This window comes from Homarus americanus, unplaced genomic scaffold, assembly GCF_018991925.1.
Source record: "Homarus americanus isolate GMGI-L3 unplaced genomic scaffold, GMGI_Hamer_2.0 scaffold36734, whole genome shotgun sequence".
NCBI lineage: Eukaryota > Metazoa > Arthropoda > Malacostraca > Decapoda > Nephropidae > Homarus > Homarus americanus.
In genome coordinates, this window is record NW_024733126.1 from 10,461,254 (window position 1) to 10,525,491 (window position 64,238).

Consider the following 64,238-nt stretch of genomic DNA (forward strand, 5'->3'; position numbering starts at 1 on the left):
ATGGCTGCTAAGATTCAATGTCATGAAGTGTAAGAGGCTGCACCTGGGTCATATCAACGGTAAGGAAGCTTATCATATGTTCCAACAGAACGAAGACACTGTATTAATAAGAGATTGACTGTGAAAATGACCTGTGTGTGTGTGTTGAAAATTAAATTAAGTTTTTGGACCATTGTGAGGAATACTGTCGGGGTGACAGTACTCCTCACAATGGTAGGGACGCAGTTGATTGAAAATGTCCAAAGGAGGGTCAGCAGACTGGTGCTTGCACTCTGGCACCTCAGTTAGCCAGAGAAATTATGGTGCCTGCAACTGCCTAGCGTATACTACAGACAGGCAAGGGGTGACCTAATTGAGGTGTAAAAACATCTCAAAGAGCACTACTCAGTCGAGTGTCCATACCTGGAGCTAGCAGAAGCCTGCCCCACAAGGGGTCACAGGTCAAGGTTGAAGAAGTCACAAGTCCAGAAAACTGTGTGGGCAAACTTTTTCAGAGTGAGAATTGTGAACTCTTGGAACAACCTGCCAGAGTGTTGTGACAGCACTGAGTGTGAGCTCTTTCAAAACCAGACTTGTCCAATATTGGAGCAGGTTCTGATACATTCAAGAGCTAGTGCATGCCCAGTACTTGCCAACAGTAAGTAACAGACATGTGGCCGACCGCCGAAGCAGCTAACCAACCGCTCAGTGGCGAAGAGGATAAAAGTAAAAAAGTAAGTAATACATGAGAAAGGATGAGTGGAGTGTCACTTGATGGTTGAGATGGCATTCACATCATGTAAATAAAGCAGCAGGAATTTAGGATGATGCAATAACTCATCAGTGGTTGAGCCTGGTTTGATTTTTTAAGAAACGGAATTGGGATTTCGTGTATCCATTTCTGAAAAATCAATACAGTAATGTATATAAAAAATATTTTTTGGGAACAAATCACTTTCATACATCAGAGTCTGTCTAAAGTGCAAAGATAATCTTTAATACAAGCTTACACCCTGTTATAAATTACTGTACTGTAATAAATTAGAATTAAATGAGTAAACATAATAATTTTTATATGAAAAATTATATACATAATAAATACACACACAAGCATTATTACTTCACCTCATATTCTGGAATTAGTCTATCAAGCATAATGCCACCACCATGCTCCTTCACAATGGTCTGGAATGTTGAAATAATAGCATCTGGAATGCTATGGGATGGTAATCTCCTCCTCACCACATTGTTTCCGTCAGTACCTAATTAAGCAAAAGAGTAAAGAAAGTGACAGCAAATACTGTGGAATTTCATGATGAAAACTGAGATTGATCCTGAAATCCCATTTATGATCAGAGGCATGCAGATGGTCTAAATATAGTCTATTTAGATACTGTAAACCTACAAGCATTATGTCCTGATCACAGCAGCTATACTATGACTATTGTCATCTTTGTAAAATATACTGGATCTGAATCTGCAAATTCTATAAAGAAAAATATTTACAAATGATCTGGACATTGCCATTCAAAAACCATGGGTAAGGCAGTCAAGTTGATTCATCACTTACTTTCTGTCCTAAGGATTCTTGGTTCACCCCCTGGCACCCCCAGTTCACCCAGCTGTGAATGGATACCTAACTTTACAGTTGGAAAAAGTAATGGCAGTCAAATGCTGTGCTGGCCACACTGCATCCTCATGTACCCAAACAAGGCCAAGTCTAAGTATCTGCCCTTATGGGACACACTTTCTCTTCATCCAAAGCACAAAGATCACAATACCATTTTCCATTTCACCAGATAAGAGAAAACTATATTAGTGATTAATTCCTAAGGATATAAGTAATATCTCCATTAACCAGAATCCCCCAAACCCGGAGCTCTCCGATAGCCGGAACTGGAATTTTCTCAGAAAATCGTTCCTAAAGGCAGGATTTTCTGGAAAATTACGGCTTTGGTAATGATTTTCCGAGGGACACATTTTCCGGAAAATTCAGAGAAAATTTTCCCAATACCCGGAAAATTCCGGGGATGGGGAAGCTTTTCCGGGCTAGAGAGATCATGTAATGTGCAATTTCTGGAATCTCAGAGAACATTTTTCTGTTACCCAGAAAATTCTGGGGATGAGGAATTTTTTCCGGCTTTGAAAAAGTCGTCTCATTACCCGAAAATCTCTCATTCCCGGAAGTGTTCTGCACCAATTGTCGTGGCTAACAGAAATATCACTGTAAAATTTTCTCACCAATTTTTAATGCTTTTATGCTCACCAATTTCTGACTACAAAATAGATTTCAGGTTCAATCATTATATGGTAAAATCTCAGGCTATCATCTTAAACTTGGACTTTCTACTTGGACAAACAATAAAACTAAACAAATTTACAAATTATGAAATGCATAACAGTTGAATTACACTTAATTTTACATTTAATGTGATCATATTACATTACATAATTATTCCTACTTAACAAAAAAATTAATAACCCAATGGTACCTGCATCAAAGCGGTCAGTCATCACCATCACCATTTTACAGACATTTTTCACACACTGTACATGGATTCATGATTAACCTGATGGTATTGTGTCCCAGTTGCCATCAGATAAAAAAAAGCAAGTTTTACAGTTCGATGCCGTTCCGAGTACCAACCCATTATTCAGGAAAATTAAGAACCAAAAGGACTGTGAAGAGCTACAGAAAAATCTCTGTTGGCTTCAAGAGTGGTCCACGAAATGGCTGCTAAGATTTCACGTCACCAAGTGTAAAAGGATGCACCTAGGTTGTACCAACAGTAAGGAGGCATATCCCATGTCCTAATGGGAGGAAGAAACTATATTAATAGAGACTGAATGTGAAAAGTACCTGGGTGCATATGTTGACAACAAGCTGAAGTTCTTGATCCATTGTGAGGAGAAGGTTAATCAAGCAACTAAACTACTGTTAGTAGGCCTTATAAGAAGGTCATTCAGATATCTAGATGGTCTGTCCCTCGTAACGATCTTCAAGAGTGAAGTGCTCCCCCGTCTGAAGCACTGTCACCATGTCTGGTTGCTGAAACATGCTATAAACTAGTTGCTGAAATATGCTAAAAACTGTCAGTTGATTAAAAATATCCAAAGGAAGGCCACCAGACTAGTACCTGCAATATGGCACCTCAGTTACTCAAAAAGAGTAGAACACCTGTAACTGCCTAGCTTATATGATAGACGGGCAAGGGTTGACCTAATTGAAGTTCATAAACATCTCAGAGGGCACTATTAAGTCAAGCGTCTGTACCTGGAGCTGGCGGAAACTCGCCCCACTAGAGGTCACAGTGAACAACAAGTCCAGAAAACTGTGAGGGCAAACTTTTTCGAAGTGAGAATTGTAAACTCTCGGAACAATCTGCCAGTGTTGTGAGGACACCGAGTATGAATTCTTTGAAGACAAGACTTGACCAACACTGGAGTAGGTTCAGATATACAGTCAGGAGCCAGCGCATGGAAAAATTAATCACAGGAGTAATATATAGACCACTTAATCTTCATAAGAGTTAATGAGCGAATTATTTGGGATGAAATGCGCAGGGCTTCCAGACATAGCAAAGTCTGTATAGTAGGCAACTTTAACTTTAGCCAAATAGATTGGATCGACCTTATGGGTAACTCGGAATCAGAGGATTTTCTTGAAAAAGTTCAAGACTGTTTCTTGCATCAACATATAGCCAAACCCACCCTGGGTAATAATATACCCCCTGTACTCAATTTAGTTCTGTCAAACAGAGAAAATCTCATTAGTAATGTCGAGGTAGGGAACGAACTTGCAAACAGCGATCACAAAGAACTACAATTCAAATTAGAATTTAATGGCAGTCGCAAGGAAAATTCCATTAAAGTCCCAGATTTCAGAAGGGCAAAGTTTGATAGGTTGAAAAGGCAGCTGAAAGAAGGGGTATCACGTTTGGGGGTGGATTACATGACCTCACGTGAGGTGACCCCATGCAATGTACCCACAGAGAGAGACCTCACTTTACCTAGAGACCTGACAACGATAACCTCAAAATATGACGGTTGAGGATGACCCGATCAAGAGGTCTGAGGTTGACGAGTTCCACAGCAATTTAAATAATGAGTTCCTTAATGCACAAAGAAAGAACATACCATACAGAAAACCCAGATCAAACAACAATGACCCCAAATGGATAAATAATTATTTAAAGAATATTGTTGGACAAAGGAAGGCAAAAGGAAGGAAAATAAATTGTGGTGAAATTTACCTTGGAGATTATTATAAGGTCTTGGCCTGTAGGGTTAAGACTGAGATAAGAAAAGCAAAGAGGAATAATGAACTGAAGGTAGCAAGGGAGGAGAGGTCAAACCCCAAGGGATTCTTTCAAATGTATCAAACTAAAACACAAGAAAAGATTGGACCAACACAGTCAGATACCGGCGAGCTAACTGATAACGACAGAGAAATAAGCAATAATCTGAATAGATATTTTTCAACAGTTTTCACCACATAAAATTTAAACATGATACCCGAGGCACCGACTCTATTCAGAGATAGTGAAGAAAACAAATTAAGCGAGATAGTAGTGACGAGTAACGATGTTAATAAGCAAATAGACAAACTGAAGCCTAATAAGTCACCTGGTCCCGATGAGATATTTGCCAGAGTATTAAAGGAATGTAAGGACGAGCTTGCTGTGCCCTTAGCAAATTTGTTTAACAAGTCCTTAAAAACGGGTGTAGTACCAGAATCCTGGAGGATAGCGAATGTAATACCGATTTTCAAGAAGAGAGATAAATCAATATCCTCTAACTACCATCCAATCAGTTTAACATCAATTGTAGGCAAATTACTGGAAGCAATAATTTCAAACTCTACTCGAAATTACCTGGAGAAACACAAGTTGATCAATGATTCCCAACATGGCTTCACAAGCGGGCATTCATGTCTAACTAATCTATTAACATTCTTTTCAGCTGTTTTCGAATCAGTGGACAACAGGCATGACTTTGCCTTCGACAAAGTCCCCCACGAACGCCTAATACGAAAAGTGGAAGCTCATGGCATTGGAGGAGATATTCTAAAATGGATTAGGGTGTAGTTACAGGACAGGAAACAGCGAGTGAGCATTAACGGGTAGTAGGCAGGTAGGCAGCTACCAAACAGGGAGGTACTACCGCCTGGGAAGATATTGGAAGCATAAGGTGTTGTCTAATGGTAGACCCTGCTGCCATATGGCATCACAAAAATTGTGACCAAGTCCCAGGTTGCTGATCTGACTTTCTGCCTCATTACACACAATTGCAGGGTCTCAATTGTTTCTCTTACTTGGACAACACAACATATATAATGTATATAATTTCTCACTCGTGATTTATTTTTTCAATTTTGTATTTATTTATGGTTATTATTTTTATTATCTTTATTACAGTATTTTATTTGTATGAATTTGCTATTAATTTTATTAATTGTTGTAATAACAACAACAACAATAATAATAATAATAATAATAATAATAATAATAATAATAATAATAATAATAATAATAATAATACAGTAGATATTATTATTATTATTATTATTATTATTATTATAATTGTTATTTATCATTATATTTTCGCCCCCGAGGCCCTGATGTGTGTCATTACCTGTACCCGGGCGGGCTAATGCCCGTATAAAAAAAAAAAAAAAAAAAAAATCCGATTGGATGAAGCGTCACCAGTGGCGACTCATGCTCAGTACTTGAACCATTATATATATATATATATATATATATATATATATATATATATATATATATATATATATATATATATATATATATATATATATATATATATATATATATATATATATATATATATATATATATATATATATATATATATATACACACACACACACACACACACACACACACACACATTACGGAATTTGTAAATTACGACATTAATTTCGCGTTACGGCCCGTAAATCCGCTCTTACGGAAATTGGGGTATATTTTAACAATTAAAAAAAAAAAACAATGTAAAATTCAATTTTTTCGTTAAAAATTATAAATTGTTAAGTGTGCATTTCTTGGTGCTTGCTACCGCCGAGCGTAGCGTCGCCACGAGGAGTCAGTCCATTGTTTACATCCAGTGTGGGTGCATTTTTCAAGCCCCAGCAGTTTGATTTAACTTTTACAAACATACAGTAAGTACAGTACAGTGCATTACCATTATTCAAGATGACTGGAAAGAGGCCATCAAGTGGAAGTGACCGCAGTAGTGCAAAAAGAAGCCACAAAGGCATTACATTGGATATTAAACTTGATGGAGAAAAACTTAGCCAGATTGCAAAAACATTAGGTCTTGCTACTTCAACAGTGGGAACAATCCGTGATAATAAGGACAAAATTCGGTCAAGTGCTCAAGCTGCTACTCCATTAACTGCTCGAACCTTGTATTTTCATCGAAGTGATGTGATGCTAAATATGGAACGACTCCTGAGTGTCTGGATTGAAGATCAGACTAAACGCAATGTGCCGCTAAACACTATGGTTATTCAACAGAAAGCCATAAGTTTATATAATGATTTGCAGGAAGAGGAAGGTGCATCTTCTGAGGTTAAACCTTTTCTGGCTAGTAAAGGCTGGTTTGAAAGGTTTAAGAAGTGCCTTAATTTACACAACATAAAAATGAGAGGTGAAGCTGCCAGTGCTGATACAGATTCAGCTAATAAATATCCTGCTGAACTGAAGAAAATTATTGATGAAGGAGGTTACACACCAGAACAAGTGTACAATGTAGATTAAACTGGGCTTTTCTGGAAGCGCATGCCTGCTAGAACTTTTATTTCCACTGAAGAAAAATCAGCACCAGGCTTTAAAGCATCCAAAGATCGTTTAACACTTCTTCTGGGAGGAAATGCTTCAGGTGACATGAAATTAAAGCCCCTACTTGTGTATCACTCAGAAAATCCAAGGGCTCTCAAGGGCTATGCCAAGTCTAATCTACCTGTGATTTGGCGTTCCAATAAGAAGGCTTGGATGACTATGACCCTTTTCCAATACTGGTTCACTAACTATTTTTGCCCTGCTTTAGAAAGATATAATGCCAGGCGTAACATATCTAATAAAGCATTGCTCCTCTTAGACAATGCACCAAGCCACCCATTAAATTTAAATGATCTTTCTGATAATGTGAGAGTGGAATACATCCCCAAGAACACAACTTCCTTGCTCCAGCCAATGGATCAAGGTGTGATAGCTAACTTTAAGGCATATTATCTGAGGAAAACTTTTTTGCAGCTCATAAAAGCAATTGATGGGGAGGATAAACCTACAATTAGGGACTTCTGGAAAAAGTTCAACATCTTGGATGCTGTGGATAATATAGCCGAGTCATGGGATGAAGTGAAAACCTCAGCTATGAATGGTTCATGGAAAAACATATGGCCAGAGTGTGTCCATGAATTTCAAGGTTTTTCACAAGCTGAAAGTCTACAGAAAGTTCAACAAGACATTGTGACACTTGCAAATAATGTAGGCTTTGAAGAAGTCATAGAAAATGATGTGGTTGAGTTGCTAGAGTCCCATAGAGAAGATTTGACTAATGAAGATCTGATGATGCTGGAACAAGAGCAAGCTGCAGGACAAGAAGAGGATATAGAGTCTCCACCCACCCCACTTCAGTTGACAACAAAGGATATGTCTAAAGCGTCTGCACTAATAGAGGAAGGTCTGCAAATCTTTGCTGATAACGACCCCAACCGTGAAAGGAACATCAAGATTGCAAGAGCAGTTAACAATGCTCTCAGTTCCTACACTGAGCTGTACAAGGAGAAGGTGTGCCGTAAATGTCAAACAACTTTGGATGAGTTATTCAGAAAAAAGGTGAAAGCAGATGTGTATTTGCTTGAAACAAGGCTAACAAAGTAATTGGGTTCATACAAAGGAGTGTTAAAGACTAGCGAGGTCATCCAAAAACTATATCTTGCGCTTGCGAGACCACACTTGGATTATGCAGTTCAATTCTGGTCACCATACTACAGAAAGGATATTGAATCCCTAGAAAGGAGAATGAGAAGACTAATCCCGGGCATTAGGAACCTTGAGTCCAGAGACAGGTTAAAGTATCTTAATTTGTACTCTCGAGAGACGTAGAGTGAGGGGCGATATGATCAAGGTAAATAAATGGAAGTCAGGGCTAAACAAAGATAAATATATACCCAAGACCAAACCCAGTGCCTCTAGGAATACGAGGGGATCCCAACACATGAACCATGTGGCGGTCGACAAAGTTAAGAGGAAAACTCAGAAATTCAAGATGTGGGTTGGGTCAAACGATGAGCAGGACAGGAGGATGTATGCAAGAGCCAGAAACCAAGCAAAGGTAGAGTGTAAAAGGGCTGAAAGCGAGTTCCCGAGGCTGGTTGCAAGCGAGATCAAGTCAAACCCAAAGGCGTTTTACCGCTATGCAAAGTCAAAATTAAAAATGCAAGTAAAAGTATCAGACCTGAGGCTTGAAGATGATAGTTATGCAGATTCTGACCAGGATAAAGCTGAGGCATTGAACAGCTTATTTTCCTCTGTGTTCAAAAGAGAGGATGCGTTTAACCTTCGTGCGTTTGAGGACAGACGGTTCGACACAGCACTGACCCACATTGTGTTCACAGAAGAGGGTATTAGAAATAAACTGTCAAAGCTAAAGGTCCATAAGAGTCCCAGCCCTGACATGGTGCATCCCAGAGTGCTAAGAGAGTTGTGCAAAGAGCTTGCCGAGCCCCTGAAGATCCTGCTTTGTAAATGCCTGGATGAACAAAAGGTCCCCAGGGATTGGAAAGTGGCTTATGTGAGTCCTACCTTCAAGAAGGGCGATCGTCACTCCACGAACACCTATAGACTTTTGAGCCTGAGCAGCATAATATATAAAGAACTTGAGAGTATTATCAGAGATGTCGCGATGGAACATCTACTACGAAACAGCCTTGTGAAGGATTGCCAACACGGTTTTATGCCGGGGCGCTCCTGCTTAACACAATTGCTCAAGGTATTGGATATTTGGACCCATATTTTGGAACGGGGTGGTAATATCAACATTATATACCTAGATTTTGCCAAGGCTTTTGCCAGTGTACCCCATGAAATGCTAAAAATCAAACTGGAAGGGTACGGAATTCGGGGAAATGTCATAGTGGATAGAAGACTTTTTACATGAACGCAAGCAGTGTGTGGTGATTAATGGCACGAAATCATCTGTACCTGTCACAAGCGAGGTACCACAGGGCAGTGTATTGGGCCAGCTGTTGTTTGTTTGTTTCATAGATGACAAGCCTGACGTTGTACACTCCTCCATACAAATGTTTGCCGATGACGGCAAGAAGAAGAAATGGCTGCTGAGATTCAATGTCACAAAGTGTAAAGAGGATGCACCTGGGGCGTACCAACGGTAAGCAGGCATATCATAAATCCCAACGGGATGAAGAAACCGCACTATTTGAGACAATGTGAAAAGGACCTAGGTGTGTATGTTGACAATGAGCTGAAGTTCTTGTGCCATTGCGAGAAGGTGAACAAGGCATAAATTATTGGGTCTTATAAGAAGGTCGTTCAGATATCTAGACGGTCTGTCCCTCGTAACGATCTTCAAGAGTGAAGTGTTTCCCCATCTGGAGTACTATCAACCCGTCTGGATCCCGAGATATGCTAGGGACTGTAAGTTGGTTGAAAATGTTCAAAGGAGGGCCACCAGACTGGTGCCTGCACTTCGGCACCTCAGCTACCCTGAGAGAATGGAGCGCCTAAACTTGCCTAGCTTATACTACAGATGGGCAAGGGGTGACCTAATTGAGGTGTATAAGCATCTGAAGGGGCACTACTCAGTTGAGTGTCCTTACTTGGAGCTGGCGGACGCTCTTCCCACAAGGGGTCACAGCTCAAGATTGAAGAAGCCGCAGGTCCAAAAAAACTGAGGGCAAACTTTTTTGGAGTGAGAGTTGTGAACTCTTGAAACAATCTACCAGAGTGTTGTGACGGCGCCGAGTGTGAGCTCTTTCAAGACCAGACTAGACCAACACTGGAGCAGGTTCAGGTACATTCAGGAGCCGATGCATGCCCAGTGCTTGCCAACAGTGCGTAACAGAGACGTTTCCAATCGCTCAAGCGGCTAACGAGCCGATCAGTGGTGAAGAGGACAAAAGTAAAAAAAGCAAAGTAATGGCATCTCTTATAATGCTCTCTAGTACTTTACACACTATGCTAATCAAGTTCACCAGCCTAGGTCTAAAATTGTTTGTGGAGTGGCAATCTCCGTTTAAATATAGGCCTCACATATGCCACTTTCCAGTCAGTGGGTATCATTTGCTCGTCCATGTATCTGCAGAACAGGATTTTATAGGGTTCAGCAAGCTCTATGCATAACTCTCTTCTGCGAAAATAGTGCACCAAAGCTGTGTCAAACCACCATTCCTCTAATGCAGGGAGATCGATCATATCCTCTCGTGAACACTGAAGAAAAGAATTTGTTTAATGCCTCCACTTTGTCCTAATCTAAGTCTGCGTAACTACCCCTCTTCAAGTTTCAGATCTCATAAGCCCACACAACTTTAATTTGAACTTTGTGTAACGACAGAAAGCCTTTGGGTTTGACTTGACCTCGCCTGTAATCTGCCTTAGGAGCTCTTTTTCACCCCTTCTACACTCTGACTTTGCTTGGTTCCTGGACCTGGCATATATCCTTCTGTCCTGCTCATCATTTGTCAGAACGCATCTCTTGAATTTCTGTGATTTCTTCCTAACTTTTTTCGAGTGTCATGTGGTTCATGTGTAACCGCCTCCTTGTAGTCCTGGAGCCAGTGGGTTTGGTCTTGGGTATATATTTATCAATCAAATAGAGTAGTTCATTTAACTACCGCCTGGGAAGATATTAGAAGCATAATGTATTGTATAATGGTAGACCCTGCTACCATATGGCATCACAAAAATTTGGACCAAGTCTCAGGTTGCTGATCTGACTTTCTGTCTCATTTACACACAATTGCAGGGTCTCAATTGTTTCTCTTACTTTTGACAACACAACATACAGTACTGTACATATATTGTTTCTCACTTTTGATTTTTTTTTCATTTTTGCATTTCTTTATGGAGCATCATCATTATTATTATTATTATTACTACATTTTCACCCCCCAGGCCCCGATGTGGGTCAGTGACCTGTGCCGGTGGGCTAATCCTGTAGTAGTAATAATAATAATAATATAATAAAACCTACATACTGTACAGTATATCGTTTCTCACTCTTGATTTATTTTTTCAGTTTTGTATTTATTTATGGTTATTATTGTTATTAATATTATTTTTATTATATTAATGAGATGTTTATATACTTGTATGTACTTCGATTAGGTCGTCCCTCGCCTGTCTGTAGTATAAGCTCTTTAGTTGCAGGTGCTCCAATCTCTCTGGGTAACTGAGGTTACGTAGAGCAGACACCAGTCTGGTGGCCCTCCTTTGAACATTTTCAATCAATTAAGAAAATCTAGCACACCTCGGGGACCAAACGGGGTGACAATACTGTATATATTATCGATATTTACGCCTTGTTCTAGAATTTGAGTCCAAACATCTAGTACCTTGAGTATTATGTTAAGCAGGATCTTGAATAAAAACAGAAGCTAAGATACTTCAGTATTTCCCACTTACTGAATGTACAATACATTATACTGTACATTACTGTTATCACTTTTTACATCTTGACACTAAACACTGTATTCTTGGCTAATTGTGTCCTGGTACAGTAATGTAAAGTACTGCTGTAATGATCATGATAATAGCTAACCTGAAAACCTTAAGGATTCATATTACGCTCAAACGTCCACAAAACCCTCTTGAGTCCCCCAGTGGAAACATCCCCCGTTTTCTCTGTTTCCCCCGTCTTTGTCTTATGGGAACCTTGAATATAATCCACGGATTTCGTAGCCGACGCTGTATGCTGGGACCTGTTGCCATCCAACCCTTTGTAATCAATTTAATTTTGCTTTTGATAGCTGAGTCAGAGCATTGTTAGTGAAGATAATAGTAGAGAATGAAAATGAGTTCATAGTCTCAGTTTCAACGTCAGAGTGTACAGTAAATTAATTCATCGGAATAGAAGTAGGTGGACTCCCTGGTCTGTTTTGAGTGAGGGCCCGCGGGCATTTCTACCGTTAGTGAGTGCCCGTCCCTTCATCCATACAGGTATGCCATTCCACGCTGTGTTGTAATTCGCCCTTCTTTAAGTGATTTGACCCAATTAATAGTTGATTGTGCAAGTGTTACAGTAACGTAGTTGATATGCTCTGAGTGAAGTCATATTTACGTCTTTAACGTCCCCTGAAACGTGATGTTGTTGTCACCGTTAGTGAGTGCCCGTCCCTTCATCCATACAGGTCCCTAACGCAGCCTAGGCCGTGTCTGTAGCGTGGATGTTGTATCCACTATGTCTGGGGAGATGTCCGAGGTCCAGTAGGATCAGTTACCTTCGTGAGACCCGGCCGTCAGACACTTCAGACTACCTATAGCCCCCATAGCTGGCTCGTCTGGCCCTAACGCTCGGTCCTGCGAGGTGACCCCGGATCACCAAGCCACACACCACTACCAGCCCCCATCATTGGTGGATGAGTGTCTAACTCAGTAGGGCTATTTGTGTGGTGGAATTAATCCACTGGGATCTCCAGAGTTCGTCGGATAGTACTCCATGGTGGCTGGACCCCATGGCTGTTGCTTGAGTATCACACCTGACGACTGAGTGTTGTAGTGGCAGTTGCCCTAGTATTTATGGTGCTAAGTGACTATAATAGTTGTGTTATTGAGTATGTCCACCCAGTAGGGTTGGAAGTGTTATTGAATATGTCCACCCAGTAATGGTGTGAGTATGTTGAGCCTGAGGGCCTAGTACTAGATTTCGTCTGTTGGTACAAATAAATTCTTTCTTCTAATTTCATATTCATGTTTAAATAAACTTTGTATTTGTATAATTGTGTCTATTATTTACCTACAGTATTTACCGTTATTTCGTCCCTATTGCTTGATACTATCATTACACCTACCCACGAGCCTCCTATCGTCACGCTACCAATGGTAATAAGTATAAGAGTAAAAGGAATTGTTACTGGCACACAGAGGCCCTGTTATCACTTTTTACATCTTGACACTAAACACTGTATTCTTGGCTAATTGTGTCCTGGTACAGTAATGTAAAGTACTGCACAACCCAAATTGTATGCAATAATGGCAATAGAATATTAACTAAGCGATCCAAACAGCTAGGTCACCCACACGCCTTGAACGTGGGGACGTGTTGGAGCATGATGCAATCTCTCAGAACTCCAGGAAAATTTATTCCCAGGCCCAGAACTGAGAGGTTTGAAGAGATTTTCTTGGAACCTTCTCAGAATTCTTTCCCAAAAATGTGCCTAATTTTCATCCTTGGAAACTCATTCGCAGACTATAAATTTTCCGGCCCAATTTCTATTCTGGCTATTAGTGAGTTTTGGGGATCGAGAATTCCGGCAAACGTACAATTACTGTATACAGTACACTATACAGTACAGTATATAAAATATACAGTATATGACCTGACTTGTGTCAGTACCTGTGATGTTGACACACCCTCCAAGAGACCCAACTTAAAGCACCTGTGTCAACATAATGTGACCTGGTCACACATTATCAAGTACGTCGACAAACCTGCATTGGTTACTGTGTTGAATACCCGAGTTACTGTACCTTCAATTACCTGATGGCCACCCTACCAAAGGTAATCAACCACACAAGCAGCTAACAGGCCAATCAGTGGTGCAAAGGATAAAGTGAAGTAATGGTCACAGTTTAAAATGAAGATGCTAACAGTACAAAAAAAATGCCAGAAAAAGACATTACTGTATAGTAAAAATTGTGAACTCACCGAATACCAGTTTGCTATACTCGTGTATGTATGTACACTTGGTAAAACAATAAGTCTTGTGAAGCAAAATAACACCAAACAAAGGTTTTTGATACAGGCCCATGAGGCATACCCTCACATTAGTAGAGAGACAACGGGATTGTTCAGTTCAAAATTCATTGGATCCCTCCTGTAAACTACCTTTTTTTCCGAGTGTAAACACATGCATGTACACACACATTAACAAAATAAAAATATGGATATACGTATTTTTACAAAAGGGTTAGTGTTTCAAATTCTATCTTACCTGTTTTTGGCATAACCACCACCTGGTCCTGTAATCCACTGATCTTCATGATGACATGATTTGACATTGCCTTCAAAAGATCTACAATATCAGCATAACCATACTTAGTGCTTATTAATTGGGCATCAAACTCTTCCATGTAGGCACTACTGAATTTCTCAAGATTTATCCCATCTGGGTTGTGATTGAGAAGTTGAACAATGTTTTCTTCAATGTGGGATGGTAAGTGACCAGAACTTTTCTCTACATCTGTTTGATCTGTACGATGATCGACAACTAAAATCTTCTTGTTTTTATTGCTCTGTTGTATTTCTTTATGATCAACTCTACTATATCTTTTGGTTTTTCCCCCATTTCCACGATAGCCAGTCATGCAGCTATTAGAGTCACCATTATTTTTTGGGAGGGTACCTTTCTTTTGATAAATCTCTTGATCCATTCTCAGTAAACCTGTTGGAATCCGAGGTTTATGCAGTCCTTTTGGAATCTTCGGCATCTCGTTTACTGGTTTTTTGTTTTGCTTTCTGTTATGTTTACTTATCACTGATCAATGTATCTGAAAAAAACACCAAAAAACAATGGATTAGCATCTCTCACAAGTTATGCAGAGGCAAAAGCACCATTAGCTGCAGCTAAATGTTTGATTCGTTAGTTTAAATACAAATTGTTTCTAACATCAAAAAAATCCTAACATGAATTGTTTTTTTTTAAATTTGCCACAGACTTAGCTAGTTTATTGTGCTCCCCATATTCAATCTACAAAAAGGATAACAGAGTACTCGGGGCCACAAAAGGTGTTTATCAGATCCCCATTGTATTTTCAGTATATTGTTTGTTTAGATTGGTACATAAAATTTGGAGCAGGTACTCAATGCGAAGTGGCTACACAGCTTCTCTCTGTACCAGGTGTTCTTCCTCAGCTTGGCAAACCATTCATCGTGTATTTGAAAACGAAGCTGCAGACATTGACATTTTTAAAGATTGTGGTATTCCACCAACCTCTGTGAAGCGTGGAAAGTGCGGTTCGAACTGTCACTACCGTCAAGAAGAGAACTTTTGGTTTTGTGCAAAAAACCAAAAAATCACCAAGACAAAGAAATCTCCTCACTGTGCATTCTGCATTTAATTCCTCATCCAAGTTCATCACTTAATCTTCCTGCATCGGTCAATTAAGGTAAGTTTTTTCACAACCGGAGGTCCATTGGATAAGTGGTTAGGTCAGGTACAGTACTTCTGATTTCTGTGGTTAGGAAGTTTCATTAGATATAGTTTCAACAGTCATATCTCCATGATGGCTCATTACCGTCAAAAATGAAGGTCAAATTCACTTTTAACACCCCAAAATGTACTAGAAGAACTCAATATTTTAGTAGTTTCCATGGTCGACCTTTTCTGAATCTTTACCACATCCTGCAAGTAGCTACATGTACTCATGCAAGTCATTGCTGTTAAGTTGTATGCAATCTCAGTTTTGCTTTGGAAAGTAACCATGTCCAGTATCTGAGTTAATTTATTTGTCAATTATGTACAGTATTTCATTTGTGTTCTACATTGATAAGACTCACCTTTGTAATACAGGTGCTCCCCGACTTATGACGGGGTTAGGGACCCAAATCCAGGTTATAAGTCGGAATGGTCATAAGTCCGACATAGATAAAAAATAAAATAAAATAAATCAAATTTTCAAAAAATAAAAAAAATAAATAAATAAATAAACAAAAATCTACAATGAGATACAGTACAGTAAAAGTAATAAATAATGAGGAATGGATACAGTGTGACTGAGCACTTCCCTTTAATGTAGTCAGCTGAATGCACACGGGGCCCCCATAATTTTCTAATTATACATGGAGACTACATTAACTGGAAGAAGCAGAGGAGACAGGGCTGGGTGGGTCATCAATGTCGCTTTCTTCAGACAGGTTTATGTGCTGTGGAAACTTGCTGGTTGAAGGTATTGGATCATCTTGAGGGAGTGAAGAGGCAGCACTGGTGGGGCGTGAATAGACAGCACTGGGGGACTTCTTAAAATAGATGTCCAATTTAGGCTGCACAGTTTGCTTTTTCTTTTCATTATAAATTTCTCTGTAGCAAGCAAGTGCATCTTGGATCATTCTATCAACTTTGCCATAACGCTCATAATTTTGATCCATGCCATCAAACATTTGCATTCCTTTATTAATTGTAGCAAATGCCTCTGCCATTTGCTTCACTGAACACTTTTTGGGGGGTGCAGGTCCTTCTTCTACATTTAGACTGGCTTCTTCCTCTGCATCTTTGTGTGCTTCAAGTTCGATGAGATCTTCGTTACTGAGATCTTCAGCTACACTTTCAACCAACTGTTCAACATCTTCATTATCAATTTCTAACTGAAGCTGTTTACCTACCGGTAACTCCACTATCTTGTTACTAATATCCGAAATAACTTCATTTTCATTAAATCCTCTAAAACCGTTCACATATCTTTTAAGGATTTTCTTCCATATTCCATTCAGGCAATGTTTTGTAACCTGATCCCATGCTGCACTAATGTTCTTTATACATGACAAAACGTTGTACTCCTTCCAAAACTCTCTGAGCATTTTCTCACCTTCAGTAGCAGCAACAGCCTGAGCGAAGGTCGTACTTAAATAATACGCTTTAAAGGCAGCAATAGCACCTTGATCCATGGGTTGGATGACAGAGGTAGTGTTAGGTGGAATGTACACTACCTTAACATCAGAGTGCATGTCGTCCAGGTGTGGTGGGTGTCCCGGAGCATTATCCAAAATCAGCAAAATCTTGAATGGAATCCGTTGTTGCAGACAATACATCTTGGCTCGAGGAATGAAACAATTCATGAACCAATCCTCAAACAGTACAATGGTCATCCAGGCTTTCTTGTTACTGCAATAAACACTGGCAGTGTGTGCTTGCTGACATGTTTAAAAGCTCTGGGGTTCTCTGAATGATAGATCATGAAGGGCTTTAGCTTGAAACCCGCAACATTCCCCCTCTACAGAAGTGTAATTCTGTCCCAGAATGCCTTGAATCCTGGCATTGTTTTCGCCTCTTTGTGGATGTATGTCCACTCAGGCATGCGCTTCCACAATAATCCAGTCTCATCCACATTGAATATTTGCGCACGCAAATAATTCCCTTCCACAATCACATCATCTAACTCCTCCTTAAAAGCTTCGGCAGCACCAACATCAGCACTAGCTGCCTCTCCACTCACCTTAACATTGTGTAAACTGTAGCATTTTTTAAATCTATTAAACCACCCATAACTTGCTGTAAAGGTTTGCTCACATTCATCTCCTGCCTGCTCCTTCAGGCTTTGGAACAGGCTTCTTGCTTTAGCCTGTAAGGTTAGAAGGCTTAAGGGTACACGCTTCTGTATTTGGTCTTCTATCCATATCACCAATAATTTTTCCATATCGTGAATAGGACCTTGTCTTTTCTTCGAAATTATAGTTCCCTTTATAGGTGTTGTTCCTTTCACTACACCACGAATACGTTCCTTGTCCTTCAGAATAGTGGATATGGTCGAGTGCGAGAAACCTAGGTCACGTGAGATTGTTGCTACAGTTTTACCCTTTTCATACTGCATTATCATCTTCATTTTCATCTCAAAAGTAATTGCCTGTCTCCTTTTCTTTGGAGCACCACCAGCACTCTCACTTGTACACTTTCCAGTCATTATAAAGTCAATTAAATACGATAATAACATAAGTTCACAGCGTGATCAGTATAGGATATGATAGCCAAACACCAACTAAGCGCTGTACTGAGTGAGTGTAACCACGTGGTGACCCAAGCCACACCACGCTCTCGCTCAGGACGGAAATGTTTCGGTATAGAAAATGCGAGCGTCATTTGAAAAAAATTTGGTCACGACTGCGACAGTCGTATGTCCCGACGGTCGTAAGGTCAGAGCAGGTCGTAAGCGCGGATTGACGTAAGTTGAGTCAGTCGTAAGTAAGGGACTACCCGTACTGTATTTACTCGTAGTTAAATTGAGGTCTAAGTCAGGTTAACCTTAATTCATCCAGTGCATGAAAAAAGGCCAATTTTGCCATGAACACTTTATTAATGATCCCTTTACCACAGTATATAATCAAAAATAAAATAATAAAAAATGCCTTTAATGAAGTGGCAAGTTTTCCTGCCATTAGGCAAAGGAATAAACATAAATCCACAAACAAATTAACATCAACACAAGAAACTTTACTTCACCTAACCTGACCATTAACAACACAGTTTGTCAATACTGTACAGCTACTGTACCTATATCCAGTGTGATTTTTGGCATACACTTGCTGTACCTGTATCCACTGCGTTCTATAATCTCCTTTGGGTGCTAACCGTCTCCTCCACCATTACCCTTTATTCACTAGAGGCAGGTTACATACTGTATTTTGCTATTCTTGTCTGATAGAAACTTCTAGGTTAGGTTAGGTTAGGTTTGCCATGCAAAATGCTAATGAAATAGATTCGAGTCTCTAAGAAAGCAAAATCATGGCCACACAGCCAGTGGGCTAGGTAGCAGCAATATTATGTCCACAGAGCTGCATTGTTTGGTAATCTTGTATATAAAGGGCATAAACTCACAAGCATCTTTGTTGACATTTGGCAGATGTGGGAGCTTCATGAAGTACAGTACTACAGTATATACCAGATACAGCTACAATTTATAATTTACTTATCATAAAATACACTTGACTATTCTACCTAACCTACATAAACTCGAGCTTCACCTGAACATTATTAAAGATATTGTACTGTATAATATGCTGTATAAAATTATAATACAAGTACTGTACTGTATTGGTAAAGGTGGAGAACTTGGTTAGAGAAAAAATTTATGGAACTGCACAAAACTTCTGGAGATACTGTACTACGTTATTTGCATGATACCAAACACGAAAATTTTAACAACAATGCAGAGAATCTAACAAAATCTGACCTAACCAACTAAACCTGCCTAACCTTACCTAACCTCCTAGCCCCCAGTCATATTAGGCAGAAAGAACTTACTTTGATATCTGTATATCTGGTACAGTTGTGGTAACCTGTACTGTATCTCCAAATGGCAATGTCACAGTACATTTATGAATAAATGGGGGTTAATATTTGTCTTTCATCCATTCCTGTTCTTGTGTTTCTGACTACAGCCCTGTACCCTAATTATTATTTTTTAATTACAAATCGATATTTAAGTGTAATGTTTATGCAAATGCTAACCGGTAGTTTTTAATATATTTACTCCTAAACATTTAGTGATCCGCCAGAGTAGGTAGACCGCATGCTCAATGGTTTTGTTAGGTTAGGTTAGATAGTATTATATGATTACCTTTTGTTCAGGTTAGCGACGATGCGGTCATGGTTAGCGGCAATTCGGTCAGCAAAGGTAGTGTAGGTTAGGTTTTGTTACCTTCTTTTGATATGAAAGTATTTTTCTGGTGTTTTTTAGTCATATACAGTATAACCTTCATTTCTTGTGAAAATTGCTGTTTTGGGTTTTTTGTTAATTTTCTAGAAAAATAAAACAAAACAAAATGGTTCATTTGCAAAATAATTGAAGGTCTATTCAACTAAAATATACCAAAATACATCAGAAAAACAATTTTCCATATCAGAAGAGGGGAATGGGCAAAAAACGAATAATAACCTGAATGGGTTTTGGTAATTTAAGGACAGTCATGATTGGTGGATAGGTTTGCTATAGATCATATAGGTTGACCTTTGGAGACATGGGTTACCACAGGGCGTGTAGGAAAACATTCCACAACTGTACCAATGAATGCAAATTTCTTGAAGCGACAGTGTAATTTATTTTATTATTGTTTTTATGTGAGAGTATGATTGATTGTTGCACTGAAACACACATTTCTTCTTCATTGTAAGTTTTCTGTGGCAATTTGAACACTTGCATATCCTGCCAACTGGTCCATGTTGACAAATGAACTCTTGGAGACAGTCTGCATCCTTCACAACTACAGATTACTTGTGATACGCTACCAAACACAACGCCACCGATTTTTCATAGCGATTTTAAAAATGTCGTAATATCACTATGTTTTATAGTGGACACTATCGTAGTTTTGGCAAATGCTTTAATTTTTTATTTATATTTTGTCTAAATTAAACCAAACCTTAGTTCAGTGGTTCCCAAGCTTTTTTTGGCTGCGACTCTAAATTTCCCAACAACACGGTGTCGTGACCCTCAGGCATATAATATATTATGTTAAGCAAAATTTTTTTATGACTTTATGCTAAGTACTATATTTTTAAAATTGTCTGAGGGCCCCTCGCGACCTTACTGAAGACACCCTGCGACCCTGATTTGGGTCGCGACCAGCTAAGTTCGTACTAATGTTATTTTACCCTGAATGCGCTCTGATTGACGAAGTACTTTCTGTTTAATATTGTGGGGTGGTCCACCCCCCGGCTAGGAAGTTAGGTAGGTTTCTTTGGTTGGTTAGGTCAGGTTCTATTAGGTTCTAGTAAATGATAAGAACATTTGTGGAAAAAGTAGCCAAACTCGAACAACTCCAGGTTAAGTATGTTTATAGCTACACAATATGTAACTCATGGCAAAATGAATGCCAAATGCTGCCAGTGTCACGGTCACATATAGTTCTCGTGTTCGCTGGTAATGAACGCTTAGCAAATCAGAGCTCACTCACGGTAAATAGCAATACTGTAGTGGGAACTTAGCAGGTCACAGCAAAATATCCACTGCCTAAACTGAAAGAACTTACTATGACGATGTAATTTTACATTTTTTGTGGGCATGAGAACAGCCGCCCGGGAGCCAGGAGTCATCAATGCAATTGGCTGTTTACAATCAGAGATGCTCTTACTCAGCCACATTACTGCAGAGAAAGACAAGGTAGTGGGCACCAAACAAAGTAGTGCATGCCCAGTCTCATAATTATCAACTAAACGAAGCAGTTTCCCAAAAAATTATTGTCATCAGAGTTCACCGATGAAAATATAGTAAAAAATATAAACATCAAACTAATAACGCATCGCTGGGTTAGTCATCAATATTAGCTTAGGCGTCATTTATTAAAACCTAATAGAACCTGATCTCCAACCAAAGAAACCTACCTAACCTTACCCAACTTCCTAGGCAGGAGGTTTGGGGGTAAGGAAGTTGGGTAAGGTTAGGTAGGTTTCATTGGTTGGTTAGTTCAAGTTCTATTTGGTTCTAGTAAATGACACCTTTTTTTAAATACTTACCAGAATAAGAACATTTATGGACAAAAATGAACGAAATCGAACAGCTTCTGGTGGTAGAAGTGTTCTCATACATCACCTTGTACTACGCCACGTTTTGCCACACGCCTCACTACAGATTAATGCAGCTTTAATTTGAAGACTTTTATCCATATCATCGCTATTTTCTTTTTTTTTAATCTTCCCAACACAATCTTAATATTTAACTTGTTGGAATACATTAAAGAGAAACCTAAACACATACAGTACTTGCCTCTTTCCACCACTCATCCGTTGAAGTTAGTGTTAATACAAACTTGCCTTCATGTGCCGCTTAAATCTTTCACGGTAATAACCTTTCAACCTTAATTTTTGCTTAATCTTGCATATTATTTTATATTTTCGTGTTTCATAATATATTGCATTTAAACAGCCAAAAATAGGAGAGAAAAATACTTTTATTTAACTTTCAGAACAATAAATTCCCTTCTACAATTTGCTGGTTGAGTATTAATTTTGTTCAGTATTTTTTTTAATGTTAAATGATAGGTCAGTCATATCAAAAGCATCGGTAAATCAGGCAAATAAATTATTGGGTCTTATAAGAAGGTCTTGACGGTCCGTCCCTCGTAACGATCTTCAGGAGTGTACACAATGACATTTCTCACCACACCCTGCAACATACAGTGTACTTAGCAAATGCTGCAGCTTCTGGGGAGAGCGGGTTTATTACTAAGAGCAGAGACGTTACCGAGAACAAATTCTGGCTTGAATGTACTGTACACTAATACTGACACGTTCCTTGATAAGAGAGAGGAGTTTGAAACGGTGACCAGATAAAACCCCAATGGACAAAACCCCAGTCTCATATATAAAAAAAAAAAAAAACACTTTTAAGCTTAGGTTAGGTTAGTGTTGACAAATGACAACCCCGTTGGGGTTTTGTCATGGAACCGTTTGAAACACTACTAAGAGTACACCAACCAGATATTGTAGGTGTTGTAAAACTGTTGTACAAGAACAGGAGAATCGACCCAGAGGAATGTGTGTTCAGTAATGCTGGATATGACTCATTTTCGAACCTTTCTCAAGAAAATTGCAAGAGGGGTGTGGTTATCTACGCTAGGCAAGACCTTAGAGCCAGCCAGGCGAGGGTACAGGGAGAGGATGTTTTTGAAGAGTCCACTAAATCAAAGGAACTTAAGAACCTTAATAAACAACGCGGCGATGCTCAACCCCAGCCACCTCCTTATCATGGGGAACTTTAACTGTGGCGACATCGACTGGAGAAACGAGACCATCCCGAATGACTTGAATAACCCTGCTACTCTTTTTTGTAGAAACTCTGAGAGATAATTTTCTGTTCCAACATGTTAGAGACCCGACACATTACAGAGGGGAGCAAACACCCAAGCCACTTGACCTCATCATAACAAACGAGGAGGGTATGGTGGCCAAACTGGAACACCTTGCCCCAGTTGGCACCAGTCACCATACAGTGTTGTCATTCAGATTTAACTGTTACCTAGTTCAGGATAAGGCCAGGCCAAAGTGCAAATATTACAAGGGAAATTACAATGGGATGAGGGGTATTGTAGTGGAATTCTCCCCTACAACTGCGTAGCAGCCCACCACCAAGCGTATCCGCATTCCAATGTGCCGCCTCCCCTAGCAACCAAGCGAGAGCTGTCCCCAGATGTTACCGTATCTTAGCAACGAAACTAGTCACCGGCTACTTCTCGGGTTTTCCCAACATGACTCATAGAGGACTGGCGGCTGCTGCCGGGTATATATAAGCTCTGTCTCTCCATTGAGATTCATTCTGCCCATTTTCCTGAACAAGCAACATCTCCTCCAGCAAGCTCCACGCTGTTAACATTTCATTCAACCAGGAGGCCAGCAACAGGCAACACCTTCTCTAACGAAGCTCCTGCACATCTACCTCCTTCAACACGATACTCCCGAACGTCTTCTACTGAGCTGCTCCCCACCACACGGCATCTCCAGCACCAGACTGTCTATCATATAACTTATATATATTATATAAGAAAACCACATTAGAGTTTCCTTCCATCCTGAGTGCTAGACAACATTAATATCTCGATACCCCTACAATGGTGACTCCCGGAGATAAGCACTCACACAGGATGGAGGACGAACGGATCTCTCTGCCGATTTTCAACCACAACGTCGAGGACTGGCTCGACCATGTGGAAGCAGCCCTCGCCGGTTCACGAGCTACCGACGGACAAAAGTATTGCGCCCTGCTTTGTGCCTTACCCACGGAAGTGGCCACGCGGGTCTCACAAACCATTTCCAACCCTCCAGATCACAACAAATTCGCTACCCTGCGGGCTGCCTTGAAGACGTGTTATCAACAGACCAGCCCCAATCTCCTGCAAGATCTATCCTCTACCTCCCTCGGGAACTCAACCCCGGGACGTCTATGGGAGGAGATGTGTCGGCTGAACTCCCGTCACACAGACAGACTCCCCGACTCTATCCTGCGCCAGCTTCACGCACAAAAGCTACCCACAGAAGTACGCAACATCCTGTCCGCAGTAGATTACTCTACGACACCGGAACTATATGCAACCGCGGCAGATAGAATTTTTAACGAATGCGCTGCTGCACCCCTTGCCGCCACGGTCACACCAGTACCTACCATCGAACTTGTAAGCCGGGTCAACACCCCTCAGCCGAGCAATACCTCACAAGACATCAAGGACCTGTTGCAAATTTTGAACCGCAGGATGGACACCATTGAGCAGTTCTGCTCCTCCATACCCGCTGCTGCGCCGGTTCCTGACTCACACACTACGCCCTACAAGTTCCGACACACAGCAGCCAACCCCCAGCACAACAAATTTACCCTCTGCTGGTATCACCAGACTTTCGGCCGCTATGCTCGAAACTGTGAGCCCTATTGCACCTATTCGGGAAACGGCAACACCGGAGGCTGGTAGACGCCTCGGCCTCCGTCCCTCCAGGCGTCTCATTACTGCGCGTCACCGACCGCACCTCCGGCAAGACGTTCCTCATCGACACCGGTTCATCTGTCAGCCTCATCCCTCCCTCACTACGAGACAAGTCAAAGCAACCCTCGTATGACCTGTTCGCTGCCAACGGTACCTCCATCGCCTCCTACGGCGTACGCACCCTCGCCTTAGACCTCGGTCTGCCCAAGGCTCTGCGTTGGTTATTCGTGATAGCAGACGTGTCTCAACCCATCCTTGGTTTCGACTTCCTCACCTTCCACAAGCTCGGCGTCAAACCAAGTCATCTATGCCTCATTCATGAGCCTACAGCACGCAAGATCCAGGGTTCTCGTGCCAGACACACGGACGCTATCACCTGTCTTGCGCCTTCCAACGAGTTCTCCTCCCTGCTCGACGAATTCAAGGAGCTTTTCTCACCCCGAGTCTCCCTACCCCCACCACCTACGTCGGGAATTTTCCACCACATCGAAACCAAAGGACCACCAGTCTTTTCACGCCCTCGCCGCCTGCGCCCTGAGCTCCTGTACACAGCCAAAGCAGAATTCAACAAACTACTGCAAGACGGCATCATTCGCCCTTCAAGGAGTCCCTGGGCATCGCCTCTTCACATGGTTCCTAAGCGAACACCCGGCGAGTGGAGGGTGTGTGGCGACTACAGAGCCCTGAATCTCGTCACCAAACCTGACAGGTACCCTATTCCGCATGTCCAGGACTTTCACCACAAACTTCATGGCAAGACTATCTTCTCGAAGATCGACTTGGAGCGTGCCTTCCACCAGATCCCAGTAGCGCCGGCAGATACCCAGAAGACAGCCATCACCACTCCGTTCGGACTCTCCGAGTACACTTTCATGAGTTTTGGCTTACGCAATGCAGCACAGACTTTCCAGAGGTTCATGGACCATATGCTTCGCGACCTCGATTTTGTCACCGTCTACATTGACGACATCCTCGTCGCATCTTCGACGCCTGCCGAGCACCACCACCACCTACAACTCCTTCTCCAACGCCTGCAGAACAACAACATGAAAGTTCATCCTGCTAAGTGCGTCTTTGGAACCTCGGCCATCGATTTCCTCGGTCACAGAGTCTCGCCCAGTGGCATACAACCCCTACCACAGAAAATAACCGCGATTAGGGAGTTCCCCAAACCTGAAACGGCGAAGAAACTCCGGGAGTTCCTGGGTTTAGTCAACTACTACCACCGCTTCATTGACAAAGCTGCCACCGTCCTAGCCCCCCTACACGACCTTCTCAAGGGACGCCCGAAGAAGTCTCACAAGTCTCTCATGTGGACTCAAGAGGCTACTACGGCATTCACCACTATCAAACAGCACATCACACGCCTCACCCTCCTGGCCCACCCGCACCTAACGCCCGGACCACTCTCACAACAGACGCTTCTTCTACTGCAGTGGGCGCCGTCTTACAGCAGGAGATCAACGGAACTTTCATGCCCGTTGCTTTCTTCTCACAACGGCTTCAACCACCACACCTCAAGTACAGCGCTTTTGATCGAGAACTCCTGGCCATATACTTGGCTGTCAGACATTTCCAACACTTCCTCGAGGCCCGTCAGTTCACCATCTTCACTGATCACAAGCCCCTCGTCCACGCCTTCGCTTCAGCTTCCCAGTCACATACACCTCGTGTCCTGCGCCACTTGGCTTACATCTCGGAGTTCTCCAGCGACGTCCAACACATTAAAGGCAGCCACAACGAGATCGCCGACGCCCTCTCTCGTTGTATATCCACCATTCTTCCCTCATCTCCACCCATTGATTATGGGCAGCTAGCCGCGGCTCAAGAGAAAGACGAAGACCTGGCAGCATACAAGACATCCCCCTCAGGCCTCATACTCCAAGAACTCCCTGTTCCTGGCACAAAGATAAAATTGTGGTGCGACGTATCCTGTGGACAGCCTAGACCGTTCGTGCCTCACGTCCACCGCCGCGCTGTTTTCGACCGCATCCATGGTCTCAGCCACCCGGGTGTGCGGGCCTCCCAGCGCCTCCTCACGCAACGTGTCGTCTGGCCCGGCATCAAGTCTGATCCTAAGAAATGGGCTGCCCAGTGCCTGGCCTGCCAGTCCTCCAGAATACATCGTCACATACGGGCCCCCTTACAAGCTTTTCCTATTCCCAAAGGCGGTTTTCAAGTAGTACACCTCGACATCGTGGGACCTCTTCCATCATCCTACGGTAGCACCTACATCTTCACCTGCATCGACCGTTTCACCAGGTGGACAGAAGCAATTCCCATTCCCAACGCTACAGCAGAGACTACTGTCCGCGCCTTCATGTCCGGTTGGGTTTCCCGTTTTGGCCCCCCAGCAACCGTAATCACTGACCGAGGAGTACAGTTTGAGTCACAACTCTGGCAGCACCTCCTACAGTTCCTCGGCACGTCTAGACAACGCACTACAGCATACCACCCTCAAGCCAACGGCATGGTAGAACGTTTTCACCGGCAGCTGAAGGACGCACTCAAGGCACAGCACGACCCTTACAGCTGGACTGATGCGCTTCCCTTAGTGCTCCTCGGCATCCGTGCGTCACACAAGGAGGATATGGATTGTAGCCCAGCAGATCTGACACTAGGCGAGCCCCTTCGGCTACCCGGGGATTTCTCACTCCCTCCTGATCCCAACCAAACCACTCCAGCCGTTCGTCACGACTTACTCCAAAAGCTACGACAAGCAGTTTCTGCATTCAGAGCTACTGCTCCACGCCAGCCTACTCGGCGCCCTGAACACATCCCTCCTGCACTACTCACAGCCGAGTATGTTTTCGTCAGGCATGATGCTCACCGCAACCCATTACAACGCCCCTACGATGGACCCTTCCAGGTGGTTACCCGTTCTGCAAAGTTCCTGACAATTATCCGGAATGGCAGACATGACACCGTCAGCATAGACAGAGTCAAACCGGCCACCTTACCCGTCGGGCCCCCAGCCCAGCAGCACCATCAACAAACTACGCCTGCACCAGTCCACCCGCAGTTACCACCGGCAGCAACACCACGCCCACGACATTTCTGGGCACCCTCTTTTCACCCTCATGTACAACCTGCTCCTGTCATAGAACCTGAACCTGTAATAAACCTCCCTCCTATCATAGAACCTGCTCCTGTCATAGACCCTCCTCCTGTCATAGAACCTGAACCTGCTCCTGCCATGGACCCTCCTCCTGACGCAGCCCCTGCAGCAGCAGGAGCACAACAACCATTGCTTGTACAACCTCCTCTAATCCCAAACCCTCTTTCTCCTCCTAATTCTCCCACAGGTTTTGTGTCACTGGACGGAGTTGTTACACGTAGCGGTCGAGTCGTACATACACCTGCCCGGTATGTGTTATGTGTGGGACACAACCCGGGCAACATCCAGCCTCCCGCCGCGCCTGGAGGGGAGGGGGAGTATTGTAGTGGAATTCTCCCCTACAACTGCGTCGCAGCCCACCACCAAGCGTATCCGCATTCCAATGTGCCGCCTCCCCTAGCAACCAAGCGAGAGCTGTCCCCAGATGTTACCGTATCTTAGCAACGAAACTAGTCACCGGCTACTTCTCGGGTTTTCCCAACATGACTCATAGAGGACTGGCGGCTGCTGCCGGGTGTATATAAGCTCTGTCTCTCCATTGAGATTCATTCTGCCCATTTTCCTGAACAAGCAACATCTCCTCCAGCAAGCTCCACGCTGTTAACATTTCATTCAACCAGGAGGCCAGCAACAGGCAACACCTTCTCTAACGAAGCTCCTGCACATCTACCTCCTTCAACACGATACTCCCGAACGTCTTCTACTGAGCTGCTCCCCACCACACGGCACCTCCAGCACCAGACTGTCTATCATATAACTTATATATATTATATAAGAAAACCACATTAGAATTTCCTTTCATCCTGAGTGCTAGACAACATTAATATCTCGATACCCCTACACTGTATTTAACTGATTTGTTATTTTTCATATCTTAAAAATATCGACAAGATAATACTTATCCGTTATCACACATACCATGAGTTTATGAGGTATCCTTCCCTGATGGTGGTCTTTAAAAACCGTTCCATTAAGCAAGATTTCACCTCTGCATCTGTGTATGGTAAAGCGCAGAAGCATTACAGCGTCTTACCGGGAAGCATGTGGAGTTCGTGTTAGTTTCCTTAGACTTGAATGATGAAAGGCCGTGAATGCATGAGGAACCATTGGCTGTGTTAGCAAGTTACTTATAGTGAAGGATGGATAAAATATAGGGAGGATATGTACAGGATCACTTGTTTAAAGTAAAGTGTGGCAGATCCCCACAAATAACGAACTGCCGCCAGCCAGGTCCGTCTGTAGGAGGGATATTTGGTCTTGGGGCGGGAGGTCTGCGGAGGATCACGTGCTGCAGGAGGAAGCGTCAGAACGTGCCAAGATGTTGTGAGGGAGGGTAGGAGGTTGGGACGCCCACAAACATTACCTGTAGTGTGGCAAGGCTCCCTGTACCCCCAGCAGTACCTATATCCAATCACCCGTTGTATACACAATTTGTTGAGACTGAATTAGGTGCAGATTCTTTTTAATGGTGGTTGTCTCTTAACTTTTATCCTCTTCGCCACTGATCGGCTCAATAGCCGCTTTGGCAGTTGGTCATGTCTGTTACGCACTGTTGGCAAGTACTGGGCATGCACTGGCTCCTGAATGTATCTAAACCTGCTCCAGTGTTAGCCAAGTCCGATCTCGAAAGAGTCCACACTCGGTGCCGTCACAACACTCTCTGGCAGATTGTTCCAAGAGTTCAAAATTCTCACTCCGAAAAAGTTTACTCTTACAGTTTTCTGGACTTGTAGCCTCAACCTTGAGCTGTAACTCCTTGTAAGGGGGGCGTTCGCCCGCTCCAGGTATGGACACTTGACTTGAGTAGTGCCCTCCGAAATGTTTATACACCTCAATTAGGCCTCCTCTTGCCCGTCTGTAGTATAAGCTAGGCAGTTGCAAGCGTTGTAATCTCTCTGGGTAGCTGAGGGGCCGTAGTGCAGGGACCAGTCTGGTGGCCCTTCTTTGGACATTTTCAATCAACTGACAGTCTTGAAGATCGCCTAGATATCTGAACGACCTTCTTATAAGACCTGCTAGTTTCGTTGCTTGATTCGCCTTCTCACACTGGCCCGAGAACCTAAGTCATTGTCACCATACATACCCAGGGTTTTTTTCACATTCGGTCTCCATTGCAATACGCAGTATCCTAAAATCTAAGATTCGTCTCAATGTTGGTGGAAGTTCTCAGGTTAAATGATGTATAATATATCCAGGATTTGAGAGTGGTTGAGGAAGAGGGCGATGGGGACTTCTAATGTCCTTTTCATGTGTTGCTTTTTTGGCGAGGTGATCTTCTTCGTCACGGGCAGCAATACCTATGTGAAAGGAATACAAAGAAATTTAACTTGGATGTCATTAATTGCATCTCGGCTGGAGATGGCAGCGAGGCTGTGTTGAAAGACGGAACAAGCAAATGTTAAGGAAAGCGTTGAGCCTCGCTGGCGCAGATGTACTGTTGCTGATGTTAAGCTGTGGGGTGCGTGATGTTTGGATTCTCTCACTCAGGATGGGATGGAGAAAGGAAACTCACAATGTGCTCTCTGTATACATGTTGTATTGGATGTACAATGCAGCTTGGTGCTGGGAAGTGGCAGCGTGGTTACAAGCGTGATGTAGAGAGAGCTGGTTGGTGAGGGTGCTCAGAGGAGGACCAGCTTGTGGGTCGTCATGCTCTCCGGCGGGAGCGAGGACCGCCAGGCAGGCGGAGGAGGAGGAGGTGTTGCTGGCTGGTTGGAGTAGGTAGAAGAAGAGAGAGATCACCACGAGGTCAGATCTTAAATAGCGGGGGGTAGGCGTGGCTTAGTAGTTGACCCCCGCTCCGTGGGCGGCGCTGGTTGACCTAGAGTCCTAGACCAAGAGGCATACACTGTGGAATTCGCGGGGTCGGCTACTCAGCGACAAACAGCGTTTGTAGGGGAGAAATCCACTACAAAGCTTCCAACATATATGCTAACTTCCATCCAGTTATTGTCCTTCCACTGAACCTTTTTCACCCCTGTCACTTGGGAGTTATGTATGTATATAATTCAGTGCAATTGTCTGCAGCCTTTTCATGGACACTGTCTATGATAGCTAAGTATTCAGTGAATGAAAAAGAGGCGCAGCCGTGGACCTAAATCTACGGGTTCAGGTTCAGGAGTCTAAGATGTCTGAAATAAAAACGCATTTCGAATGCACCCGAGGAAGGATTTTCTATAGCAAAAAATATGCCTCTAACGGCAGGCACCACTTAAAGTTTACCAAATGAATCTATGAAACCCATAATTTGTGTATTCTGGCACTGTGGTCCTTTCCCTCGAACAAGTGTAAAGTACAAAGTATAACTTGTTCTGTTACGCACTTTGAATAGATATCACCACTAGATGACCGTAGATACAGTGCTATATTCAACACTGCGTCAAATGTCAATGTCACAGCTAGGGGTCAAAAGTCACAATTTGCCAATGGGAGGAATTTGTACTGTGATACACATGTACAGTATAGTATTATGCATTCAGAAACAGTAACGCAGGTCCAGTAACAGATACTACAAACTGCATTCATTTAATATGGCCCACCCAGGCACAAGTCACTGACCCTCATCGGGGCCTGGGGGATGGGAGGGGGGGGGGTGGTAATATAATACTGTACTAATAAAAATTAACGAAAAAGTATAAAAATTACAATAAAAATATAAAAAAAGATAAAGAGTGAGAAACGATAAATGTACTGTATGTTGTGTTGTCAAAGTAAGAGAAACAAATGAGTAAATGAGGCAGAGAAGTGACCGATCGCCCAAGCGACTAACGAGCCGATCAGTGGTGAAGAGGATAAAAGTAAAAGTACACCAAGACAACACATTATGCTTCCAATATCTTCCCAGGTGGTAGTACCTTCTTGTTTGATAACTGCCTGCTACCTACTGTTTCATTCTACACCATGATAAACTAAGACATGAATTTCACTCACATCATTGTTCCCTCCTAAACTCTACCATATCATTTCTTATTATGATTGTTATTATTATTTTTTTTTGTAATTTCAACATTTTGATTTTTCTGATATTGTTTAGTGGGATAATTTTTTTCAACAAATATTTATATAAATTTGTGTGTTGTGTGCAGGTGTTTTCACCAATTGCTCACCGACAAAATGCAGACTATTAAAATTTATGAGGTTCTATTTGAAGTCAGTTGGATTTTGTGTGCATAAACTACTCCTTGTCACCGAGAGATAATGTTACCTGTATATCTGTTGAGTTGTGAACGTACACAGGATGCTCACCATTGTAAACAAACTTCATAGGGCGTCTCACCCCAGGCACACCACCTGACTTACAGATACTGGACCGATTAACTCATCTAATTCTTTATGAACTGACAAACATTGGCCGGTTAGTACTTCAGAAATGTTTCGGGAGTGTGAGAATAATATTAAATATTTGTGGTAGCTAGTTATATCACTAGTATAAGTAGTAGAAAGTAAGGCAGGTAAGGCGTCACCGTGCTTCACTATCACTTGACCACACACATCCAGGTTAATTACTCATCGTGTGCGTCATGAACTGGGGAAATTAAGTTGTACAGTACATAAAATCATTAAGTATGTATATTTATACTAGGCTGCTGTATGAGTTATGACTAACTAGTCTCCCAAAAGATCCATTGAGGTCTGTCCCGTATAGATCCAGTGTTAGTTCAGGAGGAAACTGGGCAATTATTCGTGACTAACCTGCGGCCGAAATTGAAAGAAAACGATTTTAAAAACCCCGAATTTTTACTGTTTTTTTTATAGTGGACGCCGTTGTAGTTTATGCAAATGTGTTACAAAACTGTTATTTCTGAAATAAACGTAACTTAACCTTTGTGGGTATGAAAAACAGACCTAACCAACCTAGCCAAACAAACCTACCTAACCTTACCTAACTTCCTTACTGGGGTGCGGACCCCCCGGGATATTTAACAGAAAAAACTTACTATGATGTGGTGTAATTTGAGGCTTTTTTTGGACGTGAGGTCATGTGACTGCATCCGCTCTTTATGCTGCCTGAGTGGCGGAGTGATTTATTGTAATGGCAGGAAACATCGAGCCATGGCTTTGAGGAAGCGATGAACAAATTTCTTTCCTGTTTGAAAGCACAGGGATTCCCACAGTGTGGACAGTCTTTATACAAAGGAATAATGCCGTGGTCTTTGAACAATTGAAAGGTCTTGTTGTCTTTATCCATAAATTGTCAAATTACATCTACAGTCAGTTGTTGACCTATGACGGGGTTAGGGACCGACGACCAGGTCGTAAGTTGAATTGGTCGTAAGTCAAAAATGCGAAAATATTACATAGAAAATCTAAAATTGGTGTCTCTTTTTCTTATCAGCACCACGAGAACTCTCACTTTTACGCTTGCCAACCATTTTAAAGGGAATTACCCAAAAAAATTTTGTCAGTACACAGCGCGATCACTAATGTCGGGACTCTAAAATACGCAATTTGAAAAATATATTATACGACTGCAGCGGTCGTATGTCCAGGTGGTCGTAAGTCGAGGAGTACTTAAATAAGACTGGCGACAACCTTTGCATGTTATGGTGAAAATGAAACCGATCCTAAGCCCACCCATAACCATAAGAATCTCTTTGTATTACCATTTCACAAAAATTTCTCTCAAATTCCTTTACAACTGAAAACCTGGAATGTTAATGTGGCATTTAAAAACTCAAGCACTGTAAAACAAATGTTAATCAAGAACTCCCCCCAACAATGCAGGCGGCTGCATTTACAAGGTTCCTTGCAAGGAATGTAATATGTTCTACTTAGGCTAGACAGGTAAAGATCTTGTAACTAGATTTAAACAGCATAAATATAGTGTTTGGACAGGCCAGGAATCCAATGCTCTGTTCGTTCATATGAGAGATAATAAGCATTGCATTGACTGGGATAATGCCTCCTCAATATTACCTTGTAATTCATTTGTCAGTAGGAACATTATAGAATCCAGTCTCATTAAACACACTGAATTTGCCAACATGAATTTGAGTAATGGTATGTACAAACTGGATAATTTTGTAATTAAGAAGATTTGTAACCAGGTGAGAAGGTTGGATCATATTACCTTATGACCTGACTACGGACAGCTGCTGTGCTTATGAAGATTAGTAGGGTCACTGCTATATATATATATATATATACTGTATATATATACAGTATATAATCAGTGGCAGCTGTTGAGTTACCCTCCTGGGGATACTACAGTTTGCAGTGGTGTAATGGTCAGCACTCTCGCCTTGCAAGCGAGCGGACCCGGGTTCACTCCCCGGGCAGGGTGAAATTATGGGCAAGTTTCTTCATGCCATTTGCCTCTTGTCTACCCAGCAGTAATTGGGGACCTGGATGTTAATCGATTTGCGGATCGTATTCCGGGGTAATGGTTAGCCAGTGCAGTTGGCGAGTTGCCTGGTCTTCTCGGACTATTCCTTGACAATGGGTTATGTAACTCGTTAACTCAGGGTGTGGTTGTTGTGTTGGTGACAGCTTCTCCACCTTAAACAAATTCACGCCTAGGTGGCCCTTGGGCTAGCCATCCTCGTTACACGAGGGGCAACCATTATTAAATCAATACTACATACTGTATTAGGATTCCTCACAATGAAAACTTAAGTTATGGGTGTGGCCTACAAGAATATTTATAAAGAACTTGTGGCAATATCAACGGAAGATCAGAAAATCTTGATCTATACAGTAGTTACACAAGAATATTTCCTACTTGATGTGTAACTGTGTTTGTTGACCCATGACTTTATCATTTAGGATTTCCTGTGTCTTTCTTACGATTGACTTCCTCTCTAGATTATGCAAGAGTAGGTTGCCAGTTCAGTCAGTACAGTAATAATAAAGTGTGCACTGTGTGAAAAAGTCTTTAGCAAAGTGTTATGACCAGTTTAAGTTAAAGAGGTGTTTATTTCATAAATTCAGTGTACACATTGTATAGGTACTGTATATTGCTTGTGGGAAAGTACTTTTGTTTTTCACAAATGAGTTGTCATTTGAGATTTACTCCTTAGTACTACATGTGTGCTTCACATTACTGTGCTGGAAATTACAAGTTTATATTATCAGTTCAACATTTAAATGGAATGAATTAATTTACACAGTGCTGTACATACTGTATATACATTATAGTAAGATTGTAATCTGGGGTGGTTCTTCTTCTGTCCAACTGTTAGATAGGGTGGAATCAAAGGCATTTCGTCTTATTACCTCTTCTCCTTTAGTTGACAATCTTTCTTCCCTTTCTTTTTGCTGCAATGTTGCTTCACGCTGTCTCTTTTACAGGTACGTACTTTAACGGGCAATGTTCGGTGGATTTGACAGCCTGTGTACCGCCGGCAAGGCCATGGGCTCGTAATACACGTCTTGCCCGCGGTGCCCACCATTTCTCTGTGGATGTCGGTCACACTAGATTAACCCATTATTGTGCATCATTCTTTCCTCACACAGCCAAACTGTGGACTGCTCTGCCTTCTTCTGTGTTTCCACACTCATACAATCTGTATCACTTTAAAAAGCTGGTTTTCCGGCATCTTCGTGGTGTAGATTAATACTGTATAACCTTTTCCTTTTCTATTTTAATTTTTTTTTATTCTTATTTTTTCGTTGTCTTGTGCCCGGGTGGGCTATTCACAGTAAAAAAAAAAAAATAATAAAAAAATGTGAGTTGCTTTTGATACATATGGATATGATTCCTGTACAGTGCAGTATTATCATATTGATGACAGTAAGTACTGTAATATTACAGTTCATGATCATTTTCACAGTGTAATTTTTACCTTTAGGTTAATATTTTTGGTGGCATAAGAGGATTTGTTCCTATGTATTTTTCAAGAAATAGTCACATACTTTTTTCATGAACATTAAGTTCAGTTTGTGGACTGATTTTGAATTGACTTAAATGTATTAGTTCAGTCAGTGAGACATATTCATTGAATGAGATACTATATCTGAAACTGTAGTTTTCTTCAAGTCTCATGAAATGTATTAATGGTGGGGAGAAATAATATGAGTTCTCGATAGGATTTTGAAAGTAAGCGACCAGGACTCTTACCAGAAAAAGTAGGAGTCCTAACTTTTATCGATGTAATACAGTATTTTCATTCGGTCTTTGAAGTTATGTTGTACTCAACAGTTATAATGTACAGTACTGTACTTTGTTATGCAAATGCAGGGTTGGCAATTAAAAAGAAATGCCCAATAAGCCTCCTCCCTCCCCCTTAAAAACACCACCTCTGAGTGGGTTTTTTAATGTTTACCTTCTGTTAGGATATTTTTATTAAGGAAAGTTCGGTGCAGCTTTCAGATGGCTGCTTTGTACAATCTTGGATATCTACACAATCGTAGGACTATGCAGCGCAAACCTAGGATACCAGGATAGCATTGCGCATCCCAAGAATCTCTCAGAATTTAGATGTACCGTAGCTAGTATATATATACCGATTAAAGAATTCAGTGTTTTTCTGTAATGCGTTGTTATTACCATTGCTTTAGATTTTAATCCTTTCCTAGTGGTGTAAAAGTGTACTGTACATAATATTACTTGTGTAAAAAGCCATATCGTGCTACAAAACAAGGAAAACTACAAATAGAATTAATTGCAACAGTTGTTCATAGTAAAGATTGTTATGTATTTTATTTTAAAACACAAATGAGTAATAATAATTGGAATAAAAAAATATACAGATGTGTGAATATGGTTGTCACTGTTCAGTTGTGTAGGCAACATAAACAAGCACTACACTGTGGCACACAATTGTGGATTTATAATACAGTACTGTACTCCAATTTCATTGTACCCCTAGATCTGATATTTTCCATGATAGTATACTGTACTATATGTCTATATATGTTAACAAATAAATAATTTGTGTTGCCTTCTTGTGGGACTTAATATTATTAAGAAAATAGTGAAAAAGTATCTTGCAATGTTAAGTATTTGAAAATAACAGATCAGGTGGGATTTTATATTTTTCAGAATCGTTCCTGAAATATGCCATATTCAGTGCTTCTGAGAACCTTGATAATGAAGAAATTATCTATGGGAATATTGAAGTTTTTGAGAGCAAGGTGGCATATTAATATTCTGACAACAGTCTTACCAACATCCAGTTATTTCAGCCTTGTCCCTTTACAGGATGAATGATATGATGTTTACCTTAGAGATATATGCTCTACAGGTACCAATTTTTTTTCACACACTGGATTATATGCAGTACTTGTGATGTGAAATATTTTATCCTTACTGTCACACAGGTGTTGGCTAGGAGAGGATGGGTTGTTGTGGTGACAGTGGGGGTCCCGCTAGGGAGGAGGAGCGACGACCCACAGATGTCCTCTGGCTCTTCATTTTCTTTCTCTTCCTTGTACTTATGGTGAGTAACTCAGTTAGCAGTGTGGATATGTCTCAAAACTTTACCAGTGTGTTATACAAAGATTGCCACAACGAAAAAAAATTGTAAATGAGAAATTATCATAGATGTACAGGTAACATTTCATTAAACTATCCATCTTGCGTGTGTGACAACTTAATTTATGATGAGAAGCCATGTAAATGACTCACTGATATGAGTGTTTGCTAATCACTCTTTTTTGGAGAGATCAGATGAAGAGCTTCCAACCTGAGGCACTAATGGCTCCCAGAAATACAAGATTGCATCTAGCTATGAAATGTGCTTAACACCAAATTACTGTACTAAGGTTATTGTCATTGGTGAAGGTGAAAACTTTTTCTTTGGCATCACAGGAAAAAAATGAAAAACAATAGCTTATTTTCGCTGTTTTCTCCAATTTTATTGTGTTAGCGATGAATATGGAAAGACAAGGTAAGAAGAATGTTTCCAAGAAGCGTTCTGGTGATCAAATTGCCGGTGGTGAACGTAAAAGAGGTTTACAAGAACGCAACTATCGCGTTGTAGCCCGCACCATCTTAGCGACCGCCCGGGCTGCTATTGTGTGCTTTTTTGGATGGTGCTACCACCTGTTGAGTCAAGATAATGGCCTTTACCTCTACTGGGGCTCCTTCTGGTGCTGGTGGGGGTGGTGCACACCCACCTAAGTGGCCAAATAAGGTAAAGGAGAACCGGGATTATGATAAGGGAGTAAAGTTTGCCAAGTACTCGATGCAGGATAAGCAGCGTGTGATTAGGTTACTTGAGGAAGGCCTAAAAACCAGTTTCTGGAAAGCACAATCAGGCCAATAAAGGCAGAATTTATATCATTTGGAGGTTATAAATGGGAAAATCAGAGGTTGATGTAGAATGGCCAGTCTATATTGTTATTTTTCCCATTAGTTTATGTGTTGCATTTGGCGAATTTGAATTTGGCGCAATTTTTCCAGTCTATATTATACTCGAAATAAAAGATCTTGCTGTACAGTACTGTAATTTTGTACATTAACTAACTACTACTGTACTGTAAATTAGTACCTAGCTACTGTAAATAGTACAACTACTGTACAGTAATTTAATACCTGATCACTGTAATTTAGTATCTAACACATTAAAAAAAATAATAAAATATAACTTTAGTACTACTATAAGGGAGAATAACTCTCGTATAGTGAGAAAGAGTGTAATAATAGAATGCAGTGCTGTATTTTTATAGGTGAATACTGTATTCATAGAATGAACATTTGTACAGTGAGAGATAGCTTCCTGCACTGTACTGTATTTCTTTTTACCGTACTTAACTATAGAACTTATTTTTCATAATCTTCCTATTGATTTTCAGATTTTTATAGCTGCCTTTGCATTGGTGTTTGGTAATCCCCTTCGACTAGTGAATGGCTATGACAATTACGGCAATGTGTGTGGGAGTGACAACGCAGACATGAAAGATCATAAAGATAAATTGACAAACTTCTCTGGCCATGACGTATCAGATTACAAGTAAGTAAATGATTCTTAACTGTCACACTGATTATCTTATGTGGTCACCTGAAGATTAGGTATGGTACACCAGCTTATTTCTTATGAATTTCTTACTGCTAACCTAACCCATCTTAACCCCCCAGGTAACATAAGGGTGTTTAATCATTGCATGAAATAAGCTGGGGTACCTTGTCTTCAGGTGATCCTTTAATGATATAATGTAACACTAGTACTCTGTTCAGTGATTTAATTTTTGTTCCAACTATGCAAATCCTTTATCCATACAGCAGGATAAGTCAGTCAACTAAAATAGTCTTGGATTATAGGTACAATACAGTACTGTATACACATAATATATCCACTGTCAACATGAGTGAGGAAAAATTCTTAAAGTGACCAAATGTGTATCCTTTAGATATCCCCAAAGAAACTGATGATACCGGCAACATTTGTGATATCCAGTACATGTTGGTACATACGTATATCTGTGCCTCTTTTGGATATAGAGGTATGTACAGTAATTAATATGGATGATTAAAATATTAATGCCAAAGGTACTTCATGAAATAGATACAGGTACAGTAGGCCCATCAAATTCGCGGGGGTTTGGTTCTCAAAATGGCAGCGAATCGTCCAATCTGCGAATAACATTTGCTGGGGATTTTTTACTTGTGTACAAAGAAATGTATATTCCCTTAATGTGTTTACCCTTAGGACAATTATTTCTTTAACCTGTATTTTGTGTGTGTGTGTGTGTGTGTGTGTGGAACACATAAAAATAAATAACAATGGGAAAATCCTCTCACAAATAATCAGAAACAAATTTATTAAAAATGTGACAGTCTAACCTCAAGTCTACTCTGTGCTTTAATAAATTTGTTTCTGATTATTTAAGAGGATTTTCCCATTGTTATTTATTTGTACAGTATGTGTTTTGTGTGTGTGCGTCAATACACACACACATACAGTACAATACAATACTGTACTGTACATATATACAGTATAATCAGAAACATTTTTATTGAAAATGTGAGTCTACCCTCAAGTCTGCTCCGTGCTTTATTAATAACAAACCACGGAGTAGACTTGAGGGTAGACTCACATTTTTAATAAAACATGTTTCTGATTATTTGTGAAAAGATTTTTCCCATTATTACCTATGTATGTGTTCTGTGTGTATGTGTCTACACACACACACACACACACATACATGTATACAATACTGGTAAAGGAAATTACTGTCTCTAGAATGAAGGGCTCCCTGTTCCAGCTGCGAAAATTCTGGCAACCTTAAAACTACCCACAGACATTCTTGGGTACATCCAGGGTGTCACCCGCGAATAATAGAGGACCGCGAAATAAAAATTTTAAAATTATCCGGGCGTACTGCAATTGAAATTTAGAATTTTTGGCCATCACCCTAAAACCAAGTGTGTCTTATAATACTGTGCAAGGCTACTTATAGCTACAGGCACTTTACTCAGATAAATCCCACAATATAAACCAAGGTTGATTTGCTAATGCCCTGTATTGGTAGATATGGAAAATCAACATGTGTCACATAGCTGTAGATGTGGTATAAGCTTTGAGGGAAAAAATATGAGTACTGTACTGTACTATACTCCGTACATAAGAATTCTTGTTAAAAGATACAGGATGTCCATAAGTTGTCTGACCTATTTTAAAACTTAATGGTCTCAAAAATATTGTAGTTTATTGAATAATTATGCGCACTCTAGTTATAAAAGTAAAATTTTTCTTTTAATGCTTGTCAACGTACATTGGATCATCTTTTACATGTTGCTTAGTCTATGGTGGATTCAGGTTTTCCAAAAGAAGGTGGTCTGAATCATCAATGAAGATGGACTGAGACTCTTTTATAAGATGTGATATTTGTATTGGGTTTTGTTGCTGATAAGTTAGGGTCCAGAGTGGCCAGGTTAGGAAAACCATACAGTAATGGTAAAGAGCCATTTATAACAGAGATCAATAGAGTCCATATCTTGTACCTAAAGAAGAACCTTATCTCTTGGAGGGTCACTTTAACCCTACAGTAAATAAGCATCGAATGGCTGTGTTGGCTGTCCTTTGTCAAATTTTTTTACTCTTTATCATTGTTTTTAATCCCACACTGTCTAGGTACATTTTGTATTACCTGTGCTGTGTATGTTTCTTGTGTACCCACATTGTCTATACATATGATGAATCAATGTAAACTTGTATGACAATTTTACTGAATAAAACTGAACTGGGCTGAACTGAACCCAAATATGGAAAGGGGTGGATACACAATATACACAGTAGACTGAATCGGCCACTGTGTAACCGAAGCATTAATAGTTGGCGAAATACTGAGTAAATTTGATTAGATGTTCCAAGAAAATGTCTTGTTTTAAAAAACCTTCAGATTTTTATTATATTTTTTATTTTCAGGTATGTTCAATTTTTTGATGTGACGAGGCCAAGTGTCTCTCTGAAGGTGTGTGTCAAGCAGTGTCCTGACAGAACATTACACGTCCTCCAGGACATAAATGACTTTTACAAACGTACTGGTTCAAAACTCTGCAGGTATGTAATATGATGTTGCAGGAGAATTGATAACTTGTGTGTTCATCTAAAATGTGCCATATATGAGGTATTCTGGGCAATATCAAGATAAATGACAAAGTGCCTTGAGATGTGTTTATTACACCATAATTTTCAAACTTCCCTCTGGACCAGGGGTTCCCAAGCATTTTCCAGTGCGACCCCATCTAGTGTTGTCACCTATCCCGTGTGACCCCGAGTCATTACATTATACGTATACAGTCTCTCCTCGACTTACGGCGGGATTCCGTTACGACGACCAGGTCGTAAGTCAGACCGACGAAAATAATACGTAAAAATTCTAAAATGAAATACAATACAGTAAAAGTAATCAATTATGAAAAATGAATAAAGTGTTACTGTGCACTTACTTATCTTTAATGTAGCCAGCTGACTGCACACGGGGCCTCAATAATTTTGTAATTAAGCATGGAGACTACATTAATTGGATGAAGCAGAGCAGGAGACAAGGCTTTTGGGTCATCAACTTTGCTTTCTTCAGACAGTCTAATGGACTTACTTGTTGAAGGTATTGAATCATCTTCAGGGAATGAAGAGGCAGCAGTAGTGGGGCATGAGAAGACAGCAGTGGGGGACTTCTTAAAAAATATGTCCAATTTAGACTGCACAGTTTGCCTTTTCTTTTCACTATAAATCTCCCTGTAGCAAGCAAGTGCATCTTGGATCAGTCTGTCACTTTGCAAATCGCTCAACATTAGAATCCATTTCTTCAAACATTTGCATCCCCTTATTAATAGTATCAAATGCCTCTGCCATTTGTTTCACTGAAAACTTTTTGGGGGGTTCAGGTTCTTCTACATTTTGTCTCTCTTTTTCCTCTGCCAATTTCTGTGCCTCCAATTCAATAAGATCCTCGTTACTTAGCTCTTCTGCTACACTTTCCACCAACTGCTCAGCATCTTCATTATCAATTACTAACTCCATCTGCTTACCTATCTGCACTAAATGAAGAAAATATATTACATAATTGAGAAGTGTAAAAGTAAACACTGGTAGAAACAGGTTACAACTCTGTCAAGATTAAATCATCATTTAATGGTCTATACCTGGGGGTATAATTACGTGGTTAAGCAACATAACACAATATTTTTTTAGTTACAACTTGGTCATATTTCATATGTAACATGTGTGCATTATCATTTAATTAATCTTAATGCACATTACATCAGTCATAATTCATATGTAACATTTAATAAATTATCTGGTTAAGCAACATATGCTACAACTGTTTCATGTAACATGTGTACGTCATCATTACGGTAATCATTGTTTATACCAGAACGTTGATTGGTCGATTTTTAACAGCTGAATGTCTCTGATAAAGTAATCCCTAACTTTGCTATGTCATCAGAGATGTCAAAATTCACCCTTGTCTTGTTGTCAGCCTGTAATTCTGACATTTCGAGTGCAAAAGACTTGGTAAGCAACTCATTGAAATTTTCTGCCATTTTCTGTGTGCATCCTTGGGAAGTAGAGTGAACTGAGATGAGAACAGTTAATAGGTATACAGTATATAGGAGTGTGGAACTTCTGTTGTGAAACGTGTCACAGGGCAAGGAGAGTAACTGCGTTAATCCCGTGACCTTAATTTCTGGTCCCAACTTAATGAGATAGCACATGTCGGCCTTATCCTTCAGTTCTTGACTGGATTAAAAAAACAAACACATGTGACTGCTGCAAGATCCAGGTGACCCCATCGACCCCATGACCTCTATGCGACCCCTTATGATGTATGGGGTCGCGACTCTGTGTTTGGGAACCACTGCTCTAGACCGTAACTATATAGTATTTGTCAGTTTTTACTTTTGTTGCTTGTGTACTTCTACCCCAGAGCACCTCATATTGTGCTTCTCAGTCTTGTAAGCCTTTTCCTGCTACTGTGTGAGGTAGATGGAATCAAGGGCAGACACAGACTCTCTCCACCTTTGTTATCATTAATTCACTCTGATTTTTGTCACATCCCAGTAAGCCAATCGGTACTGCCATTCTCTTCTGTCATTCATATGTACTGCTACTTTGTGGATGTTCATCTTTCTCACTTATGGTACTTTCCTCACCCTGTCCTGTCATCTCCCTCACTTATGGTACTTTGCTCACCCTGTCCTTTCATCTCCCTCACTTCTGGTACTTTCCTCACCCTGTCTTTTCATCTCCCTCACCCTATCCTTCCATCTCCCTCCATGTCATACTGGTTGCAGATGAATTTTCCCTTCACCATTCTTTAACTTCCTATTCCATTAATATCCATAGTTCATACTTCATAACACCTTAGTAACCCCTAGTCAGACATCTTTCCAACACTGCCCTCACACCCACCTCTCCTTGTATCTATATATATGATACTCATCTTGTCCTATTCACCCCAGGTAGTGCTCCAAAGCATGTTATTTCTGTCACTTCTGATTTGCTTCTTCTTGGACCCCAGAATCCATGGTTAACTCCTTGACTGTAATTTCAGCTTAATAACTTCTTTGTATGTTGCTAACTTGTATGTCTCCTTTGTCACCTTATCTCTTTGCATATACAGTATTTCGTAATGCAACTATTAAATAGAGACTGTGTATTTATACACTATACTGTCAAGTCTCTTTTTCTGCATAGGCTAGAACCTTCAGTACTTATGGCTGGCACTTTCCAGAGACTAAGTTGGATAATTCAACTGTCTTTAATTTGTTACATTTAGTGTAGTTGCTTAAAATACTGACTCCGTCTCCATTTAATTCGTCATACAGTATCCTCTTTCTTATTCTAAACTGTTGTTTTCACATGTTCACTTATTTATAACATTGTTTAATTCCTTACAGAACAGTTTCTTTTTTTTTTCAAAGCTTTGTGACCATTAGCTCCTTGCTTAAGAGTAATTGCAGCTGCTCAGATCCCCTTTTGTTAGGGTGAGGGTTGTTATGGGGAGATGGCTAATCTTCACATCAACTCCATTCCCTGTAGGTTAGGGCTTCCCTGGGTTCCTAAACTCACCTTCAGCAGACATTTTATTCAGGCTCAGTGGTAGAGTGGATTTTCAGGATCAAATCTTCATTTTATTAATTGTTCACATGATATGGCAGATACTAGATGTATTACATAAGGGTGCAATGTAGCTTCGTTTGGGTAAATTGACTTATTTTGGTTCATTAGTTTTAGGACTGTCCCCACTAAATCTGCAACTTTTTATTGTTCATTTAAATTACATTGTATTTCTAATCGTTGCTTTCTTTTTCGGGAAGGTTTAGTTAACATTTCAACATATCAAGGGAAAATTACTATTTTAGGGTGATCTGAGGGCTAAGAACATAACCCCATTTTGTAGCCTGTGATATTTATAATCACTGGGATCTGTAAGATTGTAACCCTGCTGATTTGGTGGGATTTATGTAACATTATGTTACCTGTAACTTAAACTTAAATTCCTCTCTCTTTCTCATATGCAAATGGAAATACTGTACTGTAATCAGAGTAAGTGTAAGTATGGTGAAGTTATGTATTACCCAATATTTAGTTAATTATATTGAGTGTGTAGAGAGTACAGGAGTATATGAATTGCTTTTCCTCGAAACAGTAGTTGTCAATGTGTCTAATTATCTACAGACCATCCTAAGTTTCAGATGGAAAATTTCCATCAGTTTATAATAGAATGTAGTTATGTAGGAGGAAAACTCTCTTGGGAGATAAATGTTTTTATGAGTCAATTAATAATACAGTAGATAGATACCTATATTCTGTATACCATAAAGCATGCCATGCTAGGAAAATACCTTTGTTTTATGCATTATTAATTCCACTTCTTAAAAGGGGAATTTGATAATACAAATTGGTTCATGAGTTGTCACTCAAGTGGTTCGTGTTTATAATGCATTTTAATATATAATTTAGTAGCATGGCCTTAGCACCTCCTGTTAACATATGCTATAAAACTGTGAAGCTCAGGGGTCTTGTGTGTATTATGTGATGAGAGGTGTAAATTGAAATTACTGTACTGTGTATTGGCTCAAAGTTTTACTTGGTAGACTCTCTTAATTGTGGAAGATATTGTTAAAGAGAAATGGGTAATAAACTATTAAATATCCATCTTCTCTTTAATAAACTCAGCTGTGTAGGTTTTATTATTATTAACCTCTATTTGGCATCACAGTAATCATCTTCTTGATGATTTAATGTTTTTGGTTAGATAGCATGATGATCAACTGATAAAATCTTACAATTTTGTTAGAACAGTATATTTTTAAAATCTGTAGATGCATTAATGGGTAACTCACTCGCTGGTAGCTTTGGGTTTTGCTTATGTTGCCTTTATTTATGAGACTATAAAGAAGAGAGAAAGAAAAACCTGAGAATGTAACATCAAAAATTTTGCTAAAAATGTACAGAACACTAAAATATCATGACAATATTAGCTACCAGCAACTGCATCATCCTGTATAAGACAATTGTTAAATTTTGAGAAAAAAATACAACACTGCACATTGTTTTAAAAAGTTAATCAATATTTCTTATCGGAATTAATTATTTTTCTCATTTGAACAAACTATTGATGGTTCTTTCAGATATGACTATGACAAATATAATGAAGATGTCACTTGGGTGGAATCCTTCAATGCTCTCAACGACCCACCCCTGAATGTTAGCTTACTGCTCCTCATGTGCCCTGCCCTGCCAATCTTCCAAAGGTGAGATTATTTTGTTCTGTCTATCACTGAAATATGTGGGGAAGCTCTACATTTGTCTCTCCCTTAGTGGAGTTAGAAATGGGGGACTGATACATGTATAAGGCCATCACAAAAGGATGGTATAGTAATGGACAAAAGTTTGCTCCCCTTGGTGAAACTGAGCTATGGGAATAAGTCTCCCAACTTACTTACCCAGACTGTCATCTGGTGCGGGTGTGCTATTTTATCTCATTAGGGTCGATACTGCTTCAGTTAAAGTTTTGACCCCCAACTGTACATGTATGAGGTCATTACAAAGGGATAGTACACATGTATTAGGTCATTACATAGGGATAGTACACATGTATTAGGTCATTACATAGGGATAGTACACATGTATGAGGTCATTACAAAGGGATAGTACACAAGTATGAGGTCATTACATAGGGATAGTACACATGTATTAGGTCATTACTTAGGGATAGTACACATGTATGAGGTCATTACAAAGTGACAGATACCTTTTAGTTTTAATTGATTGAGGCTCTGAAAAGCATCTTATTTTTTCTTGATAGTCTTTATGGTCTTAGAAGGATTAATTGTTTCGCAGTAAGCCTGTGCTCAACCGGTGTGTCCCACTGAAGGGTGAAGGCCCCTCAGGACTGGTGTATAATCTCTATGGCTACCTCAACACCATGGACATCTTGGAGCAAGTATTAGCAGACTTGTATGCATCCTGGCACCTGATCCTCATCTTCATCTTCATCACTTTGGGTAAGAGTTAAGACTACAGTAAAATTTATGGTTTTCAGAGTCTTGTAACTTGTAAGTGAACTGTAAGATGTACCATAACCAAGCACCTCACAAGTCACAAGTCGAGGAGAGACGGTATATTTCAGTGCTATTGTAATCATCAGTCAGTGGCTTTTTTACACATGCCTTGCTTCTACCCAGCACGATATATGCATTAATATAACTTAGTGGATTTTTTTTTATATTGAAGTATCTATTATGCCATACAAGAACAACCACCTTAACCCCATCTCTAGCTGTTGGTGATATGGCAAGCTGGTGTACCAACTTATGGTGATGCACTGGGATCATATCAAAGCATTTTGTCTAGCGTTGCAAATTGTAGCGACAGAAAATCTAACTATACTGGGGGACTGTACCTAATTATGACTTATACCACTGTCTCCTCTTGATTAATGTGGCTGCATAAACACTGGAAATTCTCTATTAACTCCTTTTGTTTGTGTAATCTTATTTGGTAATATTTTATATTTGTTACAGGTACTTGGACTCATTTTTGTCTTTATATTGCTGTTTATTTATTGGTTGTGGTTATAGACAATACAGTACAGTATTATGCAGTAGCAATTATTTGTATGTTCAGTATTGTTTTGATTTAATTCTATTCCCAAAAATTTGTAACAACAAAGGGTTTTTGAATTGTAAAATTGTGGATTTGTGGTGTTCTGTTGTATTAGTGTTGTTATGGAACAAACTCCTTTTCTTTCAGGTTTGTCATGTGCGGTGATGCTGTGTTTACATTTCATAGCTGGGATAGTATCATATGCTGTTATGATAGCTGTTTCAGTTGCCTCAGTTGGTAAGTATCTTTTTAGTCTAAATGACTTGGTGTATCTTTTTTGAGCGAAATTAATCAAATGGAAGTACTGTTTGTGACTTACATCTTGGGTAAATGGCACACTGCTATTTTACAGTGGCAACAGTCCTTTTGTGGTGGAGCTATGCCAGCATCCATTTGCAGCTTGACAGTTCTCCAAGTGACTCGCTCTTGGATGAAACAGTCCGCAATGAACGAGCATTGTTGGTGTATGCCATCTTATCTACTATCATAACTGTAAGCCAAATAGACTTTTGTTTTAAGATAAACATCTAAGAAGTATTTGATAGGCTGCATAGTGTTTCAGAATTTTTAAGATATAATAGGCTGAGGATTTTTTATGGTTTATTTTCTGGTCTTTTATGTTTGGTTTGCAAACATATTGGAATCCTTCAGGGGCTTTAACAGCCTGATATCAGGATCTGAGTTGTTCAGTGGGATCATTTAGATTATGTTTGTATGGTAGTGACTTGATCTATATCCTATAAGTCTGATCTACACCTCAGCTTCACTGAGGTGGTTCCATGACCCATTGACTCAATTTATGAACACCCCTCAGGTGGGATTTTTGGGCCATACTCATCACTTTATATAATTGATCTTGTTAAGTTACAATGACCTGTTTACTAACTTACTCTTACAATTTATTGTTTCTTTGGAAAATAATCTTGATGGACATGGAATATAATGTAATTTACTTATTTTACTGAATGAAATCAAGGATATAGTGTCTTTAACTGCTGTTATTTCAAAAGATTATTTTGGCTTTCATATCTTATCCTCAAGTTATTGAATAACATACTGTACACTACAGTATATAAAATTGTACAATTCTTCAGTAAAGTTTTACTAGTATGTTGTTGTTTAACCAACAGTTAGCACTGATTGCTTTAGTGGTTTATGTGTGGCCTCACATTGCTATGGTTGCCGAGTTATTCAAGCACGCTGGTGGATGTCTCACTCACCATCCAACACTCCTGCTGCAGCCTGTCATCACCTTCTTTATTCTGCTGGCATTCTTTTTCTTGTGGGTGTGGGTGATGGTATCCCTGGCCACTGCAAGTAAGTATGATAAACGTGTGTGTGTACTGTACTATACAGATGATTATAAGAATTCGGGATAACTGAACTGTGAAGAAATACAGTACAGGTACACTTAAAAAAAAAAAAAGAGAAAAGAAGATTGAAATATACAATCCCATTTTGTGGTCAAAGGAAGATACAAATGATCTACAATATCACTTGCTCGAACATCAACATAGTATTTTATTTTTTTAAATTTTGAAGTCAATATTATGAGGTTAACTGATTAGAATTTGGAATAGATAGGTATTTCTATTGTTTATTGTCTCTTTGACTTGTTTACTATGGATATTGGTTGAAATTATACCTGAGCAGCTAGTGTAGTTATTTCCTTTTATTTGTCTATGTAACAGAAAATAGAACTTGTGACTTCTGACATATTTCTCTCTCCAACAGAGCATCTGAGTATTGCTAGTCTACAATCTACTCAGTTTGAGGCCATCAGTAATCGTTCTGCTGAGAAACTGACTGAAGTTTCCTCAAACCTGAGCTCTACACAACTTAAGAGTTAGTTCACATATACTGTAGTTCACATACAACAATATTATAAAAAGTTTTATGTACAAAAGTCTCATAGATGGCAATTGATTTACAGACCTCACTAACCTGTTTGGTAGAACCACTTATTATCATGCCTTGGATACCAGTGGCAGGGTGCTAATGAAGTAAACTAGTTGCTTTTTCAACAATATCTGAAAGGTTTTTGAATAATGTGGATGCTGCTACTAAAAGATTAAAGCTTACTGAACCAAGGTAACTAAGGGTCAATGTCTAATTGTGCAGTTATACCTTCATCTCCCTAAATATGGGAACTTCAGGCACCTCTTCCCCACATATGAGCTGCCTTAGATCTGTCTCTGGTAGATATCTGAAACACTCCACTTCTGTGATTTTATATCCACACAAGCTAATACTTTTCTCCCTCCCTCCCTTCTCACTTTATTTTCATAACTAATACTTTTATTCACAGTGAATATCAACCTGCTTCTCTTGCACTGCAAATTTCATTAGGGTGCTTCAAGTCTTCCCCAAACCTTATTTCTTTCCTCCTCCTCTTCATTTCTTGGCAGGTGTTATTTTCACTACAACCCACCTTTCACTCCTTACTTTTAATGTGATCCATAAATTGTTATGAGATTGACATTACATTCTACCATAACTCCTTATTTCATCATTGCTACCCTTTCAGATGCATCTAACTTTGTTATTTCCCATATTTTTATCCAATTTACCTTTCCTTTGCCCTTAAAATTTGTTTTGCACAAAACCAGAACATCCAGGATCCTTTCACCAATGACAGTTTCACTCGGTTTCTCTTTATCACTTTCACTGCGGTACATCCACTCCATTCACATATTTGAAGTTAATTTGCTTTTTCTTCATGCCAGTAACTCAGTACAAGTCGGTAGGGCTACCAATCCCTTGCCCTATGCCTATACTAGAAAGGGCAGTTTATCAAACCTATAACCTGCTCCTGTTATTAATCTGGTATTTTGTAAACTATATTACCTATTTTCATTGACAGGTACTCCACAACAGGTGTTGGAGTACATGGATCCCACATGGGTACGCTCCCTTTGGTGGGTGTGGGTAATAGGACTAGTTTGGGTAGCAGAATTTATTCTAGGATGCCAGCAGATGATTATTGCAGCAGCTGTGTCAACTTGGTATTTCTCAAGGTTAGTATATACAGTATATTAACTATGTTGAGACCTCCTGTCTGGCTAAGTTTTCTTAAAATTGTCTGAGAAATAGGGTGATTGAGCTGGATCTGTGAGTAATTAAAAGTCCCCATATTAGTTATGGAAGCTTATACTTGGTGTATACTGTATTGTATTCAAGACTGTTTAAGAATACTGCAGTCCACTAATTTGTTATATCTCTTAATTCTCTCTTACATGTCTTCAGGCAGGAGGGGCGAGGAAAAATAAGGCATCCAGTGTGGTGGTCATGGCGAACACTAGTGTTCTATCATCTAGGGACTGTAGCAAAGGGGTCTTTGCTTATCACGATCTGCAAGCTACCCAGGTTGATCATACAATGGCTAACTAAGAAGTAAGCCCAGCTGTAGTAGTTGATTTTTAATGTACCTTTTATGAATATAAATTAGTGGCTTTATATTTTGTTTGTGTAGGATACCTATTCTCTTTATTAATCAGTGTGTGGGTGGATGGGTGGGTGGGATTATTATATATATACTCAGAGTACTTTTCAGTGAGGGGGTTTCAGAAAAACAGCTTTGCGAGTCATCTTTCAGCAAAGACATCATTAATAACCACTTAAGGGCAGTCACTGGGTCTGCATCTCTGTATAGCCAAGGAAAATTCAAGGGTACAAATAAGCCTTGAAGCCTTGGTATACAGAGTTGCTTAACCATGACAGGTTATAATTTGAAGACTGGTATTAAAATCTCTTATTTTGTAACCAAGTTGGGATCAAGTAACTCATTATCCTTCCCTCATCCCTTTGGGGTGCTGAAATGAGCTGAATCTGGGGTTGTTGATCAGGTTTTTAGCATTTTGTATTCAATGTCAGCAGATGAATAGATCAGTCTTGTTATGCTCACAGTCAAACTCTTAAGCCTTCCATCATTATATGGTACAGTTGTATCAAGTAGATGCTATATATCATTCAGAACCCTGGTTATAAAGGTGAAGGATAATATAATAACTAAATGTTTTCTGTATTAGTTAGCTGTGTTAGACATGTCTAATTTAGCACTTGTCACTTTAGTCAGAGGACCAGACCTAATAAGTTTGCCACTAAAGGAAGAACTATGATATTCTTATGACTGCACTATACAGTAAAGCCTCCGATAACGACAGTTCAACTAACGAAGATTCATATCTAAGACCCTGGTTAATTTAGTACCCAATTAAATTTTCGTCATTATTTTCTTCGTATTTAAGACAAAATTAAAAAAATATACATTACATTTTTGTATAAATAATAACTACCGTAAATCTCGATATTATAAAAAAAAACATGCCTTGCACACGGAGGCTGCCAGGCTTGTTAGTGGTGACGCCAGCATCACTAGTACAGTGGTCCCTCGGTTAACGAGCGCCTCAGTTAACAGATTTTGGTTAACGAGTTACCTTCCATAAGATTCTTAACTTCGGTTAACGAGCAATCCCTCGATTAACGAGTTTCTTACGAGCCAACCTCAACATGTTTTCGCCTGCATTTGGCGGTCCACCAGCTGTAGTATTAGTCCGCCAATACAGTAATTGGTTCTAGGGCTTATATTCCTTACCATTTTAGTAAATATCAAGAAGTTTACAGTATTCAATAATTTTAAAAGTTTAATATTAAATATTTTCGTAATTTTAACAATTATTGAACATAATTGAAGGTAAAGAAACTAGTTTCTGGCACGCCATCCAGCCTGTTAACACACCAGACAGGCGTTAGTCTCTCTCTGTTTTCAGTAGAGGTAACATCTTGCTTGAGACTCTCTTCAACTAAATGCTTTTTTTCTGTGTTTCCAAGCAAATTTTTGGTCATTTTGAAATTTATTTTACATATTGACAATATATAATGCAGTGCAGTGTTGATTTAAAGAAAATAATCTTGAATTACACCAAAAGAACTAAAATTTTATGGGTGAAATGGCACCATGGGGTGACTTCTCTTCCACCCCAATGCCTTCTCTTCTCCCTTCTCCTCCACCCCCATTCTAATTCCCATCATCATCATCATCATCATCATCATCATCATCATCATCCAGGAGCCTTCTACATACACACCTCAAAGTAAGTGTACTTTTCTACCCTTTTTGTGAAATTTAGGCAATTTTTGGTGAGCTGGAACCAATTACCCAAAAACCCATTGAAACAATGGTTTCGGTTAACGAGTTTTTCCGTTAACGAGCAACCTTCTAGAACGGATTGTGCTCGTTAACCGAAGGACCATTGTACAGTATAAACAATCGCAGCTGGCGGGCCCTTTGTTTTCACGTATCTGAACGGGAAAAGGAGAAAAACTTTCTCACGTTTCTTACAGCATTTTTCATCCGTATTAAACATGAGCAAGAGAGCAAGTGATGGTAGTGTTGTTTCAAAAGCTAATAGAAAGTGTATAAGCTTAGCCGAGAAACTAGATGTGTTAAAACGATCTGGAAAAGGTGAGAGGTCTGTGGATATTATATGGAGCAAGAAATGAACATATTTTCTGAAGTGGATCCATTAACAGAACAAAGTATTAAAATTTAAATAAACGCAAATGACCTCTACTACCTTTTTTGTTGAATTTAGGCAATTTTCGGTGAGCTGGAACCAATTACCCAAAAACCCATAGAAACAATGGTTTCGGTTAACGAGTTTTTCGGTTAACGAGCAACCTTCTGGAACGAATTGTGCTCGTTAACCGAGGGACCACTGTGTTCAGTAATAAACAATAATGAATCTTTTGTACATATTCTTAAAAAGATAAATGGCGCTATATCCTTAAATGCGCACGTATATGTTGGCGTTCCCAATCCATCTCACTTTTTTTCTTTACCATTAGTGTTCTTCTATTGTTCCATTTATTAACATTAAATAACATTACTTAAAACATATATATTAATTTTTTTACATAAATGTTACTGTAGCTACAACCAGGCTCTTATTTTCTTCATTTTCTCGTGTAGAACTATCGTCTCGAACTCCCGGCTGTAAACACAAATGAAAACAATGGCGTCCCTTCTCCTCTTGTGTGAACATATTATTATTCATTTATATTGTATAAGGTGCATTCAGAAACATTATTTAAAGAATATAGTTTGCAGTTTTCATTACTTGTATTGTTTTTTGGGGAAAAGAGGGTAAAAGGCTACACAAAAGATATGAAAAGGTCATACTTGGGAACGCATCTCATTATTATTGGTTTATTTTAATGGTAATTAATGATTCGCGATACGATGATTCACCTTACACTGCAATATTGGAGGACACATTACCATCGTTATTCGAGGCTTTACTGTAGTGAGGGTTTACTACATTAAGCTCCTGTTAGGTTTGTTATTTTATAATTAGATGATGGATGTTATTTTTGTTTCTTACAGGTCCATAATTTAACTTATGTATTCACATTTGCTGTACTCTCACTAGGTGTAAAGACCCTGAGCATAACTGTGCTCAGTGTTGTCTGAGGCTGTGTTGTTGCTGCTTGTGGTGCTTTGAACACTTCCTCAAGTATATGAACCACAATGCATACACTGTCACTGCCACTAGAGGCACAGCATTCTGTACTTCTGCCAAGATTGTAAGTTTTGCATAAATGAGTGTTTTAACAAGCTTAACTTTAACTCCATCTATGGTCTAGAAAATTTTTCATCCATAAAAATGACATGAATATTTCCATTCACCCATTTGCTTATCTTTAACACCAGTTTACTGTTGATGATATTTAGTATGCCATCACATATTTCTCGGACTGTTTCAATTAATGAGGCAACTCAAGAATTACAAGAATCTTCAAAAAAAATTGCAATTAATTGGACTCCAAATGTAAAAAAATGAACTATAGAATAAGGTATAATTCTGTTTTATATTTATTGTTATTGTCAACCAGATATTTAGCTTAAGAACTACAGGGCTTTGTTTACCTTCCCCCTCCTCCCCAGCCCCTCATTTTTCTGGCCCCCCCATTTCCCCCCCATCTCCCCGCCCCATTTCTAATCACTTTTTTTTAAATTCAATGTTCTAGATTTAAGACATTTTGTCTTTATATTGTGCTGCAAATAAATCTTTTTCAGTCAAATACTTACACATTTAAACAAGTAGTAGCATATGAATGCTATATTAACCCTAATTAACACATGTTCTTCAAAAGTGTTAACAAAATAATTTTACAAGGAACTGAGTACTGTATTTACAGAGTAACATCCAGGAGCCAGAATCTAAGAATACATGTTCAAGAGATGTGTATCATTATTTGTGATTATACATACAGTAAACTCCCTCCAAACCAAATTTGCTTAATCCAGATTCCCTTACAAACTAGACTGGGCTCCAGCACTGGATCCATGTACTATATCCCCAATCCGGAAAAATACGACCAAAATCCAGTTAGCAGGGGAGAATGTCCGTGTAAGTGGGTGAGTGTGTGGCGAGGCTCAGAGATAGCAGTGGGTGTCTCATCATGTGACCTTGAGGGGAGTGTGGGCTGAGTCTGTGGTATACCCTAGGTCAACTCAGTCTCCATTGTTAATCCACTCAGCCTTGACCCGGTAGCTCCCGCACTCTTTCTATTCGTGACATTGTTTGCAGTATTATGGAGCCTTGTGGTTCAGTAAAGTGTAAAAAGACAGCCATTTGCCTAAAAACTCACCTGTCTATACTGTAAGACCATGAAAGTGGGTTGTGTGAGACATACCAAGTAAATTAAGGCCTAGGGTGCACCACTGTGTATGACTGCATACATGACAAGAATTAAATTTGTGGGCAAGCACTTACAGTTGATAGTGCCATGGACAGTGATGGAATTTTCAAGCTTCCTTATCAAGATATCGATATTGGGGGTTTATAAACAGATGCGTTTTAGTGGCTATCGAGTGAGGGGCGTGGAGATTCAAGGTGCAACCGATAGATTTACCGCTCGGTTCTGACAGGAAGCGTTCATGTCCAGTGTACAGTACTTACAGTAAATGAAATTAGCAGTGAAAAATAACCTCAAATCCACCTTTGGTGGTGTACATTATGAGTGTAGTACAATCACCTCCTTCCACAACTGCCTCCTCACCTCAGTGTGACTTCATATACAGTAATCACTTCAAGACTCAAGTGTCTCATTTTAAGTGAATAATAAGTACAATATTACTAACATTACTATGTGCTTCTGTTTTTATGTCAACAGGTGTATTATAGCACAGTAATAATGAATATCAAACTAAACGCTTCTTAATTTTGTACAATTCTCTTAACATTCTTCGATTATTGTATTTACTGGTAAGTTGATGTGGCCGTGGCCTTGAGTAGAAAAATTAATGGTTAGCAAAAACAAATTTTAAATTTTTTTCCATAGCATGTGTTCTTATTGTCATAGAAAGAGGAATTTGGTACCGTAATGATCCTAAATAAATTATCTGCAAGCTTATTTCAATTAAATATCCTGAAAAAAATATTTTGACACAATATACAGTAATGTTAGGAAAAAAATGTTGTCTATAAAAACAGTTCTATTTGAATTAGAAACACTTTTTTCACCAAACTGATCCTGAATACAGTAGTTAATCTAAATTATGTTTAAATAAATATAAAGTAAACAAAAAATTTATAAGATAGGGGCCGTCAAATGGAGGTATTTTTGGGGTGCAAGGCATGAATGGAACTGTGTCACAGCCAAGACAGTCCACACTCCTGTCAGGCATATGAGAGCTCCAGGCTGCACCAAACACTCGGTGACTTTAACAGCTGTCCTGAGCCAGTGCCAAGCCACTGAGAGTGTATGAGAGAATGAGGAAAATTAACTTTTTTTCCCCACAGACATAATAAACATATCTCTATCTATTTTCTATTTATTCTTTATTTACTCTTTATTGCCCTTTCTCTTTATATTTCTTCTTTTTATTTCTTTACATGATTCTCTTACCGTATCTCTTATCTTCTCTTATTCTTGTTCTTATTTACTTAAACAAATATTGATGGCATAGGAGGAGGTGGTGGAGTGAGTGAGGGAGAGAGTCGAGTGAAGAAATGGGGGTTGCTGCAGTCAGTGTCTCCCCCAGGGGTTGCCTGTCCTCCCTCCCTTCTAACCGAGATAGGGAGAGGAAGAGAGGGAGGTGAATACGGATAATGGATAACTGATAATAAGAGGAATCTGGGATATGGCGTATGAAACTCCTTACAGTATTATGTTTAGGCTAAAATTGTAGTAGGTTCAGTGCCTTACTGTGTACCATTGTTGTATATCTGCACTGTCGGTACAGTACATAGGAAACTGTATAGCATTATAAAAAATTCAGACCCCCTTCCTAACACAAAATTTCTGCCAAACAGGACAGGCCCTCCCCTTCCCCCTATTAGTCTGGATTAGAGGAAGTTTACTGTCTTGAAACTGCTGTTGGATACTCCATGAAAAATATTTATATCATATTAGACAGTCAATAAATGTTTAATGTATCATAGATTATATGTTTATGTTTTTTTGCAGGCCTGGCGTGTGGTGCTAACGAACATGTTGCAGGTGGCCACAGTGAACAGTGTTGGGGACTTGATGCTGTTCCTAGCCAAAGTGGCTGTTACAGGGACTGTGTGCTGCATAGCCCTCCCGGTGTTTCATGCTGACCCTACACTTCACCTGTATGCTGTACCTCTTATTGTCACTGCTGTGTTTGCATTCTTTATCACACATTGTGTTTTTTCTGTCTATGAGGTGAGATTTTCTTTTCTTGTAAGTTTGTTTATTTCAGACATCAGGTAAACACACAAAGCATGCACATACTGTACATCTTGTGTGAAGTAAGCATGTCCAGGGCTTTGTTTATTTAAGAGTCTCAAAATATTTATAGGGATGACTTTGTAGTACAAGTGGGAGTGAAGAGCTGTATCTCAAAACTATCTGGTGGATTTTTTCTTAAATTTAAATATTAACCCCTGGGCTTTGGGCTATGGTCGACAACCCTCCCCCCAACACGAGGGTATATTTGGGAACATTTAGAAAACAGATAAAAAGCAATTCTAGTCTTACAAACTGGTCATGCATGATATAAACAGGAAATGAATATATATCCTTACCACATGTTGGCAACACGGGCTAGGAAGAGTCGACGAAGTTTGTAAAGTGACATATCTATGACGCAATAGTACGAGGTAAACAACAATAATTTGTAGGCAGTATGAAGTATAGGACTCTTGTTTTACTATGCTATTACTATTTACACTATTAACTACCATTATTACTACTGTAATTGATCACAGTACAGTGTGGGGGAGGGGGGTTAAAAACACATGATGAAGTGAGTCAAGACCAAGGGCGAGATTCCTACATCACAAAGGCAGAGAAGAGACTGGTAGGCTCTCATGTGTGAGTGAGTGTAAGGTAAATACCTACTTGGCAACATAATCTAGCCAGGCCCGCCCTCTTTTTTCAAACAGAGCCAAGAAAGATTCAAACATCAAATGACTTGACCTGAAGTTCTACAGACACATGACACAGAACATGACCTGAAGCCTAAGGGTTAATGTCAATGGTGTCCAAAGTATGCACTAAAAGGATCAATGCCAGGAATAACTTATTTAACACTTGCTGTGATTATGATGTGGTTGATAGTCCTCTATCATGACCAGCATCAAAGATTTATTTAAATCTTTTTTTTTATTTATAAGTGAGATACTGTTACCAAACAAAGGCAGAACCCAATTTATGAGAGGGTTACAATCTTGAAACTTCTCTTAAATAATTTTTTTGGGGGAAATTGGTGCTCAGTTTCCCATTATCTCCCATTACAGTACGGTATATAATTGGAAATACTGTATGTACATTCTCTGCAATAAAAAAATCAAACACTCGACCCCTGATGAGGTACAGGTAAATCTCTATTTACGATACCCCAATTTACAATAATTCGCGTTAATGATGTTGATATATTAAGGCCACTTCCCTATTTTTTTTATGTAAACAAACTCGCATTAATGCTATTTGTCATCCCACATATGGAACGCATCACTCACTTTAGTTGTCAGGTGAGGCATCATCTACACGAGCGCTGCCTTGTGGCCATCTGGTGAACTATAGTCCGAGCAATTTTTTTTTTTTTTTTTTTAAACAGGGATTAGCCCACCCGGGCACAGGTCACTGACCCACATCGGGACCTGGGAGGCGAAAATGTAATAATAATAATAATAAAAATAATAATAATAATAATTATAATAATAATTTATACAGTATTAAATACAATTTATAATATAAAATATACACAATTAAAAATTGTGTGTAAATGAGGCAGAAAGTCATATTAGCAACCTGGGATGTGGTCAGAATTTTTGTGTTGCCATATGACAACAGGGTCTACCATTAGACATCACCTTATGCTTCCAATATCTTCCCAAGCACTAGTAACTCCTTGTTTGATAGCTGCCTACTACCTACTATGGTTGTATATGTCTTAAGAAATGGAACTCAATGTTTATATCAGTCATCATCGGTGTTTTTTATTTTACCTTATAGTGAGAGGACATCACTAAAGTTCACATTGTACTCTGTTTTAATGAATGTAAAATTCTTTCACTTTGACTATAAAGTACTTTTGCTGTGATCCCCCACCCCGACAATGGGTGACCTTACATTGCATCAGGTCAGATCAGTAACATAAGAGCCACTAATCCCCTACCACACCCTCATCACAAGTGTTAAAAGACATATAGAGTGATTACAGTTATGTATTACATTTAAGAGCTTGGACAATACAGTGATATCCCCGTTAGCTGGAACAATTGGTGCAGAGCACTTCCGGGGATGAAAGATTTCCTGCTAACCAGGCGACTTTCTCAAACCCGGAAAAATTCCTTATCCCCGGAATCTTTTCCAGTTACTGGGAAAAGTTTTGAGTGTCTAAACTAGACATCTTGCACTCGCAGACGCTAGCCCACTTCTCCAGAATGTTTCTGGGTCCCGGGGATGTTTTCCTTGAGTCTAAACTTCCGGAGTCTGTAAATGCAGTTATAGTTAACCTGTAAGCCCTGTGTTAGGGTGCTGGTGGCAGTACCCCTCGCCCCCCTGCGTGGGTAAATCTTGTTTCTTGCTGTATTGTCTGTTTAATATTGACTTCATTTTGCTCTTGCATTGCCCTCAAACACGCACAAAAGTGATAACACTGCATTTAACATGAAAATTCTGCAATAACTGGACCAAAGACAGTCTATGAAAAATTTGCCTGGATAAATTGTTGTATGTATGGTTCAAGCAACAAAATATCAACTAAGAGCCACAAAATCTTACAGCAGCCATCACTCCCACCAGTCAGCTAGCTAGGTATCTGACTCATTTGAGCTAACCGAGCTGATCACTCCACTTGCCTTCCCTGGTGCTTTGCTGGCAGCTTCCACACCTCCAAATATTTCTTCACTTCTAAATTCCACATTTTCTATTATTACTCTACACCTTCCTTTATTGTACATATTGAGCATATGAAGTTTTAAATATCAGATTAATTTCTAATATTAAATTCTCCATATAGTTACTGTGTATTACAGGAGATTAAATTATGAGAAATTGGATAATCAAGCAGCTGGTTCAGTGACTGTGTGTGTGATGTTAGTGTCTTGTTTTCATTAAGTTTAGGGGAAAGTTATAGTAGAATGATGACATATTGAAAGCTTTATTGTAGATTTACCAGTAATAATATTTAAGGTGTTAGAGAAAAATGAATTAAGTAAGAAGACTGGTACAGACAGACAAAAATATTGCATCATTTTAGCATGTTTTCTTTATTACTAATCAGAACCATTTTCAACTCATAAATGAAGGCATGTGACCATTTTATTATTACTATTATTATTCATATTAATTTCTTGTACTTGCAATTTTTTAATAAAATCTTCATAAATTGGGTCTGCCTCTGTTTCAGAAAGATATTTTGTTTGAGTCCTTTCATTGGTTATCTTAGCTTTGGAATTTAAATGTGCTAAAGTAGGTTTTTATATGTATCATACTAATTTTATTTCAGATGGCAGTTGACACATTATTCCTTTGTTTCTCTGATGACTACAACACCTACGACACCACTGATGGTCGGGACTTGGTGGCAGACAAAGAATTATATGAGTTTATGGTCAAGCATGAGGACATTGACAGAAAAAAGTCTCAAAAATCTCGACGAAGAGATCCTCCTGAAACCATCAGGTTTAAGGAAGGAAGTGTTTGAGTACTGATTGTGTACATGACAATGTTGGTACCATCAGGTATGACTAAAACTTTTAATTTACTTTTTGAATTTAAAGTACAGTACAGTGTATCACATTTCCAGGTGGAGCATTTGGAGCAAAATGAATAGGCTTTTGTTTATGGTCAGAAGTGTGCATATAACAGGGCATTGTGTCATGCAATACCAAAGTATTATAATGTAATCAATATTGTTTTTGAGTTTCATCGAGTCATATTCCTGACTTTTCAGGATTTCAGAGAACTATAAAACCATTCGTATAATTTTTACTCGGTCAAAATATAAAGAATTATATTATTTGTTTTATGGGCACATTGAAATAGGATTAATATCTTCCAGTAAGTTACTGAAATAACCCTGACCACTTGTTTTATGGAAAATAAGTTTTTGATTTGTCACACACACATTCTTATTGTACCTGGAAGTTGTAATATATCTGTGTTGACATTTTTTTGTAACATTTCCCTCAATTCTGGGATATTAACTACAATATTTCATAATTATTGAATGGCTTCCTGTGATTCCTACAGCCCAAAGTACAGGGTATGTGATATATATATATATATATATATATATATATATATATATATATATATATATATATATATATATATATATATATATATATATATATATATATATATATATATATATATATATATATATATATATATATATATATATATATATATATATATATATATATATATATATATATATATATATATATATATATATATATGTAAATATATATATATATATATATATATATATATATATATATATATATATATATATATATATATATATATATATATATATATATATATATATATATATATATATATATATATATATATATATATATATATATATATATATATATATATATATATATATATATATATATATATATATATAAAATTTTTTCAGATAAAAAAGTTTTATTGCAATATTAATATTTTTGTGCCAGGAATATAAGAAAATTAAAATTGATTTTATTTTGATATCAAAGACTGATTTTGTTTAAGAGATGTGTGTGAACAAGAATTGGGAAATTTAAGTTGTAGTACGTACTGTAATTGTTAATAGCAGCCAAATTTATATCTAAGGCATTTATTTTTTGTAATAAGCTTTGGGGAAAGCTTTATACTTATGAAAATCTGATAAATGAGTCAGTTACAGTATATAGTGGGAGACTTGATGAAAATTTAATTGGTGGGAGTAATTGTTGTCAAACCTTGCTAGTTTCAATAAATATGCCAAGTCAAAATTTCAAAAGTTTTGTTATTTGGGGTGGCATATGGAAGCACAGTACCAAATTTAAGTACATGTAATTTTCCACTTTACCCATTGTATCAGAAAAGTACAAGATTAAGTTTAGTAAATATGGAAATAACTTTTGTTGAAGGAGAATTTGAAGTATTTTTGTCACAATTTATAGTTTGTCTGATGTGAACTATTGATAAATGCATCTTGAGAAGTTCTTTGTTTTTTATGTGAATAATTAAATCTACTGTATTTTGTTGGTCCATTAGTATACAGTGGTAGTTTTATATCTACTGCTCTATTGTATGGGTATGATAAGTTATATGATCTCGCATTTGATAGTGAAAAATGTCCCGGAAGGAATGGCAGCTCAATATAAACATTCTTCATGTTCCCAAAGGATGCAAGTGTGGATTTGTTCTTTTTTTGTAAATACATATACCAATACTTTTTATTTGGTGGCCATTACTTGCTTTGGGCAGTGTCTTTATTTTTTATTACCTCATGTTTAAAGTATGATGTTTTACTTTATATGCACATGAAATACAGTTATTGTACAGGGCATCTTATAAGTTGTTACAGGAAAGGAAAGTTATAATGTTCCTTTATTTTTATTTTTATTTTTCAAGTGAGGAAATCATAACAAATCAATGAATATGGCAGAGAAATTAATGATAGAGGAAAGTGTCATTTTTAATATTCATGTACAGAAAGCCAGATGCTAGACACCAATCATTTGCTTAAGAATTGAATCAACAACACCCATATGCCTGGGATTTGTTGATTACATTCATTTGTGTGTAACTTCTGGTTTTCCCTTCATGAATATATTAAACTGACTTTCCTGTAATGCTAATTTCTCTGCCATCTTCATTGATCTTATTATGATTCCCTCAAGTGGAAAAGAAAAAAGAGAAGAACATTACTTATCCTACGATGCACGACCATTGAGACATAGTACTGTCTAAGAAACAACTATCTTTCCCCCTTTGGCCGATGAATATTGAAACCTGGTGGATTATATTGAAAGTGTAACCATGACTACATCTGGTCAGTTGATACAGCCAACATTTTTGATCGACATTATTTGTGCTTTTATTGATATAAAGAGTATGAACTGATGATACTTCCATACCAGAACCAAACAATTATACCCATTCAATGAAGATATATAACAAAAATCCTCCAAATTTTTTAGCATCTCCATCTAATTAGTAAAAGAAATATTTAAGAGTTGCACACTCTTTCTAGTATGGAATATTCTCATATCATTGGTGAATCTAATACTGTTTGAAAATTTAAAATTGTCCAATAACTTTTGGAGTTATTTCCAGTTTTATGTGCAAAATGTTTGTTTTGAGTTAAAAGCCTTCGAGGATTTAAAAATTCTTGGCACGTGGTGCCTTTCTAATTTTGCACAATATTATATGCAAAAGAGCAAGGGCGTCAAAAGGTACCACATTCATCTTTGTTGTCGGGTGTAAAACTCATTAAAATTACCCACATGTAAACCTTATTAGAATAACCCTGGTTCATACTCTGAATTTTGTTTACTTTTCTTTGTATGTGGTGTCAGGTGAAAAGCGTCTTGCTTCAAAGTATTAAAAGAGAATAAGGCAAGGACTGGTGGTAGCAAACACAAGGGAGAAAAACAAATAAGATAAGAAGCCTAATAGCTAAAGTTGTCGTGTAAAAATTACAATACTGTACTGAGGAAACTGTGTAAATACTTGAGTGACATTGGTCTACTCTACATACAGGTTAGCCAAACACTGAGAAGAATTACATGATTTCGTCACTCAGTGGACTGGCTGTTAGGCGTTGCAAGATGTGACTTTTCTTAGTTTTAATAAATAATACAATATGCAGTACTGTATAATAATAAAACTAAATAGATACATCATTTGCTCATAATACTATTATGATGCCAACAGAAAACGATAATCACTTAAAACCGACTATGGCATAAGGGGGGGGGGATCTTTCATGAATATTTTTGGGTTGAAGATGTTATTGCACACTGTTCATGCTTGGCAGTGCTGTAGCTAAAGGTTGGCATTTTTTCAGAAAATCTGATTTTTCATAGTTTTTGTATCATTTGTGGAGGGACGATCCTCTTCAGCAATGATGCAGAAAAGGTGTACTCTATTTCTGGGCCACTCATGTGAAAGAATTATAATTTTTACTGTTTTACGGCCATTTTCCATATTTGTGTGGGTTAGCCATGATTGCCTCAGGGCATCGTGTCTTGGTTGCCATTAGGCAAATTTGAAGCAAGTTTCTTTTTTTTTTGGGGGCTGGATGCCCTGGATGCCCTTCCTACCACCAACCTACTTTTACAGAGTGGGAACTGCAGATTACTGTATATGTAGGACTTCCTTGTCACTGACAAGAAAGGGTCCTACTGTTCAATCCCAATGAATTCAGACTGGAGATCACATTCTGTATCATTAATTTGGGCTCATTTTGTTTAACATTGGATAAATCATGAGTAGGGCAGATGCAGTTATACTTAAAAGCAATGTGATATAGTGGCATACACTGACTTTTAATTTTCCAGACCACAAATTATATATAAATAGGTATAAGTTTGTTTCTTCTACATTTGTATAGATTGTATTAAAATTCATTATTTTCCCTCTACAGTATATATTTCTGTATTTAAAAATGATACGTAGTTCAGTGATTTTATTATTCTAAAAAATAGAAACGGATTTGTTTACATCTTAATATGGAGGATTTTTGGTTGTCTTCTGACAGAAGTAATACAGAGCAGCTTTTGTTT

General features: G+C 39.0%; 2 protein-coding genes across 4 annotated transcripts in view; one reads left to right on the forward strand and one right to left on the reverse strand.

The window, feature by feature from the left end:
* LOC121869359 overlaps positions 1 to 14,728 on the reverse strand; it is a 78,013-nt gene extending 63,285 nt beyond the window's left edge. Inside the window, exons 1-2 of the mRNA XM_042370695.1 lie at positions 14,177 to 14,728; positions 1,105 to 1,241 (exon numbers count right to left, since the gene is read on the reverse strand). Of these exons, the coding sequence (XP_042226629.1) occupies positions 1,105 to 1,241; positions 14,177 to 14,672 (633 nt within the window). The 5' untranslated portion in view covers positions 14,673 to 14,728. The remainder of the gene's footprint in view (positions 1 to 1,104; positions 1,242 to 14,176) is intronic.
* A 16,965-nt stretch (positions 14,729 to 31,693) lies between these two features.
* On the forward strand, positions 31,694 to 60,746 carry LOC121869343 (choline transporter-like 1). 3 transcript variants are annotated; one of them, XM_042370652.1, is made up of 15 exons: positions 31,694 to 31,832; positions 36,740 to 36,858; positions 38,216 to 38,373; positions 40,789 to 40,923; positions 45,504 to 45,626; positions 46,216 to 46,379; positions 47,128 to 47,217; positions 47,333 to 47,472; positions 48,111 to 48,297; positions 48,715 to 48,825; positions 49,844 to 49,997; positions 50,227 to 50,373; positions 53,412 to 53,565; positions 56,455 to 56,676; positions 59,969 to 60,746. In XM_042370652.1, the coding sequence occupies exons 2-15, from the start codon at positions 36,757 to 36,759 to the stop codon at positions 60,164 to 60,166; spliced, it is 2,085 nt and encodes a 694-aa protein (XP_042226586.1). In that variant the 5' UTR covers positions 31,694 to 31,832; positions 36,740 to 36,756; the 3' UTR covers positions 60,167 to 60,746. The 3 variants fall into 3 exon arrangements, with proteins under 3 accessions (XP_042226586.1, XP_042226588.1, XP_042226587.1); XM_042370654.1 differs by lacking the exon at positions 31,694 to 31,832 and adding an exon at positions 34,310 to 34,387; XM_042370653.1 differs by lacking the exon at positions 31,694 to 31,832 and adding an exon at positions 34,312 to 34,424.
* The last annotated feature ends 3,492 nt before the right edge of the window (positions 60,747 to 64,238 follow it).

Coding starts and splice junctions, on each gene's coding strand:
- LOC121869343 (XM_042370652.1), top strand. CDS start 36,757: ATGGGTTGTTGTGGTGACAGTGGGGGTCCCGCTAGGGAGGAGGAGCGA. Junction 36,859..38,215: donor TTCTCTTCCTTGTACTTATG/GTGAGTAACTCA, acceptor ATTGATTTTCAG/ATTTTTATAGCTGCCTTTGC. Junction 48,826..49,843: donor GAGCTCTACACAACTTAAGA/GTTAGTTCACAT, acceptor TTTCATTGACAG/GTACTCCACAACAGGTGTTG.